The sequence below is a fragment of the Salvia splendens genome, chromosome 11, assembly GCF_004379255.2.
Source record: "Salvia splendens isolate huo1 chromosome 11, SspV2, whole genome shotgun sequence".
Taxonomy (NCBI): Eukaryota; Viridiplantae; Streptophyta; class Magnoliopsida; order Lamiales; family Lamiaceae; genus Salvia; species Salvia splendens.
In genome coordinates this window covers 14,172,233-14,244,321 of record NC_056042.1, presented here as the reverse complement: position 1 = coordinate 14,244,321, position 72,089 = coordinate 14,172,233, and the positions used below count along the sequence as shown (strand labels likewise).

Genomic DNA, 72,089 nt, shown 5'->3' with positions numbered 1-72,089 from the left:
CTAGCTCCCACTGACTGACATAGCCTGTAGGTAGTATTGCAAGTCTTGTAAAACATGTTGTCTATCTAAGATTGTAGTTTGGAATCTATCACCTTTCCAAGGATGAATATCCAAATGAACCAATTATACATTTTAGTTAGGGATTATGTTCAAGTTAATCTAAGACCGAGTCTTTCGACACTCTTAGACCCATGAACTTGTCATGTTCCTGGGAACGCTCCCACTACGACATGGTTCTAACAATCTTAGGTGTTGAAGTTGATTTTATAAGTGCAAAAGTTTCTAATGGTATGACTCTTTGGTAATATGGAAAATCCGATATCTCTCTATGTCCTGAGAGTTATCACGCTGTTAGGCTTTTAGTTCTATTATTGATCTTCATACAAGAATTATATCTTTGAAGATTACAGAACTTATAATCTTACATCATTTGGGACAACCTTAAAACATACCTCAGTACTCAACTCCAATTACTTGGATACCTTTCCAACATGCGTTGGAACAACATTACACCTTGAGATGTGCTAGACTAGAGTCGCTCTAGTCCACAACTCGTGTTTTGTAGAAGGTACTGATGATGGTAGTTTCTTTAAGGTGTATCTAACGCTTATCCCATCAATGATAAGATTTTCATGAGTACAACTCATCACTTGATCAAACTTGTCTTAGAAAGACTTCGATTCCTTCTTACATAACTATCCCATTCTTTGAAAGAATGCTTGGATTCATTAATGGAGATTAGACTCCCACTACTGATCATAAAGCTTTGCATGTCTTCTTATTGGTGTAAACCATTGAGACTTGCTAGTCTTTCTACGTTGCACTTCTATAATTATTCTGAATCAAATGATTCTAACTCATAGTGCATCGAATAGACATTCTCGACTTTCAAGCTATTTAACAAACAAATTGTTAAAATCTTGATAGTCTAGATCAATTTGAACAATAGCTAAGTATTTTCTTGGCCTTAAGACTAAGAGCCATAAATACTTTATCATTCATTGTTTAAGAAGTTGATGTGTTGTTTAATACTCAATCTTGTTGCATCTATATTGTTTCAATACTATGATGCGTTAAACATCAACCATAAAACAATAATTGAGCATTAACAGCTCCCACTGCAACAAAGAGCCTAACTGGATCAAGATCTCTTACTTAGAAGTGCATTTTCAAGTAAGTCATTGTCCTTCTTGTAAAGAGGTCAATCTAACTTACAAAGCATCTTCACTCGCTTTAAACAAACTTTGATGACAATTCAGGCTCTCTCATTTCCATATCTAGTCTTTTGTTCAAATGAACTAGGACATAGGAAAAATATAGCCTATACGAATTCGTCATCTATCATGTTACTTTCCTCCAACAGTAATATAATGACTAATATTCTGAAGGTTTTCTACTTTTCGGTTAAACCTTCTTTTAGTCATTTCTTATTACTCAAGGCGATGACTTGAGTCAGAAACTATTTGAGTGATCAAAAGATTCCTCAAAATATTCTGTCCATCTAGGATATTCCAATCGAATCATCTTGACAGATTCTATTGATATCCATCTTTCATCGTCACTAACCAAGACTTGTCATGCTACTTAAAAGAAAATAGCTTGACCTTAATCCTTAAAGAACTCGTCAAGTACATGCAAAAATGCATTCTCGAAGAATCTTCGTGGAATTACGTCGAGGAAATAGAGGACATGAATCATTGAGTATAAACTCCAAGTTTTAGCGATGAGAATCTTATCCATTTACATTTCCAGTGTACATAATTTTGGCATTCGAGTTTATTTCTTTAAAGATCGCAGACAAAATATGAATGACATAATGAAGATTTGTCAAATAAACTTATTATCACATACTTATGCTCAATACATAATCGCAAATAACCACAAAACAATTATGTATCTTGCAACTGTAAAATTAAAATTTTGTACCCTCCAGAGGAAGTCAATACGCATTAAAATTTTACAATTTTACTGGTCACAACACCGACGAATAGTCCAGAGACCGCAGCACGGCATGGCCGCCAAATGTTGCCTAAGCACGACCATCGAATTTAGCATTACAGAGTCTCATTTCTACAACACACTCACATAACAATGCCCATGTGTTGCTAACAAGATCAAGCTATCTCATAAATTCTGTGTGAACTTCTGAATCTCGCAGTTTCTTAGGATTATTGTCCCCACAGAGCAGGCGGCGATAATATTGGAAACCACATTCTAGTTCATACTATTTATCTTCGAGAAATCCGCCCTCATGAACTCGCTATTTCTTAGGATTATTGTCCCCACAGAGCAGGTGGCGATAATATTAGAAAAAGCTTCATAAGTTGCAGACCAATTGATGGAGACCATATACAACGCACTTGTTGTCATTATCGCTTAGATATTTTATATGGTTTTTGCATAATTATCACATAAGCAGATAAGACAGATAATCCACTTAAAATGATAAACACCAAATAAACAGATAAATCCATTTAATGCATGGCATTTAAACACACTGGATAATTAACGACATTATTTAATCTATTCAAGGGAGATTCAATTAGGATTTATCAACATAGTGTTGACTACCTAAATCCACTTAGGATTATTCTAGATTTTATTTCGATAAAATCTAATCCTTCAACTCAAGATAATGTTGATCTAGGATTATCTTTATTTAAATCGTTCTAGGATATTACTAGATAGAAACGATTCCATCATAATCCATACGATGAATAAAATCCAATCAACCTAGATTTATACAAATCTTTAATTCTATTTAGAAAAGATGTCTAGAATATATCAAACATTACTTAGGATTTCTTAGATAAATAAGTTTATCTAAATCCAATTAAATAAGGATTTTCTCATATATTATGTTTATCCCAATCTATCTAGGATATAATCCATAAGATAAGGATATCTTGAATTAATGTTTATTTTAATCCATCTAAGATTTGTCTTAATAGAATTAAATCTATTCAAATCTATAGGATAAAATAAATTAATATAAATATTAATCCTAATCCATCTCGGATTTATTCTTGGAATTAATCCATATAAATCCAAAGAATTAGATAATATTATATTATAATTATTCATATCTATCTTAGATTTATCTAGGAACAAATCCATACAAATCTATAAGATAAGAATAAAATATTATATTATCACTATCCAAATCCAACTAGAATTTATCTATGAGTAACTTCATATAAATTCAGAGGATAAGAATAAAATAATATTATCATTATCTAAATCCATCTAGGAAATATCTAGGAATAAATCCATATTAATCCATAGGATATAGATAAATGATTAGATTATTATTTTCCAAATATAACTAGGATTTTATCCAGGAATAAAATCCATATAAATCCAATAAATAAGGAAAGAATCTAATTAATCCATGATTTGATATTAAATCAAATCTCATATAATATATATAATTCACAAAAGATATATTCAAATCTTATCACCATATTTATCTTGAATCTAGATGAATATTAGGAAACTATTAAATTATTCTCATCCATATCATCTAGGAATAAAATATTATTATTTATTTCCATAGATATAGATAATAATATAAATATTCCTAAAATCTAGGCAAATCTTCCAAAAAGATTTTATTTCCCTTAAATAATAATATTTTAATGATATCTTTTAATAAAATAATTAAATAATCATTAAAATAATCCTCCATCGTTATCTCATCGTACGAGGTTCGCACGAACGATAAACGACGAAAGTCCGACGAGTTCGTCGTCGGATCACAACGCACCCAACGTCTCGGCACCAACGCGCAGGGGGCGCACCAGCGTCTAGGCCAGGTGACGCGTCGGGTGGCTCGGTTCCTCGGCCAGCCCGTCGCCTCCGTCTGCGGCCAGCGTCGCGCACAAGGCGCAGATGCTCTCGGCCGTCTCGACCATCGGGTGCCGACGTATCTAGCCAGGCATCTCGACGGATGGCGCTGGCTCTCGGCCAGTGCCTCGCTACTCGTCTCGGCCTATCTGGCTCGTCGGGTGACGCGTGCTCTCGGCCAGGAGCTTGCGCGGTGGCGCAGCTCCTATCGGCCATCAGCTTGTCGCCGTCTCGGCTCTCCCGAGCCATGATGCTCCCACTCATGCGGCACACGTCGCGCCAGTCGGCGCGCACGTCTCGACCAGTGGCTTGGAGCTTCGTCTCGGTCCTTCCGCCTAGGGTTTGGGCTCTCGGCGCCTCGGTGTCTCGGCCAGTTCTCGGTCGAAATACCGCACCGTGCCAGCCTCCATGTCGATCTCGACGCGGGTTCGTCTGGGGTGAGCGGTCTCGGCCGGCGGCGCGCACGAGCCCTCACTCGTCTGCGCGTCGTCCCGTGATCGTAGCTCCCCTGCTCCCACTGTCTCGACATCCCTATTTCAATCGCGCGTGGCGCGATCCGCCTCGGCGCGAACGCCGACGAATCGCACGTCTCGTACGATCGAAAAATTCAAGTTCCTTGATTCGATAGTTCTTGAGTTCATCATGCATAAATATTAAACAAAACACCAATAACATGCTTCGCAATCAATTAACGCATGCATACATGAATTTCGCGAAATTTAAATCCAAATAATCAGAGCCAAAGACTGGCTCTGATACCAATTGTAGGGGTTGGTAGCGGAAGCGTGCGTCTAACGGATTGAACTCACAATTTAATACAAGCTTATATTAGAATATTACGAGCAGCCACTACAGACGTAATATTTAATTCCCCATCCAAATCCGAAATTATAAGTATTCCGGGTTTCCATTTTGTTTATTATTTATTTCCCGCGCTTAAGATAGAAATGTCCATTAATTAATTAAAGTCTGCTATGGACTTAATTAATTAACATCTTATTAATTCCAAGAGTGGACTTAGCAAGAAACACTTATTTATTATCCATAGAGTAATAAAACTCCAACTGGCCAGTTTCCGAATAATAAAACCTTGTTCAAGCTCCTCTTGAGGACATTATCAAACGAGACTCACCTCGCGCACGTTTCAACATAATAGCAATCCTAGCACCGCTAGATAATGATCACCACTACCCAATATACCTGGATCGTTGGGTGACGAAAAACCCGCACCTTTGGTAAGTCAAAGTAGTAGATACTCAATATCGTATGCTCAATGCTAACGTATGTAGATTAAGAAATAGATATTTATCAAGACCTAGTCTTTCAGTAGATAGCATAAAGACACGTCTTGCTGTTAGATCCATTCAGTGCTATACCACACCAATGTCATCTTATTTCAATAAGGCTTAGAAATAAACGGACTGACATTGCAACCTTTCACGATGGGTAGCCAAAGCCTATCTAGGTTGTGAAATTCTTCTTTTTCTTTTGCAAAGCATTGCTTAGAACCGACTGTAGTTACCTTAAAGTGGACGACGCCCACAACCAGTCTACTAAGCAAAAGACTTAGGCTTTGTTTACTTCTTATGCATTTAAATGTTTATAAAACATCTCATAAATGCACAAGCAAACACAATGTAATAATATACTGATTTTATTCGTGCGAAATGCTCGAATAATACTGAATCGGGTCAAAAGTGGATTGTAGAGTTTTTACGTATACATGCAACGTTCTATTCGTGCGAACTCTCGCTCGAAACATGCTTTTCAGTATACTAACCCTAACAATAACCTCATGGCTCAGGCAAGCTCCGCCCTCACTACACCCGAGCTATACTTTTCCTGGTGTATGCTGAAGGGAGTGAAGGTCCATCTAGGATACTGGTTAGCCCAGGCTTGCCTCTTGATGACTTCCCATACTTCCCGCCACCTTTACACCTGTCACGACCGCCCATACTAGAGTTACTACAAACGCGGCGATCGTGACCAACATGCATGGACAGCGGTTTTAAAAGAAAACTTAATTAACTTAAAGGCAGAAAAAAAACATTTTTGTTTTAAAAAAAAAAGTTTAAGGTTAAAATTGTACTATTAATTAGAAATGACTCATGATAAAAACTTTTAAAAGAAACAGCGGAGAAAATAAACTTTAAGAAACCCAATTAACTTCTAAAGTAAAACATTTAATTTAATTCATGGAAAACACCATTTTCAAATACAACGTAATTACTTGGTTAAAACCTAACACAACCATACATGTTCAAACACAATACAGAAACGATTTAAAGTCTTGAGACATAGTTAATAATATAGCAGCGGAAAAAGGTTTAAAGAGAGAGTCAAGGATCACGCCTATGTATGAAGACACAACGCATCCTAAGGCTAGCTCAACATCCTCCGCAACATCCTACTCAACCTGCACATAAGAAAAATAATATGCAGGGCTGAGTACTTGTTGTCCTCAATGGTCTCATGTCGAAAACATTTTTAATATAATTATGTCATCCATACCAGTGATCTCGAGTTTTAGATAGCAAGAAAATATCACGAGAACACAAAACATTTCAAGTCAGGCCAGACAATTTATCTCTCCACTTTTCACATCATTCCATCAATCACAATCATCATATCACAGTGCGACGAAAGTGTGGCCACACTATTCACCCACGAGACCGGCCGACTAGCAAGGACGGCTCACGATCCCACCAGTGTACACAGCCTGATAGGGTTTACGGCCGTACTCAGACCCGAATTCGTTTCACAACACAGCCCTATAGCCTAACGGAGCAAGCTCAGATGAACTAGGCATCAGGCAACAATCTCACAAACAAAAACATGGCATGACATAATAGTTAAACCACCCTTATATCGCCACATAATATTTTCGGAAAATAAAGAGGTTTGAAAAGAAAGCCCACCTCGTTCGCTTAACAATTCACAACCCAACTTATGGCAACTCTCATTCCTCGAGTTCACGAAAACACAATCACCCTTGCCAACGACAACACAAGTTAACCTTCCACAAAATCATATTACTATGCATGTCCTATCGTTTCTCTCTCATCGTTATTCTTAATTTACCCAACCCAACATTCGTCCAAGGGTGGAAAAATACACCATAATATAATTCAACGTATCACACGTGATCACACCGTTAAACACGTTCCTTGGACTTACATGCATCATATAATACTTTTAAACTTGGAAATAAGTGTCATTTTATCAAGGCAGAAAACTGGCAGAACTGCGCGACAGTGTTGTAAAAATCACTAAACATTCACCCGACCTCATATGAAGCTAAATTTTGGTCACAACACGGAAGACACATTCAAGTTCATCCAGACAAATTTTCACACTGAAATCACGTCGTTTAGTCAGTTAAATCAATAATCAAACTCTCTGGTCGGGATATAAAAATTCTGGCAGTATTGCGCAGTTCATTTGAAAAATTCACCATACAACAAATGTTCATTTAGTTCAAGAATCCCATCAAACGGAGGTCAGTTGGTCGGTCAAACAGAATACGAAACTTTCTGGGCGAGAACACAAGTTTGAATTGCGCAGTCAACTTCAAACATTTATTAAAAATCCATTTTTCGACAAAAAGGGCTGAAATTCATACGAGACACAGAAAATACCTTGACATTTACTCAGTAACATTTTCACATCAAAATAAGGTCGTTTGGTCATTCAAACACACGTTGGAAATCACTGTCCGAACACCACAGATTTCAGGTTTCAAGATTTCGAGTTTAGGGTTTCTTCTTCAATCATCCAAACACATTTTTCATGCTTCTCACACACAATCATGCTTTAAAAGGTTCTCATAAACATGTTCTCATAATTTCACACATCATTCACCAACCAATCATTCAACTTTACACATATTCATTCACAAACGCATATTCATAACTCATCTCATACAAAACACAAATTCCCACCGATTAAATTCGCGATCTATAATTCCTACACTCACTATATGCATGAATGGATCAAGAATAAGGTTTCAATGAAGGAGATGAGGAGAAAATCTTAGTTATACCTTCTTGAATCAAGAAAAACGAATGGTAGAAACAAGCGTTGGCACGATTCGTTGGGAACTCTTGAAAATCCACTCCAATTGATGCAAGAAACAATGGCGGGAGATGTTTTTGGAGAGGATGGAGAGTGAGGGAGAGGGAGAGGCGTGAGGTTGAGGGAGGAGAGGAGGGGGCCAATTTTTTTTGAGGGAGAATGGGGCTAGGGTTTAGTTTAGGTGTTTAAATAAGGTTAGGGTTAGTTTTAGAAATTAATTAATTAATTAATTAATTAATTGTGGGGAAAAAATAAAATTGAATAAATCCCACAATTAAAAGAATAAAATAGGGGAGGAAATAATTTTCGAAAATTCCATGTAGGATTAACAAGGAATTTATTTGGTATCTACTTGGAGAGAATATATTCATAACTTAGGAAACAAAACAATGAATATTCCATGAACAAGGGAACAAATAGACTAAATCTCCAAGTAGGAAAATAAGAGAGAGGGCCGAAAATTTCCATAGGAAATGCACAAGGAGATTATTTAAATCCTCAATTAAATAGAATAGGATTTAAGTTTGGTAATTTATTTATAGGAAAAGACTCCCATAAAATAGGCAATAATTAAATAAATCTCCACAAGGAAATTAACCAAAAAGGGGCGTGCAACACAAGGAAATATTCACATCCCCAATTAATTTAACTTAGGTATTAATTTGGTATAGAACAAAATGAATTCCACAAAATAAGAAACAATATATTCTCCTCTACAATTAGGGAGGGGGCCGAAAATTGGCTTAATTAGCCACAAGGAAAATAATTCAACTCTCCATTTATTTAGGATGAGAAATAAAAAGTGGAAAGATTTAATTAGACTTAAAATAGCTCAAGGGAACCAACAAGGTGCCAATTAAATCAAAGAACTAATTCATCCTCCTAATTAACATAGGAGATATCCAAAACTCTTAAAAATTTATAGGCAAGAGTTCGAATTTTCATGAAGCACAATTTTGGAATAGTCCGTTTTGGACTTAATTTGGATAAATATCCCAAAACAAAGTTATCAACTCCAAGAAAAGAATATAATTTCCAATAATTGGAGGGGCCGAAAGTAGCCACTTTATTTGGCTAGAACAAGATGCATGATTTTATTTAAATTGATTCCCCACAATAAATAAAATTAGCACTTCATTCCAATTCATCCATGACAATTTATTCCACATAATCAAACTCAAACCCATAGCAACAATTTAATTCCATAAATAAAATTTCCAATCGACATATTAAAATAAAAGTCGCAAAAATTTGGGATGTTACAACACATGTCACCTCCTCCGTGCATACCTTCAGAGAAATGTGATCATGAAGATAGTGAAATCGGTGCCCAACCTTCCAATGTGTGATCCTCCAGAGCTGTTCAACCTAGATTACTTCTTCAACAAGGGCTTCTGACTATGAAGGACAGAGATGTCGTATTTTCTGAAGTAGGGAAGACTAAGGCGACTGTGAAGGTGGATGATGGCGAAGTGTCGAATGTTGAGCGCGAGGGATGGCGAAAGGAGATGGGGAAAGTCAGAAGTGAGATAGGAGAGATCCGGGGTGGGATGAGCATGATAGGCTCGGTTGTACTGGGACTGAAGGAATTGTTGGAGGCGCACACAGAGAAGATGACTGAGGCCCTTACCTTGATGATGTGGATGGTGACCTCGGTCGAGTAGAGGAGTTCCCACGCCCAACAAATTATTCCTCCTGCACCCAGTGGAGAGATCAGACTTCCAGCCCCAGGAGCCTCCGCCATTCAGCAAGCGCCCGTTAAGCTTGCCGGTACCCCAAGTAAGAAGAGTAAGAAAGTGTCAACAACAACAACAACCACCAAGCCTACAACAACTGTGTCAGTGAAGAAAACCATACCAAGACCAGCAGTGAAGAAAGCAGAGGAACCCGCACTATCGGTTCCTAAGAAAGTGGAGACCGACGGCCCAAAACAAGTGCCCCAGAAACCTGGCTCCCAAGGGAACCAGAAGCAAAATTGATACCCCCACCCAAGTGACCAAGTAAATTTTACATTCCAGTTTTATTTTTCTTTTCTTTTAATGAGTATCTGTGACGCATGTTTTTATCTGTTTTGAGCATGCTTCGTTGTGTCGGTGTGTTTTGTGTGCTCTCTCTCACTTAGCCCAATTCTTGGTCTAAGTGTGAGAAATTTCGTAAATATTGCGTATGTTGGTAACTACTGTTTCCTGGGTTTTCTGTGTTTATCTTCTCCCACTTAGCTCATTGCTTGGCCTAAGTGTGATAACACTTTTATGTATACTATTTGTGCGAAACTGCTCGAATAATACTGAATTGGGTTAAGAGTGGATTGTAGAGATTTCCGTATACAAGTGAAATTCGGTCGGAAACTGTGTGTGCTTTAGTGCTAGGTCAAGCTTCGCAAACACAGAGAATCCACTAGATCACAAGGTCTAGGAACTCAGAGGATCCTGGAAGTCTCGGTCGTCGGACACACAAATTCCGCGTTCAAAACCCTCAACCCGCTATACTATGAATTAGTACAGGGAAGTAGGGACCGATCCCACGAAGATGGATGCGTAAGAAGGCATTTAAAAGACTCTGAAAAAAGAGGTTGGCTGCTGCCACGCAATTTTAGGTTGAGAAAAGCTATCACTACAGTTGGGAATAAAATCAAACACTAGACCTAGGAAACAGAAAACAGCATGTAAACATAGAACATCATCTTAACTTCAATATCTCAAACAAACTTCTTCGACCTAGTAAACGACTACCTAAATTAGCTAGACATAAAGTAAACATGCAGTGGGGACCATTTTCCAGAAACGGTAAAGTACGAACGAAAAGCTGCAACTAACTAAATCTGTATCTCGTTACCTGATTCAAACACGAACATGGAGAAAACAGAGTAATAATCCAGATTCAAACAAAACATATAAATTCGGGCGTCGAAAACTGACGATTAATCGGAAACCAACAAATCTACTTCTACTAGACGAAGTAAACAGAACACATAAATGAAACATCAAATTCTATCTGATCAACCAACTCAGCTTCAGATCTACACGACGAACGCTTAATCCACTCCGGATCCAAGCAATCCAAACCCAACTACGACCAAAAACAACTCCATAAACTCCGATTCAACAAATCCACTCCGAACAATCGACAATCCAACCACGATTCAACGTCGATTCAACAGATCAAGTGCGAAAAGCATCCATTCAAGTAAATAACTATAAACTCAGAAACAAACATCATCCATACTTCAAAATCAACATCATCATAACGGAAAATAGAAATTGCATAGAAAGATTCAATAATATTTCAACAACCAACAAAAGCCGAGCTTCGAACAGCGAAGACTCGGTGAAATTCACATCAGCCAACAAAATGAAAGCAGTAAATTGTTTCTTCGTCCTACGTGAGGATGGTGGTACGCAACATCAAACTGAAAATGAAACCCAAACCCCTATCAATTTCCGAAAACCAAGTGTGTAGAAGTGTGTGTGAGTGAGCTAAGAGCCCAAAACAAATCCTCCCCTGTAACTTGCATGCTCTCCCTTATATAGATGCGGAGGTGATCTTCTAGAAGCCTTCACTTGAATTCTCTGTTCTTCCCTTCAGCTTAGCGATCTCCTCCGTCTGGCTATTTTTCCTTCATAATGCTCACTTTATTGCCAAATTTCCTTCGCCGGGCAATTGTCTTCCTTTCTTCCTCGGCCTGGCGATATCTTCCACACACCTGACTTAAAAAATGCGTTAGACTCCGTAAATGCATGAGTTTAACCTCCTAACCAATGTATGAAATTAGCCTTATCAAACTGCTCACACTTAAACCATACTTGTCCTCAAGTATAAAGACAAGAAATAGAAATAAGGCGAATTTCAATGCATGGTTATCCTATGACCGACCCTACAGACACAAACTCCTAGACCTAGATACACTAACAGACTCACAAAGAGAAAATAAACACATTAAGAAAAACACAAAGGCATGAACTAGTTTCAACTTTTAAGCAGCCGTCCCCACAAGCTTAAGGTCTATCCGATCATCTATAGTCTCCAAATCCTCCCCTTTCCTTCTTCTACCTAATCGGTCTGTCAGTTCGTCAAGATAGCCTATTGACTTCCCAATTGTTGGATTCACTCGATCCCTCATTCCTCACCAGGGATGTTAGGATCGATTCACTCTTAAGTTGCTGCTACACCACTGATGCTTCGGGTTATGAGAGTTCCTCCTACCTAGAGTCCCTTTTTTTTATTCCTGGGTCAAGTTACTATTGCTTCCCGCCCTTGGATTTCTTTTCCTTCTCTTCCCCTTTATATATATATATTTTTTCATATCCCCTGGACTTCGTCCAGCTTATACCTCCGAATATTTATTTTATTTCTCCCCTGGACTTCGTCCAGCTTATACCTCCTTTTCCTGGACTTCGTCCAACTTATACCTCCAGAACCATTTTCCCAATTTTTTCTCCTTCAGACTCTTCTCCCTAAACTTCCAGTGGCGGCCCCCTTTTTATTATACATGTTAGCTCAAAGTGTATAGGCTTATAACCCACTTTTATAGTGGGGCTTCACAACTAGGTTATCTAAGAAATCATCTATCGTTCTTACTTCATTCAAACCGATGTCAGTTTATTAAGGAAAAAGGCCTCAAAGTTGACATGCATCCTATCTTCAATTGCTCTTACTAAGGGAATCTTGCCTAATTGTATTCACTAGCCCATGCGACACACAAAAACCTAGATCTAAATACTCCTATTCACATTAAACACAGACTGCACTAACTCCCTCCCCCTCCCACTTCACTCAAGCTTGTCCCCAAGCTATCCCAGTGAAGGGGGGAAACAGGGAAGTATTAACAGACCGAAACAAACACAAAAGCACAACACACAAAACAACAAACATGCACAAGCAAAACAAACTTCTCACACTTAGACCGAGCAACATTGGGCTGCTGGGACACGCTGCTGGGTCCAGAGGGCAGCTTCTTCTGGGGCTGGGGAAACTTCTTCTCCAGCCAATCGGTCATCATCATCATTAGCTTAACAGCTTCCGCCATGCGATCGCACTGCACGGTCGACCTCCCCACCCAGTCGGTGATACTACCCCTGAGGGCCATCATCTCCTCTCGGACTCCACCGAGCTCCTTCCGCATCTCAGCCATTTCCTTTTTCATCACTTCATAATCCACGCTGGTTACTGCTTCAACACCATCCTGCTCCGTTTTCACCTGGGGTTCCATCCTTCCCACCTCATAGAAACACACATCCTTCCCGTGCATGTAAAGTAGCCCCTTGTTGAAAAAATAATCTACGCTGAATAACTCTGAGGGCTCGCACATGACTACCTTGGGCGTGGACTTGGCTATCTTCATGATTGTGTTGCGCTGGAGGTAAGCACCGAGAAGATGACAAGTGTGCATGTGACGAGAAGGGTTGGCGGCCATCTGATGACAAGCCTGAGCCAGCCAATAGCCCAGGTGCACCTTCACATCTTTCGTCATGCACCATGTAAAGTAGAGGTCAGCAGTGGTCAAGGCAGAGTTGGATGTCCCCATCAGGTTGTAGCTTATAAACTTCTGGGAAAATCGTAGGATGCGGTTCTCAATATAGAAACCCTTTGAATAGCTGGTCTTGAATTGCCCCACCTTAGGATGGGTGACAAACTCTCATGCAGACTGTGGCTTAAACCCGGGGGTGTACTTCGGAGCTCCTACCATACGCTCGTTCCAAATGCCCCCATCATCCTCGGCGCGAGTGAACAACCATATCCATAGGGACCACTCCCTGATACTCATCTCGTGCTCCTCAGTAAACAGCCGGAAGGTGATCGAGTCTGCGTCAAGGTCGGTGGTGGGTTTCAGCCTGAATATCGAGAAAAACTCTCGTGCTAACGCCGTTAGCACCTCCGCAGTGCTATGTTTCAAGAGCCGATCAAACCCAATAGCACCAATATATTGACGGAACTCCTCGTCTGAGTCAATCTCCCGTAACTCTTCCGGATCGTACTATTTCCCAGATTTTGCCAGCTTACCAATACCGCTTCGCTCCTTGTAGATTGATGCCCTCTTTGAATCATCAAACTTCCCCATTGCTTCAAGCAACCCTTTTGTCAACCAGACCTCCGCTGGCTCAAAATTTAGCTCTTCCTCTTGCTCATCCATCGCTTCATCCTCGGACTCACTAGCCGGGTTAGGGCCGACATGTTCCTTAGCGAAAGGAACTTTTGTTGGGGCAGAAAGTGGAGCTTCACCAGATTTGTCCGTTGCGGTCTTCCTGGACTTCTTGGTCTGGGAGGGAGCCGCATGCTTTCCTTTCCTTTTGCGTTCCGCAGCTAGGCGGCGTTCTTCTACCTCATCCTCCTCCCTGCTAGACCCAGGGGCCTCCTCCTCTTGTCCGCTCCCTATCTCTGGGGCAAGGGATTCCTCTGCTGTAGGTTAGGCGAGATCATCAATCGCATCCCTCAAACTCCTTCTGGCCCTACGCCTGGCCTCCCTTTGATCCACCGACGAGTCTTTATCCTCCGAATTCTCTACCAAATCCACCACCAACTTCAGCCCACTTTCCTCAGGCACCGAAACTTCCGCAAGAACCAGGGCCTCTCCCCCCTCTTTCAGAATAAGGGTCCCCCCCTCAATATAAACAGGGGTTTCCCCCTCAGCAACCAACTGGTCAAAAACAAGGACTTCTCCGCCACAAACTTCTCCGGGGTTTCCCCCTCAGCAACTGTTCTGTCAACAACAGGGGTTTCCCCCTCAACTACCTGTGTCGTCCTCTCTTCACCAACCATCATTCGCTCAAGTTCTCCGGCCAACTCACCCTCGTCCTCCAGTTCATCGCCCACCGCTGCGTCTCTCTCCGGCACCTTAGGTGTCGGCTCGTCTTCTGTATGCGAAATTGCGGGTTGGGCCGTCGAATCTTCAGGAATCATCGGCGGCGGTGGCGCTGTGATAGGTTTGGCTTGTTCCATCATCGCCTAGAAGAGGGCGAAAGCCTTCATCGCCTTCTCTACACTACCAAACTTCATTGTTAAATCCACCATGAACACCACCGCGTCGGAATCTGCGGAGGTGGTGGGGTTTCCGGCCTTCTCGGTGTGAGCAGGTTCCTTTGACATGTTCTAATTCTACAAAAACATAAGAACTTGGAAGAATTCTGGTGATTAGGGTTTGAAGGATTGTGGGTATTGCGAGAGAAAAGATTTGGGGAAGAATATAGAGTAGAGAGAGATTTCAGTATTTTGGAGATTGGAAAATAAAAAGAATAAGCAACTGTACGCCTTCCCATAAAGTTAAAATTTGAATTTTGAAAATTTTACAACTTCCCTCCCAAATTCTGGTCCGAAAATCTCTCCACCCCCATGTAAATGCTATTCTCCGCAATACCACGCTTAGGAAAAACGAAAATGAAACGCCAGACACCCAGGTCAAGGATTCAACATGTGTCAAAACAATTTCCCTAAGAAGTCTGGTATTTCAAAAATATTTTTGGAAGATTAGATTTTTTTCTTTGTATGGTATTTTTTTACTTTTTGAAAAGCAATTAAACTATTTACACTTTCAATTGAGTACTCTCGAGATCCCATGGTTCAGTGTATAGATTAAAAATGCATTTTCATTTACCTGACCCAGGAATTCGTCGAGAGCACTTACTTCACTAGACCGATTAGACGATAATAGAGAGTGCGCATAGTGGCACTTCCTCCACCACACACAACTCCGAATTATCTCTAAAAACTTTCACTCGATGACCATTAACAAGGAAAGGAGTAGAGTTCGAGGCACTTCCCTGGATTTCCACAGCTCCATTTGCTCGAAGGCCAACAATTGGGTACGGCCCAATCCACTTGGACTTCAGCTTCCCAGGCATCAGCTTGAGCCTGGATTGGAAAATGAGGACCTTCTGACTCACTTGTAGTTCCTTGACCCGGAGATTTTTGTCATGCTTGAGCTTTGTCTTCTCCTTGTACCACATTGCGGATTCATACGACTCCAGCCATAACTCTTCCAGCTCTTGAAGTTGCAGTTTCCTTTCTTCCTCACAAGCCTGGGGCCTCATATTAATCTTGCCAAACACCAGCCGGTAGGGCGACATCCCAATAGGAGTTTTATACGCAGTCCTGTAAGCCCATAATGCATCGCCGAGCCTTCTTGTTCCAATCCTTCCTTGACGGGTTCACCGTCTTCTCCAATATTGCCTTGATCTCCCTATTTGAGATCTCTGTCTGCCCATTAGACTGAGGATGGTACGAAGTAGAAAGCATGTAGTGGACTCCATATTTCCTCATCAGAGCTTCTATGGTTCGGTTACGAAAATGCGTCCCTTGGTCAGATATAATAGCTCGGGGCACACCGTACCTGTTGAAAATGTTAGTTCTAAGAAACTTAGCCACCTCTTTAGATTCACAAGAAGTAGTTGTTTTGGCTTCTATCCACTTTGAAACATAATCTACGGCCACAAGGATGAACGTATTCTCATACGAAGATGGAAATGGACCCATGAAATCCATCCCCCAGACGTCAAAGATTTCGCAGATGATTACTGGGACTTGCGGCATCTCATCTCTCCTTGAAATTCCTCCAGTTTGCTGGCATCTCTCACAGTTTTGACAAAATTCAAAAGAGTCCTTGTGTAATGTAGGCCAATAAAATCCTTTGTCCATGACTTTCCTCGCAGTCTTTCTCGGTCCAAAATGACCTCCACATGCCAACACATGGCAATGATTAAGTACATCCCTCTGCTCCCACTCGGGAATACATCTCCTGATTACCTGGTCAGCTCTCATCCTCCATAAGTAAGGATCGTCCCAGAAATAATACTTAGCCTCGCTTTTAAGCTTTATCTTCTGGGCCTGGGAAATTTCTTGCGAACTGGGCACCTCTCTTGTGACCAAGTATTTTGCCAGGTCTGCGAACCATGGTTCAGCGTTCAGCTTACACTTTGTGACCAAGTATTTTGCCAAGTATTTTGCCAGGTCTGCGAACCAGGTCTGTTATCGCCATTATTTCCTCCCAACTGATAGGTCTAGGAAATTCTCCCATGTAGTATAAATGTTACTCTGGAAATGCGTCTCGTATAGCTTCCTCAGTCTCTCCCTGAAAAATCCGACTTAGATGGTCAACCACTTTGTTCTCCGTTCCCTTTTTGTCTCTCACCTCCCAGTCAAATTCTTGCAAGAGTAACACCCAACGGATTAACCTTGGCTTTGATTCTTTCTTCGCCAGCAAGTACTTGATAGCTGCGTGATCGGTAAAAACTATCACCCTCGACCCCACTAAGTATGGTCAAAATTTCTCGAATGAATACACGACTGCTAACATTTTCTTTTCCGTGGTTTCAGTTTTTCTGGGCCTGGTTGAGTGTCTTCAACACATAGAAGATCACGTAACGGCAGACTCCAGTCGGGTGCCCTGGTGATAGGGGAAGATACTAATTTATCTTTCAATAATTGAAAAGCCTTCTTACACTCTTCGTTAAAGATGAAATCAACATCATTATGCAACAGATGGGTGAGCGGCTGAGCAATCATCGCGAAGTCCTTTATGAATCTTCTATAAAAATCTGCATGTCCTAGGAATCCCCCGACTTCTTTCTGATTCGTAGGGTAAGGCAATTTCGAAATCACATCGACTTTTGCTTGGTCCACCTGTATGCCCTTCTCCGAGACTACATGCCCCAAGACGATTCCCTCGGGTACCATGAAGTGGCACTTTTCGAAGTTAAGGACCAAATTCTTTTCTTGCCATCTCCTCAATACTAAGTCCAGGCTAGCTAAACAGGAATCAAAAGAGTTCCCATATACGGTGAAATCATCCATGAAAATCTCGATACAATCCTCCAGCAGATCCGAGAAGATACTCATCATGCAGCATTGAAAAGTGCCTGACGCATTGCACAGCCCAAACGGCATCCTTCTATAAGCATACGTGCCAAAGGGGCACGTAAACGTAGTCTTCTCTTGGTCTTCGGGATCTACATAGATCTGGAAGTATCCACTGTATCCGTCAAGGAAGCAAAAATATTTCTTTCCAGCCAGCCTCTCTAGCATCTGATCAATGAAGGGTAGGGGGAAATGATCCTTCCTGGTTGCTTCATTCAACTTCCTGTGCTTCATTCAACTTCCTGTAATCGATGCACATCCTCCACCCAGTAACAAGTCGAGTGGGCACTAATTCATTCTTATCATTCTTGACTACCTGAATTATGGACTTTTTAGACACCATGTGAACCGGACTGACCCCCCCCCCCATTCACTGTCTGGTATGGAGTAAATGATACCTAGGGAAAGCTGCTTCAAAACTTCCTTTAGAACTTCCTCCCTCATGTTTGGATTTAGCTTGCGTTGTGGGTCCCTGTAAGCCTTCGCACCTTCTTCCAACCTGATGTGGTGCATGCAAAGATCCGGACTGATTCCTACTAGGTCTGAGAGAGTCCATCCTATTGCCTTCTTGTTCCTTCTGATTACCTCCAGTAGATCTCTTTCCTGTTTCCTCGGTCAAGTTGCTATTGACGATGACAGGGAAAATCTCATTTTCTTCCAGATAGGCATACTTGAGGCCCCGGGGAGCGTTTTCAGTTCCTTCTTGGGGGTTGAAGAGGTTTACGAGGTGCGTAGGTGTCGTTCAAGTGAGGATATATCCTACTGGCAGGATAAAGATCCTAACTAAGCCTAGACCTCGTCTTCAAAGATTCCTCAACCCACTTCTACTGATCAGTATAGTGGAGGTAAGGGTCGAATCCCACAGAGATGGTGCGTTTAAACTACTGCGGTGATGTTTTGGAGGGTTGGTTAGCTACCACGCTCGGGTTGAGTTTCTACCTAGGCGAGTAATTAAAGGGTGGCGTCCTACTGACTAGGATGGGGGAGCAGATCATGGAATGCAACTGTGTACGTGGAAATGAGGGGACATGGTGTAACAGAAATTGTTTGGAAAGGACGGTATTTCTATTTTTGGCTAAACAGAATATTCAGAGTGTAGTGGAGGTAGTGGTGACTAGGCTGACAGATCTGCAGGTACAACCAGAGGTGAAGGACAAAAGAAAGCAAAAGTAAATAAAAGTAAGGTGGTCCCCAATCTGGATGTAGACATCGTCTTCTCCAACAACACAACTTAAACTCAGATAACAATTCCAGATCCAACCCGGCAAACGCAGATTAACAACTCGCGAACACAGATCTAAAACTAAGAAATCAAATCTGAAATCAAACACTGAAACTGGACTTCTGCATGCTGGTCAACATGAAAGATCGATTCAGAAAATAAAACGAAGCCTTGCATGCAACGATCTACTTCCAGATCAAATAGTACATGTTTGCCTATCCTAAAGAAATTTGTTACGTAACAGAATTTAGAGATTTAGCACTTAAAACACCGAGAAATCTTAGATCTAAGCTAACTAGACAAGGAAAGAAAAGAACACTACAATGAACGAAACGGAAATCAACTTCATAGCATTAACACGTTCGGATATCCAAGCAAGCATTTCAAAACAACAAAATCCCAAAATGTAACAGAAATCCAACGTAAAGACGGAGAACTAATTAAACTACGAAAGCAATTTAAAGATTGTTTGCCACTCCGGGCGATGAAATCTCTGACTGGAACTACGATCTAGCTAACTGGAATGGACGATGACTGGAACTCGGGAACATTCTGAACGTCAGGTGATCATGGCTCGGCGAGGCAAGAAGTGGACACGGCTGAAAGACTGAAATTACCGAGAGAACTCTCTACCTAAAGATGACGGTCCATCCTTTTCTCTCTCCAACTTGGCTACCTTTTATAGGGAGGCTACCCTTGATTTTAGGGTAAATCCTCGCTGCAATTTGACTTCTTTGCCCTTAATTGTGGGTAATCCGTCCCAGCTATCCGTCTTCTTCATCTCAAGCCGTTTTAGCACGTATACGGATCAGTATGAGACCATGCTGGTGCTTTTTCTACCCGAACACTCCGGAACTTCCCTACTGGCCAGAACACTTATCCTGCACACTTTGAGCAACTGCTTTGCAAATATAATCATTTAAACCTGTCATACTGACCAGTAACCGAGGCCTAGAATACGACTTATCAAACTGCTCACACTTACCACATGCTTGCCCTCAAGCGTGAAGAACAAACAAAAAGCAATAAGTCGCATTCTAGCCTGGTTACTTCCCTGCCCGACTTTACCTAAAACTGGACTCTAGACTACAACGACGAAGAAGAAAGAAAACACAAACACAAACACAGAAATACATAAAACACTAACAGATTGGGCTACATTTTCAACCATCCCTCCCCTCGGGATCAGGTGCAATCCGGCCTTAGACAGCCTTGAACTTCTGCCGCCCCCCTCTTTCTCTCCCAGTCAGTACATCTGCTTGTCAAGATCGTCCACACTCTCGGTCAACCACTAGGTTCACTCAGTCACTCGCACCTCACCAGGAACGTTAGGACTGAATTCTCTCATCATGCTCAACCACAATTGCTTTGGACTTAGATCTCACGTGCAGCTACTGAAGGACTTTAAGGCTTGTAACGGGGCTGTTGGGTTGTAGTGTTTTGGGTAGATGTTCCTAAGGCTCTAAGGTTCAAAAACTTCTATTTAATTTATGAAGGGGGATTGTGTGCATCAGGCTTCTGATCAGTTGCTTTTCTTAGCTGGTGCTTCTGGCTTGAGTTTCCAACTGGTTAGTAGGCTTCTTGTGGCTTCGCCACCCTTATTCCTTCATTTTTTTGGACCTGGAATGTCTCCCTGGTCGATTTTCTTCTAACTTTCCTGCCCAGCTGGTTTCTGCTTTTTTCACACTTCTTCCTAGCCAGTAAGCTCCATTTGTTTCATGCCTTACACACAGTCCCAGGGGCTAGGGGTGTTTATCTGGGTATAAAAGGTTAAGAAAAAAGGGTTCTAAAGGTGGTGGTTTTTTTTTTTTTTTTTTTTTTTTTTTTAAGGGGGGGTTCCTACTGCCTTCAGTATTTGCTACCCGTGATCACTTCACCCTAGGCAAATTGTGGCAGCCTCTCTTTTCTTTAAGTGTATGTGGAAAGTGGTTCCACTTTAAGGCTTATAACTCACATTTTAGAGGGCTTTCGTGTTTGGCTCTAAGTGTGGGCTTTTCTCTCATACTCACATCATCCATACTGGTCAGGAGGTACTAAGGAGAGTGGTTTCGGTTTTCCAGCTTGTCTATCTCCCTCAATTCCCCTCACCTCCAGCTCAGGACGGTTGAGTTTTAAGCCCAAATCAGCACACAACATAAAAAAACTAGACCTAAAAAAAAAACACAAAACGAGCACAAACACAGAACACACATATATACATCATACTGGCCATTACGTCCCCCCTCCTACTTCACAAGTGTCTGCCCCAGATAAGGCTGTGAAGTGGAAAAAAAAGTACTGGCCAGTATGGTAGACACACAGACAACAAAATAACAAACAAAAATAACAACTCAAACAGAAACTTCTCACACTTAGGCTATGGAATAGGCTAAGTGGGAGAGGTTTGAACACCGGACAAAATCCACTAAACAAAGAAACACGTATATACAAAAGAAACACAGAAAACATGCTACCAAGAAACAAACCCTAACTTCTCACACTTAGACTATGGAATAGGCTAAGTGTTATGAAGTGGGGTTTGCTCGCAAACACAGATTATACTACCTAACCGAATACCACAATATAACAAAAATACGAAAAGTTAAAAAAGCTTAAAAAAAAAAAAACTAACTTGGTCAGTAGGGGGTCTATCGAAGTCGCCTGCTCCTTCGTGGGGCAGGTGGTGCAGGTTGTTCCTTCGGGTTGTCCTCTTCCGTTCCAGTTTCATTTTCCTTCGCCGGCTCCTCGGCTCTTGCCGGCACCTCGGCGTCCGCTGTCTCTTGCTCATCTTCTACTCCGGTCTCTTGGATATGTGGTTCATCAGTCCGGCCACTATGGCCACTCGGTCCTGCAGCTTGCTCCTTCCTCAGGGAGGTCATTTCTTCTAAGATGTTATCCATATTGGCTAACATTCTGTTCATTGCGTTTTGCATCTTGGAGTTTTCCTCCCCGAGATCTGATACGATAGCTTCCATGGCCGTCTGCCTCTGATGCATCATATCCTGCTCTGCAGAGCCCTTCAACATCCTTTCCACAACTCCTGCCAGCTTGATCACCTCTGCCTTCAATTGCTGATTCTCCTCTGCCATTTCAGTGACTGTCCTTTCTAGAGCGGCTTGCTTCTGAGTCAGTATTCTCTGCTCCGCAGACTCCTTCAATACCTGTTCCATTTCTGACGCTAAACGAATCATTTCTTCCCTCATCTGTCTATTCTCCTCAGCCATCTTTTCCACAGATTGTTCAATTCTGTCTCGCCTCTGGTCATGTCCTGGTGCATCCTGAGCTGTTGTTATCCGAGCAGTGGGTATTGCCTCTTCTCCCATCGCATAAAAGTAGGGCACGCCCTGCCTCATGTACACCGTGTTCGTTCGGACGAACAGAGGGATGTCGAACAATCCTGGGGCGCTCACCATCGTTAGTGGGGTTAGGTCTTCGTCCTCCGAAACGGTGATGTTGTTCCTCATGAAGATTCCCAATATATGGCAGAGGGAAATATTCCGTGCTGGGTGAGTTGCGACGAGGTGACATGTGTATGCAGTCCAGAACCCTAAGTGCAGCTTCTTGCCCTTTTTTGCACACCATATAAGGTACAACTCCGTCATTGATGTCCGGACTGCCGAATTAGACTGCCCCAAAAGATTGTAGTCTAAAAAAAGTTGAACCAGGCGTAAAACGGGGTCGCTAAGGTGGATCGATCGGGAGATCGTGGATTGGAACTGCCCTGCTCCGGGGTGAGTAAGTTCCTCCCAAGCCGACTGGGGCTCAAATTCCACATGCCGGCGGGGAATCCCCCGCTCCCTGTTTCTCCATTCAAGTCCTATTGCCTCCTCCAAACTGCACATACCCAACCTCACAGTCCACTCAATCAGATTCATCCTAATTTCTCCTCCAAATACCCTGAAGCTAACACACTCTATATCCAAATCAGTTGTGACTTCGAATCGAAAAGTTGCGAAAAACTCCTTGGCCAAATCGACCGGGACACTTAACTTCTCATTCCTCATCAACCATTCAAAACCCAACTCATGCAAAAGGGCTAGAAACGATTCCCTAATTTGCATCTCATCTAAGGATGGGAGATGAATTACCTTTCCACACTTAACCTTCTTGCCTTTTGCGTTCTTTGTGCGGTAAACTGACTGGAGCTTCTTGTCGTCAAACAACTTCATCTCTTCCACAACGTCATCCGTGAGTTCCACCGTCCAACGCTTATACCGGAGTGGTTCGGCAGGTGGATGCAACAGTTCTCGATGATCGTTGGGGAGTTCCCGCTCCTTGTATTCCTCCTCTTCCATGGTTGTGTCGCTATCTGATTCAGATTCTTCACTGGCCTCGTACTCACTATCGCTCTGTGTCTGCCGGTTTGATGGGGTCCTCCGGGCAGTCTCAGTGATCACTATGCCTGTGTTCGGGGTACGCATTCTTTTGGTTTTTGATTTTTTCTCCACAACGGTCTTGCCCTTTCTTTTCCTTTCTACTTGGTATCTAGCTTCCTCTTCCGCCTCGGTTGGTGGCGTCTCCTGGGTAGCGGAGCTACACTCTTACTTGGCATCTTCCTTCTCCAATTGTTCGGGGCTCACTGACTCGGGTGCGAGGTCCAGTCCCTCAGCCATCTGCTCGGCTTCCACACCCTGATCCTCTTGCGCCGGACAGGGTTCGTCATCACTCCCGATCTCTAGGGGATCCTCCGCCGTGTTCGGTTCTGCCCTGTTGGGTGCCCACTTCCCCAAACAACGTTGCGATTTCCTCTGCGGTTTGGGTGGCTCTGCCTTGGAGCCTGTCTTCACTACCAGTTTCCTTCTGACGGGGATCGGTTTAACTACCGGAGGTTCCCCTAGGGTGGATGCCTCTACCTCTGGTTCTGTTGTCTCTGTTCCTGCTTCCTTGGCTTCACTCTGCTTTTCCCTCTCCTCTTCTCCTTCTGACTGGGATGCCTTATCCTTCGGTATGGGTTCTCTAAGAGCTTGTTCATTCTCTCCTACTGATCTTGGTGCGAGGTCCAGACCCTCAGCCACCAAGTCAGTTGTCTCCTCTCTTCGGTTTACCCTGTTCATTATCGAGTCAAACTCCTCGTCCGTCATGAGGCCCTGTTTCCTGGCTGATTCGTTCAGATCTATCTCTGGCCGTCTTACTTCTTGAAATACTGGGTCCTTCTCAGGCGTCATTTTTGCTCCGCCACTCTCTCCCTGGGTTTCCCTTACTTGGCTGGACCTTTTCTTTCGCTCCTCAGAGTCGGAGCTGTAAAACGCGGCGATAGCTTCCAGGTCTGCCGAATCTGGTTCCGAGGGTTCCGATGCCGCGGTGGCTGAGGGAGATCCTTCCTCCGACTGTAGTTCTGCGTGTTTGACCTGTGCATGAGGAATTTCACTGGGTGCGGTTCCTATGCCCCCCGTGTGGCCGAAATTGGTCAATGCCGCCGTCCAGTCCCTAGTCGGGTCTTGTTGGCGAAGGAATACCATTACGGCATCCAAAGAAATAGTGGCCGGCGGTTGAGCAGTCGGTGCGGGTGGTTGGTTCGACTGTGGTTGAGCCTCCGGGGTATCTTCTCGCGGCGGCTGCGTATCTTGGGTGTTCGCACGACGGGGCTTGATTTTCCTCGCGATAGCTTTCTTACCCATGACTGTAATTTGTGATTTGACGGTAGAAATTAGGGTTTGGTTTGAGAACGATGGTTCTGTGAGAGGGATAGAGGAGAATTTCTTGAAAGGTATTTGGGAAATGAGGGTTTTTGAGGGAAAAAGGGAGGGTCGGTTGGTTTAGTTCGGATTAGAAATGGCAGTTGCAGGTGGTTTCCACCGGCTATCACTGGTTACCGGTCATGCCGCTTCATCTGAAAAGTGGTTGGGCGACAGGTGTTGGTTCCTGATTGGCTAGCGTGTGTACTCTCACTGCTCCACACCATTCCAGCACTGCCACCCTGCAAAAGCTGCACACGCTTAATTCAAATTTACGTCCTATCCACAATTTCCCTCTATACTTACCTATTACGGAAAATAATTCAAAATGGCACTTAAATACAAATTGGAGTGACACTAAATAGGTAATCTCTTGGTCAAAGTGTACCCCAACCTAAATTTAAGGCCCGAAAATATATTTTTGGATTTTTAGAAAATTTTCAAGCATGCAAAAATTAATTACGTATATACAGTATTTACATTCTCCTTAGGTAATTTGGAATCCTACCTGGCCAGTATATGCAGAATATTATCAAAATGAAACTAGCCACGTGGAATTCCAAATTCCTATCTTACTAATCAGTATGTGACCTTAGTATGTGGTAGTAGTGGAATTTCATCCACTACCCCTACCTCACTATTATCCCTAAAGATTTTCAACCTATGTCCATTCACAACAAAAGGCTCAGAGTTAGAAAGACTCCCTGAAATCTCCACCGCTCCATTAGCTCGGAGGGCTGTTACGATGTACGGTCCTGTCCACTTAGATTTGAGTTTCCCGGGCATTAACTTCAATCTCGACTGGAAGAGTAGTACTTTCTGGCCAACATGGAGCTCCTTGGTTCTCAGATTTCTATCATGCCATAATTTCGTTCGCTCCTTGTACCACATGGCCGAGTCGAAAGATTCCAATCTAAGTTCTTCAAGCTCCTGTAATTGCAGCTTCCTTTCCTCCTCACAGGCTGTAGCATCCATATTCACTTTCTGTACTGCCCAGTATGCTCGGTGCTCGATCCCTACAGGTAAGTGGCACATTTTTCCAAAAACTATTCGGTAAGGGGACATACCAATGGGGGTCTTGTAGGCTGTTCGATATGCCCAGAGAGCATCCTCTAATCTCACGCTCCAATCCTTCCGAGAAGGATTGACAGTTTTCTCCAAAATCTTCTTTATCTCTCGATTAGAGATCTCGGCTTGGCCGTTAGCTTGCGGGTGGTAGGGGCTTGAAAGTCTATGGTGCACACCGTACTTTTTCATTAAAGCTTCTATTGTACGATTACAAAAGTGTGTACCTTGATCAGAGATGATCGCCCTTGGGACTCCGAAACGGCTGAAAATGTGACTCTTTAAGAATTTGGCCACCTCCCTTGCTTCACACGTACTTGTGGCCGTCGCTTCTACCCATTTGGAGACGTAATCCACCGCGACTAGGATATACAGATTGCCATAGGACGAGGGAAAAGGCCCCATGAAATCCATTCCCCATATGTCGAATAATTCACAAACAATAATCGGTACTTGCGGCATCTCATCTTGGGCAGATATTCCACCGGTCAGTTGGCAACGCTCACAGCTCCGGCAGAACTCGTATGCATCTTTGTTGAGAGTTGGCCAGTAAAAGCCGCTATCCAGAATCTTCCTTGCCGTCTTCTTGGATCCGAAGTGCCCTCCACATGCTAACGAATGGCAGTGGGTCAACACATCCCGCTGTTCCCAGTCAGGAATGCACCTTCTTATCACTTGATCGGATCCTACCCTCCATAGGTAAGGGTCGTCCCAAAAATAATATTTTGCCTCACTCTTGATCTTCATTCGTTGGGCTTTGGTAACACTTGGTACCTCTGGAAGTTCTCCAGTTACTAGGTAGTTGGCCAGGTCCGCATACCATGGCTCCTGCCCTACCTTCTCTTTTCCTTTTGCTGCATCATTCTGACCAGTAAGTTTGTACACTTCTTCCCAATCAATTTTTCTGGGTGCAAAAATCACCTCACATAAGTGTTCCTCTGGAAACTGGTCGTGCACCTCCTCGCTGTTTCCTTCTTGCACTATTCTGCTCAAATGGTCTGCCACCTTGTTTTCGACTCCTCTCTTATCTTCCACCTCCCAATCAAATTCTTGCAACAAGAGTACCCATCGGATCAAGCGTGGTTTTGATTCTCTCTTGGTAACTAGATACTTAAGGGCTGCATGGTCAGTGTATACTACGACCTTAGATCCCAGCAAATATGGCCGGAACTTCTCGAAAGAAAACACCACTGCCAGCATCTCCTTTTCGGTGGTATCGTAATTCCGCTGGGCTTGATTTAGAGTCTTGGACGCATAAAAAATTACGTGCCTCCTCCCATCGATCTTCTGACCCAGCACGGCCCCTACCGCAAAGTCGCTGGCGTCGCACATTACTTCGAAAGGATGGTTCCAATCAGGAGCTCGTATGATAGGTGCGGATACTAATTTTTCTTTGAGAAGATCGAAAGCCGCCTTGCATTGCTCATCAAAAACGAACTCCACATCATTTTGAAGCAGTCTGGTAAGGGGTTGGGCGATTTTGGAGAAATCCTTTATAAATCTTCGATAAAATCCAGCATGTCCCAGGAAACCCCTTATTCCCTTCTGATCAGTAGGGAATGGTAATTTGGATATGACATCCACCTTGGCTCGATCCACCTGGATACCTCTTTCTGAGACTACGTGTCCTAGGACTATCCCTTCGGTGACCATAAAATGGCACTTCTCGAAGTTCAAAACCAGACTCTTTGCTTGACACCTTTCCAAAACTATGTCCAAATGATGAAGGCAAGAGTCGAACGAGTCTCCGTAAACCGTGAAGTCATCCATAAATATTTCTATGCACTCCTCAATCAAATCGGAAAATATGCTCATCATGCATCGTTGAAACGTACCTGGAGCGTTGCATAAACCGAAAGGCATGCGACGGTATGCATAGGTTCCAAACGGGCAAGTAAAAGTGGTTTTGTCCTGGTCCTCAGGATCCACGTGAATTTGGAAGTACCCGCTGTACCCATCTAGGAAGCAGAAAAAATTTTTTCCAGCTAATCTCTCTAATATCTGGTCGATGAAAGGCAAAGGAAAATGGTCCTTCCTTGTTGCGTTGTTCAGCTTCCGGTAGTCGATGCACATTCGCCAACCCGTGACCAGCCTTGTTGGAATCAGCTCGTTCCTCTCATTCTTGACAACTTGGATCCCGGATTTCTTTGGAACCATGTGGATCGGGCTGACCCACTCACTGTCCGGCACTGAATAGATAATCCCTAGCGACAACAACTTCAAGATTTCCTTTAAAATTTCCTCTCGCATGTTAGGGTTTACCTTCCTTTGAGCATCTCGATGAGCCTTCGCTCCCTCTTCTAGCCTGATGTGGTGCATGCAAACGTCGGGGCTTATCCCTACTAGATCTGTAAGGCTCCATCCGATTGCCTTCTTATTCCTATTCAACACAGTCAGTAGCCGCGCTTCTTGTTCTTTTGTGAGACTGCTGTTGATGATTACGGGATATGAGTTCTCCTCCCCGAGGTAGGCATACTTCAAGTTCGATGGTAACTCTTTTAGCTCGACTTGGGGTGGAAGTGTGTCTTCGGGTAGAGGGTTTTTCTGGGCCTCCCCGTCTTTCTTTAAGTCTTCCCCTGAAGGTTCTTCCGTACTGACTGGAAGCTTGGCCCCTGCGGCTCCAATGAACGCCGACTTTTGACAGAATTCCTTGATCGCTCCTTCTATTTCTTCGTCGGTCAACCCCTGGCTACTGATCAACTCACACCACGCAGCAGCTTCTTCGTCGGCCTGATCACAAGCATCTAAAGCCTGGAGTTTTTCCTGTAATAGTTCGGTCTCAAGAAAATCTTGGACTAGAGGGTCAATCACATCAACAAAGCATAGATTTTCAGAATCAATGGGTTTCTTCATGGCATCATTTATATCAAAAGTAAACTTCTCACCATTAAAATCAATGCAAATAGTCCCCTCGGCCATATCCACTATTGTCTTAGCCGTTCTCAAAAAAGGTCTCCCTAACAAGACTCCACTAGACTCTCTCGCTTCATGCTCACTCATTTTGATCACATAAAAATCAGCAGGGTATGTGAACTCCTGTACTCTAACCAACACGTTCTCTAAAACTCCCTCAGGGCTTATGCACGACCTATCAGCCAGCTGGATCAACACCCTAGTGTTTGACAGCCTCACTCCTTTCAGTCGGTTATAGATTGATAATGGCATGACATTAATGGAAGCTCCAAGATCACACATCGCATGTTCAACCTTCACATCCCCTATAGTTATGGGTAAAGTGAACATACCTGGATCGGCCCTTTTGGGCGGCAGTTTCTCTTGCACAATTGCGGATGCGATCCCTTCCACCATGATTTGTCCATCTTTTTGAGCTTTCCCGGCTATGAAATCCTTAATGAATTTTCCGAGCGGGGGTAGTTTCATGGCTTGGAGGAATGGTATGGTGACGTCCAACCTTCCAAAAATCGACAAGTAGTCGACCGGGTTCTCTTTCTTCCTCTTTGTAACAAATCGGAATGGGAATGGTTTCTCCCCTTTTTTCTCTTCTACGGGTTCCTCAGCAACTTTCTTTGGTAGCTCTTGGGTCCGAGCCTCCATTCTGGGATTTTTCTCTTGAGGAGGTTCCTTCCTGGTCAGTAAGGCATCGGGTTCACCTCTTATACTTGGTGTATCATCCAGGAAGAATGGATCCTGTATTCGAGGCATGAAATTCCCTATTTCCTCAGCTGAAATTGTCTCGCCTCCTATCTTCGTTCCATTGGATCCTTCACTCGGCTGTTTCGGTTGAGGTGCATCATAAGTAGTTCCTGACCTCAACGTGACCTTACTCACATTTGCCTTCTCGGGCATTTGGACTGTAGATGGGAGTTTTCCTGCATATCCCTTCAAATCACCCATCGAACTGGCCAGTTGAGCTAACTGCCTATTCATCATATCCATGTTCGCCTTATGTTCTTTCTGGGCATTTTGCATCCCCTGCACGACCTCATTATGGGCTTGCAATTCTCCTTTGATGTTCTGTTGTGATGCTAGCATTTCACTCATCATGTCCTCAACGGATCTCCTCGGCCTGTTCGAGTTTTGGAAATGACCCGGCCCTTGGTGTTGATAGTTCTGGAAGGTTTGCTGTCCTTGATTAGGCGGGTATTGGTTATATTGGGCAGGAGGAGTGTACTGATCTTGAGGATATTGATTCTGGTGCTGGGCTTGGAATTGATTCTGGTTCTGATGGTGTTGGGATGCTTGGTTTGGTTGATTTTGGTAGTTTTGGAAATTTCTCTGATGGGGTGGCACGTAAACAGGGTTCGAGTTTGAGCTTTGTGGGTTATAGTTTTGGGCTTGTTGGTTTCTTCCTGACCAGTTGGGCTGGAAGTCTGGGGTTGCTGGTCCACGGTTAGGGTTTTGGTTCGGGTGAGGGTTATATTGGTTCTGGCCTTGACCTTGATTCTGGTTTTGGTTCCCTTCTCCCCATCGAAAATTCGGGTGGTCCCTCCATGGTGCGTCCCGTTGTCTCCCCTGGATCCAATTCCCATTCTGGTTAAAATACCCAGCAGCATTAGCTTGCTCCGTACTGATCAAGTCATTCGGATGCTCGTATTGGGCCCCTTGATTCCCCTGCTCTGCACCCTTGTAGTTCCCAGTTGGGAGAGGTGGTGGAGTGCTTTTCTCGATGGCACTCAAAAGTGACTTCTTCAGTTCATCCATTTTCAAGTCCATTTTCTGCTCCAGCTTGTTCTCCTGATCAGTAGTCGATGCAACCGCAGCCCGCTCTCGGTTGTATCCTTCCCTTGAATGGTCATACTCTTTCTTTGCATTCAGTAGCTTCCTTAGGACTCTCTTTGCTTCGCTGACCCGTAATTGCGTGAAGCTTCCTCCCGAAGATGAATTGGCCAGGTCTTTGGTTACCGCGTTCATGCCCTCGTAGAAAGTATGATGTACTTCAATGTCCGCCATGCGATGGTTGGGACACGATTCCAAAAGACCCATGTATCTTGCCCAATAGTCGCTCAAGGGCTCGTCGTATCCTTGCTTCACATTCGTTATTTCTCTCTTCAGTGCGCTTGTCTTAGATGACGGAAAAAACTCGCCCAGGAATGCTGACTTGAAGTCGGCCCAAGTCTCAATAGAGTCAGGGGGCAAGCGCATGAACCAGGTGTTCGCTTCCCCCTTGAGCACAAATGGCAGAGCTTTCAGCCTATAATCATCTTCAGTCGCTCCTGCTGGTCTTCTCTGCGCTCTACAAATCTTACAAAATTCGTGAAGGAACTCATACGGCCCTTCATAGCTTTTCCCGCAGTATGTAGGTAGAATCGCTATGACATGAGGCTTCACGTCACAAGCAGTCTGTCCCGGGGTGACCACGATAGCTTGCGGTGGTTCTCCTTCGGTATGCGCATTCAGCGTACCGATCTCTGGATCTTCGTCCATGTTGGCAGCCATTCCTGGATTGCCTTCCAACAGTGGTAACTCCACGGGAATTGGTCCTTCTATGGTGTCCTGTTCTTCGTCGCTACTCGTGTCTAGGTCAGACAGAGTTGTTGACAGGCCAGAACGAGTGGTCACAAGTATGGATCCTCGCTGAAGTATCTTCGGTTTCCACGGATTAGGATCCGAACTGCTTCTCATAAACTGAAACAAAAGAAAAAGAGAAAAAAATTATACACAATATTTACGCCAAAGTATCACACACAATAGTATATAAAACGCCATCCATCCCCGGCAACGGCGCCATTTGAAGAGGTTTACGAGGTGCGTAGGTGTCGTTCAAGTGAGGATATATCCTACTGGCAGGATAAAGATCCTAACTAAGCCTAGACCTCGTCTTCAAAGATTCCTCAACCCACTTCTACTGATCAGTATAGTGGAGGTAAGGGTCGAATCCCACAGAGATGGTGCGTTTAAACTACTGCGGTGATGTTTTGGAGGGTTGGTTAGCTACCACGCTCGGGTTGAGTTTCTACCTAGGCGAGTAATTAAAGGGTGGCGTCCTACTGACTAGGATGGGGGAGCAGATCATGGAATGCAACTGTGTACGTGGAAATGAGGGGACATGGTGTAACAGAAATTGTTTGGAAAGGACGGTATTTCTATTTTTGGCTAAACAGAATATTCAGAGTGTAGTGGAGGTAGTGGTGACTAGGCTGACAGATCTGCAGGTACAACCAGAGGTGAAGGACAAAAGAAAGCAAAAGTAAATAAAAGTAAGGTGGTCCCCAATCTGGATGTAGACATCGTCTTCTCCAACAACACAACTTAAACTCAGATAACAATTCCAGATCCAACCCGGCAAACGCAGATTAACAACTCGCGAACACAGATCTAAAACTAAGAAATCAAATCTGAAATCAAACACTGAAACTGGACTTCTGCATGCTGGTCAACATGAAAGATCGATTCAGAAAATAAAACGAAGCCTTGCATGCAACGATCTACTTCCAGATCAAATAGTACATGTTTGCCTATCCTAAAGAAATTTGTTACGTAACAGAATTTAGAGATTTAGCACTTAAAACACCGAGAAACCTTAGATCTAAGCTAACTAGACAAGGAAAGAAAAGAACACTACAATGAACGAAACGGAAATCAACTTCATAGCATTAACACGTTCGGATATCCAAGCAAGCATTTCAAAACAACAAAATCCCAAAATGTAACAGAAATCCAACGTAAAGACGGAGAACTAATTAAACTACGAAAGCAATTTAAAGATTGTTTGCCACTCCGGGCGATGAAATCTCTGACTGGAACTACGATCTAGCTAACTGGAATGGACGATGACTGGAACTCGGGAACATTCTGAACGTCAGGTGATCATGGCTCGGCGAGGCAAGAAGTGGACACGGCTGAAAGACTGAAATTACCGAGAGAACTCTCTACCTAAAGATGACGGTCCATCCTTTTCTCTCTCCAACTTGGCTACCTTTTATAGGGAGGCTACCCTTGATTTTAGGGTAAATCCTCGCTGCAATTTGACTTCTTTGCCCTTAATTGTGGGTAATCCGTCCCAGCTATCCGTCTTCTTCATCTCAAGCCGTTTTAGCACGTATACGGATCAGTATGAGACCATGCTGGCGCTTTTTCTACCCGAACACTCCGGAACTTCCCTACTGGCCAGAACACTTATCCTGCACACTTTGAGCAACTGCTTTGCAAATATAATCATTTAAACCTGTCATACTGACCAGTAACCGAGGCCTAGAATACGACTTATCAGGGGTACTTGTTTCCTGGGGCAAGGGAATTTTTCTGTCTCATCTGTTATCATTCCCTTAGCAGACCCAGAAGAATTTTCCACGCTAGCCACATAGGCTGATCCCCTTGACCTAGCTGACTCTGGATTTTTACAAAACTCCAAAATAGCTTCGGCTAACTCCTCATCCGTTAATTCCCTTGTGTACATTGCCTCACACCAGTCAGCTACCTCTCTGTCAATAGAGTGACTTAACTCCTCATTCGGTCGGAAACTGTGTGTGCTTTAGTGCTAGGTCAAGCTTCGCAAACCCAGAGAATCCACTAGATCACAAGGTCTAGGAACTCAGAGGATCCTGGAAGTCTCGGTCGTCGGAAACCAGCAGATCTTCTTCTACTAGACGAAGTAAACAGAACACATAAATGAAACATCAAATTCTATCTGATCAACCAACTCAGCTTCAGATCTACACGTCGAACGCTTAATCCACTCCGGATCTAAGCAATCCAAACCCAACTACTACCAAAAACAACTCCATAAACTCCGATTCAACAAATCCAGTCCGATCAATCGACAATCCAACCACGATTTAATGCTGATTCAACAGATCAAGTGCGAAAAGCATCCATTCAAGTAAATAACTATAAACTCAGAAACAAACATCATCCACACTTCGAAATCAACATCATCATAACGGAAAATAGAAATTGCATAGAAAGATTCAATAATATTTCAACAGCCAACAAAAGCCGAGCTTCGAACAGCGAAGACTCGGTGAAATTCACAGCAGCAAACGAAATGAAAGCAGTAAATTGTTTCTTCATCCTACGTGAGGACGGTGGTACGCAACATCAAACTGAAAATGAAACTCGAACCCCTCTTAATTTCTGAAAACCAAGTGTGTAGAAGTGTGTGTGAGTGAGCTCAAAGCCCAAAAAAATCTTCCCCTGTAACTTGCATGCTCTCCCTTATATAGATGTGGAGGTGATCTTCTAGAAGCCTTCACTTGAATTCTCTGTTCTGCGCTTCAGCTTAGCGATCTCCTCCATCTGGCTATTTTTACTTCATAATGCTCACTTTATTGCCAAATTTCCTTCGCCAGGCAATTGTCTTCCTTTCTTCCTCGGCCTGGCGATATCTTCCACACACCTGGCGATATCTCCCATAAATGCATGAGTTTAACCTCCTAACCAATGCATGAAATTAGCCTTATCAATAAGCAAGATTCTATTCGTGCTCGAAACATGCTTGTCTATATACCAAACCCAACAGAGATTAAACTAAGGAAAGTAGTAAAGATACCTTGAAATTTTTCGCGTAGAGGTTGGACAGGCAAAAATTCAAAAAATTCAAAAATTTGCCGCTGGAGTGCGGTGAATGGCCAGCGGGCCGCTAGACGTCTTCAGTGGTCGCTGGGCAGAGTCTAGAGACTTTCTGTGCATTCCCAGCGGTCGTTGGGAAGAGTCCAGTACCTGCGAAAAAATTTCAATACTAAAACTAAACTAAAAACTTATTCATAAAGGTGTTCAAAAAGCATAAATAAAAATTGTCTCAATCCAAAACAAAACAAATACAGATACAAGTGCTCATTTAAAGTCATGAGCTTGACTTCTTCATTCTTGAGGAGGCGGGAAGCAAGCATTGAGGTCGTCGAAAGCGCCAATGAGATAAGTGATGTCACTCCTCATGGTCTGGCGCTCGTCGTGAGCCTCGGCGGCCATCCTTTGGAGCTCGGTGATTTGTTAACGTTGATGAACATCCTCTAGCCTTTGTTGCTCCCAAAAGTCTTGTTCTGCCATCCGCCAATCACCTTGTGCCGTCCATCCTTGGCGGTTGAAGGCGTTTCCTTGTTGTTGCTCCGCCCATCTATTGTCCCAAGTGTTTGACATGTTTTTCATATAGGAGAACATATCTCCTAATTGGGCGGAGGTGTTGGCTTGAAACTCCTCATTGACATTAGGCCTTCCTCGACAGCGGTTGGCTCTAGTGCGGCGGCGGTGGTCTTCTTCTTCCTCTTCTTCTTCTTCTTCTTCTTCTTCTTATTCTTCTTCATGTTGTGGCGGTGGCGGCGCCCCACTCCCTTGATCTTGAGAATTCTCCGCCTCCTTTTGATAGTTTTCGATGGCGTCAAAGGAGGAGTCATATTCAGGGTCGAAGGCGGGGATGCGTAGGGCTGGCAATTTTTGACACGACACGATAACACGACACGAACCGGCACGAAATTAATGGGTTTGGGTAGGAGCTTATTGGGTTCGTGTCCTTATCGGGTTGACCCGTTAAGAACACAAAATCTTTGTATCGTGTTCATGTCGTGTTCGTGTCGGATTCGTGTTATCCGTTAACAATACGTGTTCGTGTCGTGTTCGTGTCGGGTTCGTGTTATCCGTTAACAAATAATATTTTAATATTAATAATTCTTATTATTTTCATTTTTCAATATTTATTAAATTGACTCTCATAGTCTCATATGGTCATATCTCATTTAAATCATTTAAATATTTAATTACTTTCCAATACGTGTTGTTGTCGTGTCGTGTTGACCCGAAGTGGTTCATGTCGTTAATGGGTTCGTGTCGTGTTCGTGTCGTGTTTGTGTCTGAGGGTAGCGGGTCGTGTTCGTGTTCGTGTTTGGGGTTTTCTTAACAGGTTGTGTTCGTGTTTGTTGTTATCGTGTTCGTGTCGTTATCGTGTCGACACGATAACGACCCAACACGCACGATTTGCCACCCCTAGGGATGCGAGAAGGAATGTTCCTCCTCCTAAACTCCCCATTGATGGGGTTGGCTTCGATGGCTCGTTGGTGGGCGGGTGTGTCAAGCTTCCACATGGCTTGGTTGTCCCACGTGTTACCTTGGTCAAATAAGGAATGGGAATGAAAATTGATCCCGGTCCACTTGCATGAAAAATGCTTGACCGCTGGAATTGGTCTTCAGTACTCCAACCGAGAAGAGCACCTCATAAGTGATAAAACGCTCCCCCATATCCTCCGCGAACCCCGCGGTCAAGATACCAATGTGTTCGGTAAGCGTCGTGATCAATCCCCCACAACAAATATCACTCTCGTCCTTCTTGGAAATCCGGTCAACATAAAGAGTAAAGAGGATCCCATAATTGAACCCCCTTTTGGTGAAAAGGCACCGCAAGACATGGAGCTCCGTTTGGGAGACACTTCCACCATCGACTCTAGCGAACATCAATTGCGTCATGGCTCGGTGGAGGTACCTCAAGAAGGGTTGCGGATAGATGAGGACTTGGTGTAGCCCAGCTCATGATCGTCACCTTCGGTCGTCATCGCACCCCAAACATCGGAATATTCATACTCTACTTCTTCATCGGGGTTGAGGTCATAGCAATGGAACACCTCGCAAAGATCCTCCATGGAGAAAGTGTGGTTGCGGTAAGGGGCGGACCCATGTAGAAGCATGGGGGTTCCATGGGACCCCCAGCCATTTGGATTTTGACCATATATAACATATTCCTATAGGTTAGCAAATGTGTTATATAGTTTAACTGGTTTCAGTATACGTTTGCTAACCTAGAGATTGGAGGTTCGAGTCCTATTGCATGCATTATCTTCCATTTTCGCATGTCTACAAGACAAGCTTTCTTCACTTCATTATCGCATGGAGCCATTGATCTTGCAATTAATTCATTTATATTAGTAACTTTTTGCTATTTTTATTTATCTCATTTGTATAAATCTTGTTACATAAGATCATGAGTTATGCCCAATAAATATGATCTTTTTCTTAATGACTGATTCTCTTAGTATATTTTTTACATTATAAATGATCTTTATAATTTAATATTAAATAATAATTTATTGGCCCAATAAAATATGCATGTATAGCATAAAAATATTAATTAATTAATTATATAATTATACTTTTTATTAAAAAATCTTCAATTATTGTTGGCATCGATATTATCGTTGTATGTATCTTTAATTTATATTGTTCATTCTCAAATTATGTATCTCTCGTTAATTCGTTATTTATGTATTGTTCATGTCATGGTTGTTTCTAGTATCATTGACTCTAAAAATATGCAATAATTTTTAATAGCATTTTGGACCCCCCCCCCCCCCGTTAAATTCTTGTGTCTGCCACTGGTTGCAGTTACTGAGGCGGAAGTCGATCCTCTCGGGGCTGCGGGAACGGCGGTTCTTGTGCACCTTGAGTGTGCTTAGGAACTCGAGAGTGAGTCCCCTATAAGAGGGCCATCTCCCTTGGAACATGTGAATCATGCCGTTACCCTCCATGACGTTTCATAACGCCCAAAAGTCCTCTAAAATCCCCAAAGTACCGAGGGGAAGCTCGTGGGGGTACCCTGAGGGCATCGTGTCTCTTGCCGAGACTCTCTTCCACATCGCCTTGTGGTCATCCGTAAGAAGACTAACTTCGTAGCTCTTCGCATTCTCGGGCTTTCCTCTTGTTGTCATTGTCCTACAAAAGAAAGCTTAAACTCTAAAAGAGCAACACATAATAGACAAGCAAACAAGGATTCCCCCAAACCTGCACTCAACTAAGCATACATCACAAATCAGTAAATTTGTGCACGTTTGTATCATATAAGCATCATAAATTTTAGCATGTGATCATGTAAAACAAAACCAACAATTTAGAACACTAAAAATCTATCCCCCAATGTGAATTCATCCCCCATGCAGAGACTTATCAACATTATCAATACAAAACAACAATCTCTATGACTACACATGTATTGCAATTCATGGAAGTAATAATAGCCTCAGAATGCTATGAACATGATTGCAACATATAAACATTTAATAACAAGAGGTAAATCACCAACAACGACCAACAAATCACCACCATATGCAAAATATTACCATGAAAAACAATTAAAAGCATTATCACACTCATCCCCCAAATTAAAGCATGCTATTAAACCGAACAATTCATCAAGAATGAACAAAATCCATGGAAGAATTCAAACAAAATTTAGAAATTAAGTGTAGGATTCATACCTTGAGTTTGAGAGAATTGGACGATGAAAGCTTGAAACTTGGAATGGAATGAGAAAGGAGAGTGTGGGTGTGTGAATTTGGTGATATTGTATAGTTGGGGTCGTGTGCTAGGGAGAATTGGAGAAGATGGTGGAAAGAATGAGAGAAAACTCACCTTATATAGGTGAAATCGCGTCTCTGACCTCTCCGTGGTGACCGCTACGCAACGTGCAGCGACCGCTGCGCGTGTTGTGAAAATAGCGCCTCTCCAACGGGCCGCAGCGGCCCGCACAGCGACCGCTACAGCCCGCCCTACGCCCGAACTGCTTCTGCACACTGAACACTTTGTGGCGACCGCTGTGGATTATGTAGTGGTCGCTAAGATTAATTTTTTTATAATTTTAAATTTTATTTATATGTGCACAGAAAATGCCCGAAAATTAAAAGAAAATCAGAAAACGAAAAATAAAGAAATAAAGGGAAAAACTAATTGGGTTGCCTCCCAACAAGCGCCTTTGTTTTGAATCGTTGGCTCGACTTGAAGTGGCCCAACTAAGTGGGCGGATCAACGACCCTAGTGCTGAAAACTGCGAACTGGATCATTTTGTTGTCAATTTTTCTCCACCACTAGTATTTCCCGTTCGAGGTCTTGGTCACGAAGACTTCGAGGTCGACTGGATTTTGAGGCTTCTTCTTGGCCTTCTCCTGAAAGGGAGGTTTAGCTTGCTTAGGCGTACTCTTTTAAGAGATTGGGGAGGAGTATGAACAATAAAGATAGAAGGGTTAGAAGAATCCTCCCCTTCAAATGGCCTATAAGGTTTAGAAGGGTTAGAAGAATCCTCCCCTGCATTCGCGCTCCATCCTTGCTTGTTGCGCCTCTTCATACTTAAGCATCTCACTCTCAATCTTGTAGGTGGAGCGACTGTAATTGTCACTGATTGTGATCTTCACTCTGCCTACATCAATAAGAGGTTTGCATGTGCCTAGAAAATCGCTGCCTAAGAGTAGAGGTACATTTTTATCTACTTTCATGTCAAGGATAATGAAGTCGTCAGGGAAAATGAAATCGTCCACCTTTACCAACACATCCTCAATCATGCCCACTGTCTTGATTGCCGAGTTGTCGCCAACCTTATGATTACATCCGACGTCTTGAGAGGTCCGATGTTGAGCTTTTCATAGTACTTTAGTAGCATGATGTTGATGTTAGCTCCCAATTCACAAAGAGTCTTGTCAACTTTTCCTTCTCTAATTGAACACCTAATGATGAATTACCCGGGGTCCCTTTGCTTCACGGCCCTCTCCCGTTGAATGACTCGTTGCAATGATGCAGCAACTTAAGGTCGGCTTTGGTGGGTTTCTTCTTTCTCATCACGGGCTCCCTTAGTAGCTTCGCATACCTAGGTATCTCCTGCAACAATTCAACGATAGGGATATTAGTATGGACCTTACAAAACATATTTAAAAAGTGCTTTAACAGCTCCTCAAGCTTGAACTTCTTCTTTGGCTGGAAAGGGAGTACAATCTCGTTGTGCCGCACGAGCTCCTCCTTGGCGGGTGCCTCTGCCTCTTCAGTGGCGGGTCGCTGTGGTGTGTGTAGCGGTCCGCTAGGCGTCGGGCAGATTCCAGACTGTGCCCCAGTAGCGGCCTGCTGCGAAGTGTACGGCGGTCCGCTGGGCGTCGGGCAGTCCCCAGATTTTGTTCCGGAGGTGCTGCTGATACGCTCCGATTTGCACTGTTTTAAGGCCATTATTTGGTCCGTTTTTAATGTCAAAATCATATTTCATGTCCATATTTTGTATATTTTATCCAATTTGGTATTTTGATGTGTTTTGTGAGAAATGTGCAAAATAGAGCTTAAAAGGGCATAAAAACGTCAAATTCTGGAAGCTAGAACTGAAGCGCAACCCAGCGGCCCGCTGGACCCAATACAATGGTCGCCTCAACCATTCCAGAGAGTTCAGGAGCTGTCCAGCGGCCCGCCGAGCACGGTCATGCAATACATCCTGTGTTCAAACTTATTTTGCCGGAGATTCTGAAGTCCGATTAGGGCGTGCTACATACCATTCTCCTCGTCTTTGAAAGAGCTTCGCGTTAGTACTAAGATCATCTCAATCGGAGTTCTATGAAGAAGGTTATAGCCATCCTACGAAGACTGTACAATGTTGTGAAGTGCTGGCGGGAATTTAAGGAAGGAAAGAAACTATTACCTTATTAAGCCAAATCTTTTCCTTAACCCATGAAGCACGAAAAATCCATCTTTCCTATTACTTGGACGACAGCTTTTACCATGTTTAAACCTCTTTCAAGCCTATATATACCCCATAACCTTATTCATAAAATTACCCCATCCATAGCCCCCAAAAGGGGAGCCTCCAAGGCTCCTCCCTCTCTAATATTTTAATTCTTCCATCATTCTTGGAGATTGAAGCAAGGCAAGAGGTGCATGAAGACTTCAAGATTCATCCTTGGGTTTTGTTTGTTTATTTCATGTCTCGTACATTAATTATTGTTTTAGTTCATATGTCTATGGATTGATAAACAATAGAATTTTGATATTTGATAGTAATTGATTTTTATGTAGTTCTTTTTATGTTTAATGTTCAGAACTCGTTCCACTTGATTTTTCTTGAGCTATTGCTCGACTAATTGGCCGTTACATTGATTATTGTCAATCTTTGATCGATGATAGCTTTGATTGGTTTATCTTATGTGTTCATATAATAATTGAGACATGAGTATTGATGCATGATAGGGAGAAATCGTTGTAAAACTTAAGTCGGTGATAGCTTTGATTGGTTTATCTTATATGTTCATACAATAATTGTGACATGAGTATTGATGCATGATAGGGAGAAATCATGATAAAACTTAAGTCGGATGAACGTAGAACTAATTAGAATAACTAAAGAGTTAGTGAAATCATTATCCTTGAAATTCCTCTAATTGTCTGTGTCTATCTTCTTTATACTTTATTTTTGTTTAATTTCATAGTTTCAAACCCAAAACTGTGTTTCTCTAGATAGGATATGACGCTTAATATATGATAGCCAGTTGCAATTATATTCCATGTGTTCGATATCCCGGTACTGACCTTTAGCTAAAATATTTCTGCCTTGTATACTTGCAAGTAGTTGTAGTGCTAAAAAATAGTGCGTCAGCTGCCTTCGTCCTTCTTTTGCTTGGCGACCCACTTTTTTGTTTATGTCCGCCACTCGTGCTGCTGCTTTTGCCTTGTCTTCCTCAATCTTCTTGTGGACATGGTCCATTTGAGTTTTGATGTTCGAGACGGCAGTGGCATTTGTGTTTATTCCCTGCTCGAGATTGTTCAAGCTTGCTTCAACGACCCCAATCTTGGTGTCAGTGGTCTTTCTATCTTGCACTAGCACTTCCAAAATCTTCATGATTCCTTGGTCATACTTCTCCTCCTTCTTGATAGGCTCAACTACTCCACCTTTGCTAACATTAAATCCTGCGGGGGGTTGCAAGAAATTATTGTTAGAATAAGAAAGTTTAGGATGAGGACGGTTCCCATTATAATTATTGAAATTACCGCCCCCTCGTTTGGGCGATAATTGTTGTTGTAACCCCTATTGGGACCGCCTCCTTGTTGCACATAGTTGATGTCTTCCATGGGAGTGGGAGGAGCATCGGGTTTGGTGACCGCAATGACGGAGGTCGGTGGAACCGGGTCCTCTCTTCTAGATGTGTCCATTTGGTCAACACGAACTCTAAGCTCAGCCAATTCTTTAGCAAAAGAACTCTATTTGGCCTCCTCTATGGCCACTACTATCCTTGAGTTGGGCCTCTCTTTCGACCACCCTCTGCTGTTGGTGGCGAACTCCTCTATTACTGTCATGGCATCCAGTCCACTCTTCCTTAAGAATCCCCCATTAGCCCTTGAATGCAACATAACACAAAGTTCATCATTGAAACCATTATATAGGATTCCTACCTAATGGTCCACGGCAAAACCGTGGTTGGGACACTTGCGGAGTAGGCCTTTGAAATGTGAAACCGCCTCGTAGATGTGCTTGTCGTGGCCTTGCATGAACTGGAAGATCTCACTCTTTAGCAGAATCATTATCGTGTCTGGCGGGTATTACTTGTCGAGGAAGGAAGCCACTATATCCTTCCACGTGGAAACTTGCTTTGTGGGCAGACACTCAAACCACTCCTTATTATAATCAATTAAAGAAAAGGGAAGGAGTCTTACCCTAATGGCGTTGTCGTCGACACCATTCAATTTGAGCGTGTTGGCAATCTCCACGAACTTCGAGAGGTGGCGATTGGCATCTTCTGTGGCCCTACCTGCAAAAGGAAACTGCTCAACTCTTTGAATAAGGGGCATTCGCAGCTCAAAATTGTTAGCATCAATACGAGGGCCTTCAGAAAAAGTAATCATATTCCCGTGATTGAACATGTGCATCACGGGCACTATCTCCTTATCCTTCTTTTCTTGCGCCTCGCAGGCAGCCCTTTCTGCCTCTCTCTCATCCATCAACAACTTGTCTGTGGCTTGAAGCTTCTCTAACTCTGTTCTGTCTCCCATTGATCCTTGCTCACTTCTTATTTTCCTACGGGTTCTTTTAAGTTCGGGATCTAGCGGCTCTAAGATGTTATTCCCAGAACGCGTTCGCATACACAACCTCAAAGAAACAAAACTACAAACAAATTAAATGAAAATTAAAAACAGAAAGCAAATAAAATCCAAAGTAGTAAAATTGGCAGTTTGAAGATATCAATCCCAAAGTGACCCCGGCAACGGTGCCAAAAACTTGATGCACTTTTTATTAGCACTATAAATACATGTATGTATACAGAGTAGGAATAGTATAGCTAAAGGTTAGTACCGGATATCGATCACGGGAAAAAAACACAAATTGTCTATCCAATACTAAAACTCAATTAGTATTTGGAAAAACCAAAAGTTTTGAGAATTTTTTAAAATAAAGAACTATAAAGAGCAAAGAAACAACTAATTGCAAATAAACACGGAGATAAAAGTATAGAGATAAGGGAATTCTAGGGATGTGCTTTCACAATTATGGTTATACAAATTCCAACTATAACACCCTAGCACAGTTCTTACTTTGATAGAACGAGTCACCTAGTTTATGCTCATGCGATGCAACGTTGATTACAAACATCACTCGATCAACCCGATCCAAACTAGACTACATCCAGATACACATCTATCAACTCCGATTCAACCGATTCAACAACAAAACAACTCCAATTCAACCGATCTCAACTCCGATTCAATAACCAATTGCAAAAAGCATCTAAATCAGTAAAAACAGATAATAAACATCAACACCAGGTAAAACAGAAAACATAAACTTCCATAGCCACTGGAATAAGGTTCAAACGGAAATATCAATCGTCGAGCTTCTAGTAAAGAAGTTCACGGCGAAGCAAAAACTGCAGAAATGTAAAAACAATTGTATCTTCGCCCCCGTGGGGACGGTGTTACACCACAAACTAAGCTAAACCGCCACATAATACCCAGAATTTCCCCATCGATGCCAAGTGCATGTGTGAAGTGAGCTAAAAATGAAACTAAGGAGTTTGTTGCAACTGGTGTAGAATGATGCCTCTCTTCAAGATAGTTGTCCCTTTTATAGTTAAGGCTCAGATCCCTAGGGCACTCCTTATTCATGATTTGTCATTTTTGTCCTCCGAAAAAGGATCCTTTAGAATTTGCTCCTTGTTTACTTTTGCTTTCTGCCATCGTTTTCATCATTTCCTTGGTCGTGTAAATTGATAGCGCTTTTTCACTTCACTTTCCTCATTTTCGTATGCCCGGTTGATTTGCATGCAATTCCTGGATCCGGCAGATTTTTCACTCACCTGAACTTACAAACACTTATTAGTTCACTGAAATCACAGAATTTAACCCCATAACCGATGCATGAAATGAGCCTTATCAAGAACCGATAATTTAACTTGCCACGGCCTACAAAAGAAATTTAGAATTTGAATTAGTGTATATTACTCCATATATTTGCTAGATATATATTTTGGGTTATCCCAAGCAACTTGCTCCACTTTCTTTTAGGCATAAAAATTCTATCATCTATCTCCTTTATTCTCTCTCTAGATCCCCTACTTTATTCTCTTTCCTACTTTATTCTCTATTAATTTAACATTTAAACATCAATTTCTTAAATTTTGTATCAAAAAGAAATACTCCCTTCGTCCACGAAAAATAGGACACGTTATGAATGACACGGGTTTTAATGTGAAATTGGTAAAATAAGAAAGAAGGGAAAAAAGTAAAACAGAAGTAGTGTTAGTGAATGTGAAGTCCATATTATTAGTAAAAGAGAAGGGGAAAAAGTAAGAGAGAAGTTGTTGAAAACTTTCCTTTTTTAAATGTGCTCTATTTTTCGTGGACGGATGAAGTATATCAACTAGGTTGAGACGGTGCAAGTATTAATTTATTATATTTACATTATTAATAAATAATAAAATGTAAAAATATAATATAAATTGACATTTTAATATGGTTATCGGGTAAGAAACGAAAACTTATTAAAACAAAATCTAGCTAGTAACCGTTATAGGACCAAAATTTGGTTCTTTAGTTCTCGATTCTTCATAGAATTGGTTAAACCGGTCCGGTTTCCGGTTAATCGAGAAAGTAGCCCTATTAATGGTATGACATTTTTTTATAACGAGATAAATTTTTATAATGTTATTTTTTCTACGGTATAAGGTATGACACTTTCGATACAGTATACAGTATTAGAATATTTCGTACTAAAACTTCAGTAGTTCGGTACGGTAATGGTGTGAAATACTCTTATATCGATATTATTGATACAATATACATTAAGATACTTTCGGTATAGTAGATTGTACAGTTCCACCCCTAAAAATTGATTTTATTTTGATACGTACCCTATATAAATATTCAGACATGAAAGATTGATAGTTTTGGTATGGATTTACAATGAAAGATGGATGCCTTTGGTATCGATATAAAATGAATTAAATGCTTCAAAGTTGCATGCAAATTGTATCACCGTAAGTTCCAAAAACGTTTGACTCTCCTTTATTTTCTTACTTATTTTCGCAATGGAAGATCACCAACTCATAAATTAAGACTCAGTAATTAATAATACACCTAACAAAAATGTTTAATAATTGATGATATTAAAAAAAGTAAGTGTGGATCTTAATTATGTTAGCTACTATATTCAATGTTCACTCTAGTCAAAGTTTTGCTTCTTATGAATCTTGGTTGAATATTAAGTAATATCAGGTTTGCTTCTTATGAATCTTGGTTGAATATTAAGTAATATCAGGTTTGCTTCTTATGAATCTTGGTTGAATATTAAGTAATATCAGGTTTGCTTCTTATGAATCTTGGTTGTATATTAATATCTTATTATGTCAAATTTATAGGGTAGATTTTATAGGTATCGAGGCACATTGAAATTTTCAGAAGCAATTATTATGTCATATGGAGGACTTTTATAGAATAAATAGCTAGCTAGTGACTGAATTTAACTATAATGGTGTTAGATTTTCAAGATAAAATAATTAAGATATAATTTAGGATTGAGTTATGAAATTATTTTAGTCATAGGGAGTTGGTTATAATTAATTATCGATAATTATGCATCTAGGATTCAGTTGTAGGATTGAATCTCATGAACCAAACACATTATAAATTTTATCTCGGGATACAATCTTGCAAACCGAACATCCCCGTAATGAAACGAACTAATAAGGCAATCATTATTATTCACCGTCATATGTGAGATAATTTTTTTGAATAAAAATGGTATTTCACTCTATTTTTATTTTGTTGCTCAACTTTTCACGGAGGGAGTATATTGTATTTTCATCGGTCTCACTAGTTACTATTAGTGTCTTAGACACGCAAATTAAGAAAGTTTTGTTTTTTATACAAAGGATAAGGTCTAGTAAATTTTATTTTCTTACACACTATTACTATAAATTAAGGGTTTAATTATCCTATTATATGTATGTAGCTAACAAATTAGGGTAGTTAAAATTCTAATTATTTTTAAACTAATTCTACATAATTTTATGCGAGCTTCCATTGAAGTGAATTACATATCTTCTTGCGCAGAGAAAAAAGAATTATCTGCTCGTTCTTTCGGAAAAAACTGAGGAATAGAGAAACTATATTGATGGTAATTTTATTTATCACTACTTCCGTCTGCCATTAGGAGTCTCATTTCTTGGCAACACGGATTTTAGGAAATATTAAGAAAAATATATGAGAAAAAGTGAGTGGAATTTGAGTCTCACTTGTATATATTAGTTTTAAATGAAATGTGAGTAAAATCAGTTAGTGAAATGTAAGACCCTAATACTATTTATAGTAAAATTAAACTGAGATTCCTATTCCTGAATGGATTAAGATGGAAAAACGATATTCCTATTCAGGCGGAGGGAGTATTTCAGAAAATTAGTACGAAAATTATAATCATTTTTATTACTCCGCCATATTGTACTTTGCGAATACCTACTACATATTATTTATATTAGTATAACCTAGAAAAAGCCACGGACTGCTAAACAAAAAATAATGTTGGTTGAATACTTAAATGGTACAATTTGATATGCCCATTAATTGCATTCCTACCTAGAGCCATTAATTCAGGCCACAACTTGACCTAGTGTATTTAGTGTTAGACCCCTCAATTACTACTTCACAACCCCAATTGCTTAAATACTTTTACACTTTTAATGTGTATCTTCCTCATGTATTATACTAACTTTATTTATAGAAATAAGTCATTTTTTTCGGTCCATCACATAGAAATAATCTATATTTTATTTGTGGTAACTTTATTCTTCTTCTCTTTTACTTTATCATTTATGGACTTCACCATCCATTACACAATTTCAACTACTTTTTTTCTTCTTACTTACTTTACCAACTACACATCAAAACTCGTGTCAATTCTAATTAGCATATTTCTATAGGACGGATGGACTATTCATATTGTACTCACTTGGTATATGCATAATGTAATGTTGTGTCTTAACTTAGTGGTAGAATGGTTAATGCTTTAGGCCAAAGGTCTCGTATCCTAATCCACTATAACGCGACCTTTAAATTCCGATTCATATATCAATTGAAAAAAGATAATAGTCGGTTGTGTTAGATTTTGCTTCATCTAAACATGATAGTTATGTTTTCACATTATCAGAAACGCATGAACCGTCAACCACATAAATTTTACCATGGTTAGAATATATAGTGATTGATAGTTGGAGTTGAATGTGACACCAGACATAGCCACATCACATATGGTAAGAAATCCTATGTCAATATAGTCACAAGTGTCTTGTCCTCTAAATAAAATGTGAAGGGAGACAAAAAAGTAAGACAACAACAACTACCTTATATTTTTTAAAGATTTAAAAAAAAAACATAACGAAAAACTTTGTTTGGTGATGGTGGCCATACTCACAAATGTCACAACCTTCACAATTAAATGCTCCTTCTAGTAATAACAAATCTCTGCATACAAACAAATTATATTCTTTTCCTCTTCTTCGTTCCTAATCTCACATCTCCAACTCATAGAAACCACCCCCCAAAAAGCAATATATTTTTCTTCAAACTTACTTGCAAGAATGCATATATAGTTTCTTGGGATTTTCTTGAGAGCTTGTGTTTTACTTATTGTTGTGTTTGCAGTTATTTAGGTTGATGCACAAGTTGATAGTGATGGCAACAACAACTAGTGAAGAAGAAGGTGTGAAAAGCAGATGTGAATTCAAGTGTATGCATTCACTCTATTATGTTCTTGACTCCCAAAATGGCTTCTCTTCTGAGATGATAGGTAAGAATCCTAAATTTATTTGTTGCTCGATTTTCAGCTCATATTGATCATTTCCCTTACATGTATATGAAGCAGTTCATCGAACGAGCTTTGATGAAGAATGTCGAAAAATTCAAGTAAGCATATGTAGTTTCCTACTGAGAAAAACAGTTGATTGACCGATGTTTTCTAACCTTCATTGCTGCTTGTAGCGATGTTTCGGATGCCTGTTGAGATCTTTCTACCAAAACCTTATGTTGCATTGTGTGTTTTTGTATCAGTATGGAGCAGAATTCGCAACGAGTAGTAGAGGTCGAACACCAGAAGAAGATGCACAAATTGATCATCTAATGGAGAGTAGTCACAAGTTAGCAACCGAGACTAGCCTGAGATTTTATGAGTCGTGCTTGTGTCAGTCGGATGATCCAACGAGCTCTAACCACAAACGCCCTGCTGCACAACTTGGGGCAAAATTCGGGTCCAAGCCATTCTCTAGTGCATTGGAAGTTCTGAGCTCGGACAAGGACTTGCTCGTCATGGAATTGTTGTCCGAGTCATACTGCCTGCCTCAGAATTGCATCAACAGTCTTCAAACTGAGAAACAAGCAGTAACTCTCAAGCCTGGGCTTCAAAAGAGACAGCATTCGGGAAGATTCGCTTGTCATTGCTCATCAGGGGAGGCTGGTGATGGATCGAGAGTAACGTCTCTCTCTGTCAGAGAGATCAAGAGGAAGCTGAAGCACACCTTTGGAAGCAACAGAAGAATAGATTCAGACCATTTGCCTACGTTTAGACTTCCCCACGGCAGATCCATTTTCGGATATGACTGCATTTATAATGGAGTTGAAACTAATAGTCCTTTGAATACTAACACTAATGCAAAGGCAAGGGAAAAGGTGGCCAAGAAAGAAGCCTTCATGAAGGTGGGAAGGGAGCCTGCTGTGGCCGGAGAGGCTGAAATTGCGCGCAAGAAAATAGACGTCTCAAGAGATGTATTGTCTGAGAAACATGGAGTGGATGTTGCTGCAACAAGTAGGCTGCAAAATCCATGGAGGGTTATGTCTTCACTAGAAATGGAGTCTTGCTTTATCCCAAGAAGGGAAAGCCTATACTTTTCTGGCTCTGCTGAAATGAATTTGATCAGTCCTTCGAGGGAGAGCATTTATCTGAGTCCATGTGGTGACACGACGGGTAGTACAAGCTCCTTTCTCGTCGAAGAAGAAAGGATCACTCAATCTCCATACATCAAGTTCAATGGTAGGTGATATCCTGTTCTAGCATGTTTTTGTATGCTTCAATCAAACACGCGTTTCTTGAATCAGTTGCGTTTCTGCAGATATGCCTAACGTTGCAGGAATGGATGACGTTCATCAAACAGAAGCAGCAGTGATCAGCAATACAGAAAGACCTTCCAAGATCAAGTTAATGCATTCCTTGATGGTAAGTGTAGCTTCATCTCCTTCTAGTCTAGACATATGCCATCAATTTGCATCATTATTCTTGATATTTCTTTACTATGCAGGATTCAATTTTAGAGAACGAGACATTCTCAGATGTAGCAGATGATTTTCCATCTAGTCCCACATTAGAAATGAGTGACAACAACAAAAATCAAGAAGAATATCAAAGCCCGGTTTCGGTCCTCGACCAGTTCTTCGCAGAAGACCCCAGCAGTCCATCGAACATGACGTTTCAATCAGGTATGAAACAAGATCCACACACACACTGAGCAAATTTTGCTTGATTCATATCCATTAGATTACTGTTGAAGTAAACATTGTAATATGGATACAAATACTCAATCATGTTGTAACTTATCAATCATGAATAGTAAACGTCCCGTAATAGAATCCACAAACTAATGCTCTGTCAAACCATCTTGCAGCTCGTGGAACCCTAAAACCGAAGCGCCTTCACTTTGAGGAGCACAAATTAGCATTTCCCTCACAAGTTATACAAACGGAATACGATCCATGCAAACACGAACAAGACTACACGGTCTCCAACTACGTTCGTTTGATACTTGAAGCTTCGTCTCTAAACTGGGATCAGCTCTCAGCAATGAGGCTACTTTCCCAACATCTGCTTCATCCATCCTTGTTGGATCAAGCCCAGTTTCTGCAGTTTGACCCTCACTTCGACACTAAGCTTCTATTTAATCACATCAATGAAGTCCTGCTCGAAACGCAAGCGATCCCACTTTTTATCTCCATATTGGCCAGCATTTGCAAAGCCAAGAATCTGTTATTTTCCACTGGAAGAAGCTGTAGTTGATGAGATCAAGAGAGATGCTCAGTTCTATCTGCTTCCTCAAACACAGGCAAGGACCTTAAACCAGGTTGTGGCCCAAGATTTATCGGGCCATCAATCGTGGCCCGATGTTCGTCCCGAAACAGACCAGATCATCCTTCACATATCAGAATATATTCTGGAGGAATCAGTTCTTGATGTAATACTAGTGAGCTTAGCTCTTGATTTAGAAGTATATTTGTAGTGCTTTATTTCAATATGACCTTTATATCACATGTATATTGCAAGTAATTTACCTAAGTAGAAAGGAAATAAAATGAAAATTAACAGATTCACTAACATCATTTGTTGAGAAGAACACTACACAACTATCTGCAAAAATTAAATATTTTAGTAATTTATACAACCCTGTACAACAAATAAATGAACCACATCAAAATCAGAGCATGATCTTCAATTTTTCTGATAATTTTTTGAAGAGCTTGTTTTATTGCACCAGCTGATGCCCCTTTCACTCCCTTGCTCTGCACATCATATAACCAAAATCAACATTTTCTTCACTAGCTCCAACAAAATTAAATAATGCTAAAATTCAACAAACCTTGGCATTGATAGAGAGGGAGAGAATCCCATCAGTGTTGGAAGACTGAACAGATTGTGATTCAAGATTCAGTTGAGTCAAAGCTTCCATAACTTGAATCAATACACACTGTCTCCAAGAACATCTCATCTCAATCAGCACATCCTTGTCTGTGATGCTTATGGTTATGCTGTCTGTCGATGAGCTCGACCGAGCCCTTTTATTCTCAGGTGCAGTTTTCTCCACATCACTAGCTCTCTTCTTGTTCCCGAGTAGCTTTGTGATGCTTCCAAGCTTGCTGTGTCCGTAGTTGTCCGAAGTCCTCTCCATGGCATCGTGAGCCCTGCTCTGTGTGGTAGATTCTCGTTCCGTTGCTTCCTTGTACGCTTCCAGATCCTGCACCTTCCTCTCCAGTTCTCTCAGATACTCTATTGTGTGATCAAGTAATGATACTTTATCAACCTGCAATACCAAAGTTGAAGAAATAAAAAATCTTGTTACAACAACGTGTTTTTTTTCTCGAGAGGGACTAATCTGAAGACCAAAGATTTAACTACCTTGCCACCAGATGGAACCAATGATCCAAGAATGGCGAATCTCTCGCTTATCTTCTCTCTCCGTTTCCTTTCGGACAGGACATGGTTTTGTCGACTTCCTCGCCTTCTTGCTGTACAGAGCGGTCATCACATCTGTCCTTGCTTTTGGCAGATTCATTTTCATGCAATCTAGCTACTTCGAAGAGCACTTTCTTTAGTAGCCTCTGTGGCGATGCACTCTGGAGCAATCGAGGGCTCGATTTTCTGTTGTTCCAGCTGATGAAGCTCGTCCTCTTTTACCATTTCTGTAAGGCCCCAGAATCAGCTGGTGGGAGCTCTTCAAAAGGCTTGAAAGCACACTGTGGTAATGGACATCACCACCACCATTGAAGCTAGGCAATGTCTGCTGGTTGCATTCTTGACTAACGGCACACAATTAGCAGCACTCGACTTCTTCCCATCAAATTCTTGGGCTTTCAACTCCGGTTTCCCATGAGTCTGAGACACGCAGTCACTGGAGCTCGTGGCATTGTTTGTGCCATTGCTGACAGCGTCGTCCTTGCACTGCCAGCTCTGCAACTGGGATGCCTCTCCATCAGCGCCGTCTGCTACACATGATCCCTCTATTAGCACATTGTCTGCAAATTCATCCGAGCTGGTGTCAGGAGAATACACTTTCCACTTCATCAAGATTGTTTTCGGGGATATTAGAGTGATCGGGCACTTGATAGACAAGGTCGTGGCTCAGATTGATGACAGTATCGGAAGAACTCTCCAAGAATGAACTTTTTATGTGCTGAATCAGACCCCGATCCTCCGGAACCTTCAAGAAAAGCATATTCATAAGACATACACAACCAACAATATTAATATGCATATGAAGTTCATAAATAGAAAGAGCTAATTTCACAGTGCATACTAGTTCGGTTGTTCCGAGCTCAACCACGCCTCCCAAATGCGGAAAGCACACTACTGTCTGCAAAGAACATGGAATTGTATAAACACAAACATTGTTCATATCATAGTTCGGTATTAAGGTTTGGAGTTCGGCCTTAGTACCTGCAAAGATGCACTCTGGTAACAGCAACGCGGATCAAGCAGCCGCCATAACGACAAGCACATAGAAAGAGAAGCAATGAATAGTCAGAAAACATTCCCACTAACCTACCAAATGGCATATCCAGATACCTAAAGCCGCCTTTATAACAAATTAATAAACATTAACACTTGCCTTCGCAAGCAAAGAACGAGCAAAGAGTTTCGTGTCTGCAAGATGAGCATTCCGCAGCCAGATCATCTCATTCTCTGCATACGATCTTCCAGGCAACCTTCCAATCCCAATCAATCAACATGGTAAATGCTCTATACTCAATTGAAAGGTCTATGAACCATCATATGAAGTCAACACTCGAAATTTTTATTTCTTGAAATCAAAAACTCAAACCCCTTGTTACAAACCAAATAGAAGAACTCATCTCAAAATCCTAACCTAACCTATCAGGGGAGAGATCCCATTTTGTGTATAAGTTGTCGTGTTACACAACCATTGTGGGACAAGTTTCTTGTACCGGAGTCTGTAACAAATCAAAGTTCCAACATAATATTGTGTCCAAACTCAAGAACAACAAAATCACATAGCAACAAAGTATTCATAAAATTCCTAATCCATCAAAGTTTAACACCAAATCAAGTCCAAAACTCAAACAACAAAATCACATAGCAACAAAGTACTCATACAACCCTTACTCCATTCTACTACTTCACACAGAATTCCAGTTCAATCAATTGATCACACCGAATATAGTGAAGCAGAGAGAATTACCCTTGGCCGACATTGAAGACGAACGACATACACACCAGAAAATACCACTCAGTGTCAGTGAGATCTTCTGGGATAATGCAGCTGTAGGCCTCTTAGGCTGTGGGGTGCTTTCACCTAATGAAAGAGACTCAAACAATTCCCTCAGCTGATCACTCCTCTGCAATCCCAGTGGATCCGAGTTCAACTCTACAGCTTGAACTGTTTTCCTAGTCTTGATATCTCCATTGTAGTACCCCTCACTCCACCCCAACGCCCTAAAATCCCACCAAAAATAACTATCTTTAGGTACAAATTTCTCAAGTCAACGCCTCAAACAAGAATGTTTAAATGCAATCATGTAAACACTTCATTCCATGAAATTGGATAAAATGGGAAAAAAAAAAGTAGAAAAAGCTGAATTTCAAGAATATCCATATTCTGCACTTTTAGAAAGTAAAGATCAAAACTTTACCCAGATTGTTTAGCAGAAAAAGACCAAAAAATTGCATAGCTCCATTGGATGCTTCTAACTGCAAGAGCAAGCTGCTCTCTGAGATCATCTGGAACACCATTTTGATTTGCAGTAGCCATTGTTGAGCTCCGACCCTTTTCTCTGCCTGGATTATATGGTGGATAACCAAATTTCCAAATCTAGTAATGATGGGAAGAAAGATTCAAACTTGAAAGGCTGACCATCTTTAATTGAGAATAAGATATACAAAATCATCAAAAGGCTGCAAAGACTTATCAAATTTTGGCAGAAAAGGAGGTGGTTTAGGGACCACAGTGCTCTGAAATTTACATAGATTGATGAGTGTTCAATTCAACTTGTACAATCCCAAGGATAATTTGGTGAAATCATAACGGCACCCGCAACGCGATACGCGGGTGTCCCGCGTTCCGTCACAGGGGGACGGGACGGCGGCGCGACGCTACTTGGTGAAATCATAAGGGCACCCAACGCGTTACGCGGGTGTCCCGCGTTCCGTCACGGGGTGACGGGACGGCGGCGATACGCGTTGCGGCGCCCCGTCTCGTCCCCAGCCCGTCCCGATCCCGTCCCGCGTCTCGTCACGGCGTGACGAGTGACGAGCCATCTCGCCACGCGCCGAGGCGACCTGGCGCGCCCAGGCGCCATGCGTGACGCCCACTCGCTGGCCCGCGAGTGGGCATCGTCACGCTGATGCAATAAATCATTTTTTTTTAAAAAAATCGAATTTTAAAAAAAATGTAAACGGTAATATTACCGTTTAATTAGCCGTTTTTTTATTTTTTTTATTATTTTTTATTTTTTTACTCTATAATACTCATAATTTATCCTCATTTCACATAAAACTACACATCTTCTCTCACCAAATCATCTTCATTTCCTCTCCAATTTTCATCTAACATCTCATCACAAAATGTCCGGCGACGGAAACTCCGGCAATGGCGGCTCCGGCGCGTGGGATCTCAACGTGTTTGGCGACTGGGGGAGCATGTACAACACATTGGGTGGTTCTGATCGTCGACGCCGGGCACCCAGGGTTCGTCGACGCCGGGGGTACCAACCACCCAATTTTGACGTGGATGCATACACCCGTCCCTCTGCCCCGCGGTATTCGCAGGGATTATCCTAGACTCGAGAGGATTATTCCGTTGAACCCACTCCGGGAGGAGGCCGAGGCAGGGAGGAGGCCGAGGGGGTGGAAGCTCCAGGGCAGAGGCGGAGGAGGGCGAGGAGGAGGAAGAGGAGGAGGATCTAGGCCGGCATCCGTACAGCAGCAAAGAAACGATGGCGGTGTACAACGCCTGGATCCGTGTTTCATACGATCCCATCGTCGGGAATCAACAAAGCCGGAAGTGTTTCTGGGAAAAGGTCTCTGAGGCCTACCACCAGGTTAAGCCGAAGGGGTCCCGCCGCCACACATATAAGATGCTTCGCGCTCACTTTGACCGAGTCGACAGAGAGGTCAAAAGATTCTGTGGCATCTACACGAACGAAACGGCTCAGTACCAAAGCGGATCCACGGGCGCCGACATTCTGAGGTCGGCTTTGCGCGTCTACCACGACGACACCGGCAAACAATTCAAATTTGTTGATGTTTGGCAGGTCGTCAAGGACGAGGAAAGGTGGGCCGGCGGTGTCTGCTCCAGCTCGTGCTCAACCTCCAAGCGTATGAAGCACACGGCGAGTGGCCAATACTCGTCTGGTGACGCCGGTGAGGGCAGCAGCGCACAAGAGGGTGCCTCGCAGGAGGTTGAGGGCACGGCCGGCGATACTGGGGGATCCTCCCATGGGCGTCGTCAGCCGCAAGGGACAAAGGCGGCTAGAGCGAGGAAAGGCCGAGGCGAATCAAGCCAGGCTGGCTCGAGCTCGGCTCGGGGGAGGCTCGAACTCCCTTATGGCCATGTACATGACCGCCACAATGGCGGACACTTCGGGCTTTACGCCCGCCCAGTACCAAGCCAGCCTGGTGGAACGGAATTGTCTTTATGGCAACCCAACTTAGCCTTCCGCCTCCTACCGGCTTTAGTGCACCTCCACCGCCTTCGAGGGATGATTTCGCGGGAGTAGTTTTTTTATTTCTCTAAAAATTGTATTTTAAATTATGCCACGTTTATTTTTTAGGATTTAATTGTGTGTTTTTTTTTTAATTTTTTAAACTTTAAGTTGTATTTGATTTTTATGTTGTAATTTGTTTATTGGTAACTGCACCCGGTGTTTACTTTACTGTACCCACGGACTTTGCCGTGCGAAAACAAATAAAATTGAATACAGACATGGCTAGGAACTCAGCCTCTAGTTATAATTCGAAACTAGCCTCAACTGTCTATGATTTGTGACGTATTCGATTCGACCTAGGGATGCACGTGCATGTTGATATACGTAGTAGAGGTGTGACTATATCTGTTCCGTCCATTAGGTAAGGGTTTTGGCAGTTAAAAAATATAGTGGCATCGCCTTTTTTTTTAGATATAGGGCATGACATACACGATCTTAAGGCGGACGAGACGTGCAGAAACGACAACTCCTTGACCATGCTGCGAAGCCGTGTTAGCGTCATTGCTGATATCGCGGCTGGTTGTACTGTCGATTTCCCGGGTGTTGATTTCCCCGTAGGTGTGGTGGGATGTACATGACCATCTGGTTGTTCGGCTGCCTTCCCTGGTTGATAAACTGAGTGGCTTGGTGTTGGTACCCCCATTCTTCTTCCTGTTGTTGGCTAGACCAGTTAGTTTGTCCTCTACTTGATCGGTTCCCTTGAGGTCCACTTGACCAACCTGCCTGACCTCCTTGCATTCTATTCCCTCCAGTGTTTGGTCTATCCAAGATTCAAGCTGGCCAGTTGGACTGCCCGTCAGAGGGCTGTACCTGTTGTGGTTGGCTTTGATTCTGATCAATCCATCTGAAGTTGGGGTGGTCCCTCCATGGAGCGTCTCTCTGCTTCCCCTGGATCAAGTTGCCATTTGTGTTCCAGTGGCCTACGGCGTTTACTTGCTCTACCTCAGGGGGAAACTCGCAGTAATAGTAATGATGCTCTTCTGGCGGTGGCGGCTGCGGCACATACTGTGTCTCCTTCGGTGCAGGAGGTGGCGGCGGTCTCATTTTTTCTACTGCTTCCAGCAGTTTCTTCTCCATCTGCTCAAATTGAGCCTCCAGCTTTTCATCGTTGCATGCCTCAGCTGCGTACACTGCTCCTCTTCTGTACTGCCCTCGAGATGTTTCGTACGACCGCTTAGCCTCGATTAATCTTTCCAGTATATTCTTGGCTTGGCTAAATGCGGTTTTCGAGAAGTCCCCTTGAGCAGCGAGGTTGAGATCGTTCTTGCTGTCCACAGTGAGTCCATCGTAGAAATCAGAGTATATTTCCTTCTCCTCCATTTTGTGATTTGGGCATGCTTGAAGCAAACTTTGGAATATGTCCCAATACTGGCCAAGGGTTTCATCGTACTCTTGCCTCGCCTCCGTAATTTCCCTTTTCAGGGCACTTGTTTTAGACGCTGGAAAGAAGCGATCCAGGAATCTCATGCGGAATTCAGCCCACGTCCTGATGGATCCTTCCGGCAGCCTTGATAGCCAGGCACCCGTATCGCCCTTGAAAACGAAGGGAATAGCCTTAAGCCTGTAATCTTCGGACGTGGATCCAGCTGGCATGGGCTGAATATCACAGTATCTGCAGAATTCTTCCAGGAAAGCATACGGACATTCCTTCGAAAAGCCATAGAAATGGGACAAAACGACCAGTACTCCTGATTCGATTGCGATGGTCCGCATTCCAGGAGTAGCGGCGATGGCATGTGTGGGCTCTCTCTCATCATGAGCGTGTAGAGAGCGATTCCTGAGTCGTCAGCGACAACGGCCAATTTTGCTCCCTTTCCGCCTTGCCAAAGTAATTTATAACTCTCAATTTTGTACAACTTTAACAGTAAAGCGGCAAGTTCGGGGTCGATCCCACATAGAAGTTGGTGTGTCGAGTGTGTGAGTAGTGAACAGGGGGGTTGGCTGCTGCCACACTTTAACTTTGGAGTTTTTAGCTACTGGTTTTAATCTAGACAAAATTAAACTAGCTAGCTTGATCAATGAAAATTTAACTACTGGATCAAGTGAATTGCAAGTAATAACAGAAAAGTAAATGCGCGGATTAAAAGCGAAAATAACTTTGATTAAACTAAAAGCTAAGTACAACGTGAAATTTAAACTAAGCTAACACTTTGGAATCTAAGAAAGCGATAAAAACTGAGAAAAATCTCAGCGGGAAACTTAAGATAACGCTAACAGAAATGAGTATTCTGCAGCGCTCCCTTTCGGTCGCCCTTTAAACTAAGCTATCTAACTAAGCTAGAGAACTGAACTAAACTAAGCTAGAGAGCTGAACTAAACTAAGCTAGAGAGCTGAACTACGCTAAATAACTAAGCTAAGCTAAACTAGACGGAAAGTAAAGTCTCGGATGCCTTCTTGTGGTGGCACACCCTCTATTTATAAGCTCGATTCGACCGCCAGCTGGATAACGATCTTGACAGGGAATATTCGCTCATTCTGAGAGTGAGCGACTCATTGATTGCTACGTGCTGTTCTTCTAGAATGACGACACTTTTTGGTTACAGATTCGTGACTCAGCTCCGTCCTTGCGTCTCATATTCCAGCACGTGTCCCCTTCTAGAACGTCGTCCTTGATAACAGAATGGTGCGCTGTATCCAACTCATTTCCTCACGTGTTCTTCTTCTAGAAGCCAACGGTCCCCACCTAACTGCTTGATCGCTCCCCCTTGATCAACTCCCCCGATTCTTGGCCTTTTATCGCCTTTTGTACTTGCTTGATCAGTTCGGCCTTGCTGCCTTGGTTAAGTGGTATTTCTGCACAACACTTGTTTTGCGCGATAAACCGATCAAGTAGCATGTATTTCACCCTTAAACCGATGCATGAAATGAGCCTTATCACCATGCCTTGCGAGATATGTGAATGCTGATAATGCAATACAGAATGATCTTTTGGTCCATAACGCGACATCCTAATAAAATCAACAATTAACTAACATATTTAATTATAAAGCAAAATTTTGATACAAATGGCACCAGCAGTAAAAGCAAATGGTCTATACAAATACAAATCAAATTTAGATATTCTAACCATAAATCAAAAGCAATAAAAACTCTAAACAAATGGCACCAGCATAAACTCTATACAATTTTCTCATTTGTATTTTCATATCACACACGTTACGAAATGCCATAAATAAAAATGATTGCCTCCCAAATTCTAGTACGTACTACTTGCATATCTTTTTTTTAAAGTAAGTCTATATTTTTAAAATAAACTAATTATACTTGTAAAAATTATTCACTAATTGGAACCAATTCCAAAATCAAATTAGGAAAAATATAACAAACTCATCAATTTAGAAAAAAGGTATGCTCGGCCCTTCTCGTTCTCCAACCTATGGTGAAATACCCCAAATTTAGCCCTTCATTTTAGGTATAGGGAATGAAATAGTGATTGGAATGGGAAGTTATTACCTTGATTTACAACGAAAATTGAAGCTTGGGAAAGAGACTGTAGGGAAGTTATTACTTTTGAAATGGTGAAGTCAAGTCAGGGAAAATCTCCAAATTCAATAATTTCACACAAAATTCAACAAAATTTCACTACCAAATTCAATAATTTAACATAAATTGAATACATATTGAACCAAATTCTAAAAAAATTCAACAACAAATTCAATAATTCAACACCAAATTCAACCAAATTCAATAATTCAACCCCAAATTTCAAACCATGAACCCTAAATATATACCCAACTAACATATACTCCATCCGTCCCTCTGTAGTAGAGGTGCTTCATTTCAGCACCTGTTTTGGAAAAACGATAATAAATAATTAAAATAGAGAAAATGTAAAATAAGAGAAAGATTAATATAAAAAAGACTTTTAACTATGTTATTCTTTTTTTACTTTACTTTCTCTTTACTTTAACTATTTATTATAATTTTTTCAAAATGAGTGATCAAAATGAAACTCATCTACTACAAATGGACGGAGGGAATACCAATAATAATCGAAATTAATGGTCAAAAATTACATAACACCACTTAAATAGGAATGAGAGCAGCAAAATGTTGGATCCACTTCTATTTTTCGCCGGCTGGAGATGTTGGGAGCAAGGTCTCGTGCTGAGTGTGAGTTGTGGTCGCTGTGTGAATGAAGGCCGAAGCATTAGCGCGATGCGTGTATAAGTCAGACACGCATGAGCCTGCTGCGTGTATAAGGCAGACACGCATTAGCGCGATGCGTGTTTTAAGAAAACACGCGAATTGCTCTCGCATCTTTCCCCTCCCTGGAATTGTTTTTCTTGCGTACAAACGGCGGATACAAGCTCCCAGGAGATAGTTTTGTGGAAAAAAGCCCATAATTTTTGCATATGTTTGATTGTGGATTTCGGTTTCCGTTTTTGGTTTAGGATGATGACTGACTATAAGGTGGATATGATCAATGATGGCATGCAGGAGTTTCATGTGCAATTTAATGGACCCAAAGAAAGTAATTATTTTCTAATTGTGAATTTATTTTTTGATGATCCATCTGCTTATTTGAGCTGATTTTGGGCTGCCTTTTCTGTTCTTATAATTTTATATTGTTATTTGGATTTGTGATTAGGCGTTGTTTTGATTTGATTTGAGGTTCTGTGTGTTTAGACGTAATCAATCAGACATGGAGTCCCATGTTTGGTAAGTCGAACAGGTCTTCTCTCTCTCTCTCTGTTGATTGTGGACTGCTTTATTGCTGCATCTTTAAGGGTCTATTGGTGTCTGACAGTTGTTTGTATCTTTTGCTTGATCAATTTATTTGTGTTTTCAGACCTAGTGAATGTGTTTGAAGTGTTTCTTCCACAACTTCTTTTATACCCGAATCCATCAGATCCTTTAAATGGAGAGGCAGCAGCTTTGATGATGCGTGACCGCGATGTATAATTTTGGCACAAATTTGTAAGCATAATTTTGACTAGAAGATGCCTCACCTGATGATGCTACCTATACAGACGAGTGAATATATATAGATTAAAAGAGAACTGAGTGGATGGTTGGGTGCATGAGAACTAGGACCGAAATACAGCGTAAACATGTGCTTCGTATGTGGGTCTGGAATAGCTGTATGTTGCTCCAGTTTCTTTATCTACTCTCTTAGCTAACTTGATTCCGATTTCCATTGCCGTTCATGTATCTGAATCAAGTATCTGTGCATCATGCATCTGATTATTGTTGTTAAAAAATGGTTCTTTTGACGTGAGTGGTTACCATGTTTAAGAATCACATGATAGTTGGGGTCTGAAGCATTCTAGTTCAGATGATCCCCGTCGGCGATTCTCATATTGGATAATCGGTTATTATTATCTTTATACGATGAAGCCATATATGCTAAAATCACAATTAATTATCACTCATCAATCATGGACTTCACCACGGTTGCTGCACAAAATTTTTGATATAAAAGTTTATTGGGGCATTGGTTATGGTTAATCTATTATTTCTCACATGCTCTATGAACCACTCCATCGTCCAAATAAACCAGTTTTATGTTTTACGTGGGATAATTACTCTATGCTAGAGTTTATCTGAAATCTATAAAATGAATTATTAAAACCATGATTGCACCACCAAAAAACCAAAGTATAACCAGTAAGGACATGGTGCATGAAAGTGAGTCATTAAGAGGTGCTGACGTGAGTGTTATGATGGAAGTGAAAAGAAAGAATTAGAACGGTTAAAGAGTTAGTTAGAAAGTTAGTTACGGTTGTTAAAGCTGATAGTTAGGAATTCAGCTATATAAGCTGAATTCTACTTCATTTGTAATTCATTCATGACATATTAATGCAAATTTCTTCTTCTATTCAATCCCCTCTTCGTTCACCGAGCTCTATCTGCATCGGTGCAATTCCGGTGGCCGTCACTAGCTCCGGCAACCCCAATTCCGCACCAAGTGGTATCAGTCGTAACGATCCTTCGCCTGTCATGGTGGAAACGCGCTCCGGCGACATGCGTCGCGTGGAGGAGATTATCGCAGCCGCTCTAGCCGACTTCTCTGCAACAGTCGCTGAATCTGATCGCCGCCGCGAGGAGAAAGATTCAATCCGCGACAATGCTGATAAAGCTCGAGATACAGATGTGAGGGAATTACGTGAAGCTATCCTCGCTCTGCAACTTCAACACACTGAGATTCTCAATCGATTCATACCGAATCCTCATGGAAATCACCCTGCTGGAGGTATTCATCACAATCAATTTGGAGGAAACGCACCTCAACGTCAACCTTACTTCGCTACTCGCCAATCGAAGGTCGGTTTCCCTATTTTCTCGGGTGAGGATCTGGCCGGATGGATCATGAGGTGCGATCACTTCTTCACAGTTGATCTGACTCCGGAGGAGGCGAAAGTTCGCCTAGCCGTGATCAACTTTGAAGGCAGAGCACTGCAATGGTTTCAAAATTGGTCGAGGTACCAGGATCAGGCGATGGCCACGCCTTGGCCTCTATTTCTGCAAGCAATGGAAGGTCGATTTGGCGATCGACTACTCGGCGATCCGATGACAGAGCTGCTCGCTTTAAAACAAACAGGTTCATTCTCTGATTATCATGACCGCTTTGAATTACTCTTGGGACGTGTCTCCATATCTGAATCTTATGCTGTGAGCCACTTCATTAATGGCTTAAAATCCTATGTACAAAAAGCGGTTCGAATGTTCATGCCTCAAACACTTGTGCATGCTTATGCTTTAGCTCGTTTGCAAGACATGTCTTCACCGATTAAGGAAGGATCTAATCAGCCTAGTAAAAGATTTAACACTTATGATGCTCGACCTTCACAAACACACAACTCTACCCCTTTACTACCTACTCCTACACCTCCTGCCTATAAATCTAAGAGACTTCTTACTGAGGAAGAAATGGCAGATAAGAGAGCTAAAGGGCTATGTTATGGTTGTGATGAGAAATTTGAGAGAGGTCACAAATGTGCTAGAAAACAGCTTTATTTGCTAGAGATTGATGATGGTATGCATGCTGTTGATAGTGACTATGATCAGTTCATTGAGGAACTAGGTGAAGATGAAAATCCTTTAATCTCTATCCATGCTATCAATGGTTCATCTGCCCGAGGTTTTAGAACCATGCGAGTTACAGGCAGAATTGGCAGAAAAGCTCTTCATATTCTTATTGATTCGGGGAGTACTCATAATTTTTTGGACTTGCAAACGGCTAAGAAGTTGGGATTATCACTAGTTGGGGTGAATCCTGTGTTTGTTGATGTTGCTGATGGCAATCGCCTCGAATGTAAGTCTATGTGTAAGGGTTTGAGATGGTCCTTGAGAGGTACTATGTTCTCCACTGATGTGCTACTTCTACCTCTTGGAAGTTGTGATATGGTTCTTGGTATTCAATGGCTGGAAACATTGGGTGATATATGCTGGAATTTTAAGAAACTAACCATGGATTTTACTCTGAATGGGAAGAAACATTCTTTGAGAGGAGGCTCCTCTGATCAGGTAATTCACACTGTATCAGAGAATGAAATGCATAAACTTCTGACTCAGCAGGATGGCATTCAACTTTGCTGCATCCAGATGCATGAAGGTCATTCTGAACTACTCACTATGGGACAGGAGCACACTGAAAAGGATTCCCCTATCCCTCATCATATTCAGTCATTTCTGGAAGAACAGAGTTCTATATTTACTGAGCCAACTACTTTACCACCAATGCGTTCCCATAATCATAGAATTCCTCTCCTACCTGATGCTACTCCTGTCAATTCCAGACCATATAGACACTCGGCTTTACAGAAATCCATCATTGAGAAGCAAGTGACTGAGCTTCTGAAACAGGGCTTTATTCAGCCCAGCTCGAGTCCTTTTTCTTCTCCAGTGGTTTTAGTCAAGAAAAAAGATGGAACGTGGCGGATGTGTGTGGACTACAGAAGGCTAAACAAGACCACTATTAAAGATAAATACCCAATTCCCCTCATTGATGAATTATTGGAGGAGCTCAAGGGAGCCACTGTTTTTTCAAAAATCGACTTTCGAGCTGGCTACCATCAAATCCGTATGGAGCCCCAAGACATTCCTAAAACGGCCTTTAGAACACATGATGGCCACTATGAGTATGCTGTGATGCCCTTTGGTCTCACCAACGCACCAGCTACATTCCAAGGATTGATGAATGACATATTTCGACCTTACTTGAGAAAATTTGTGTTGGTTTTCTTTGATGACATCTTGGTGTATAGCAACAATCTGGATGCTCACCTTGATCATCTTAAAGTGGTTTTCCAACAACTCCAACAACATTCTTTATTTGCTAAGGCTAGCAAGTGCGAATTTGCTAGACCCCAAATTGAGTATCTTGGTCATATTATCTCGGAGAAGGGAGTAGCTACTGATCCAAAGAAGATTTCAGCTATGCAAACATGGCCTACTCCAACTGATGTCTCCAAATTGAGAGGATTCCTTGGTCTTACAGGGTATTACAGAAAATTCATCCGAAACTTTGGCATTATCTGTAAACCACTCACTGATCTTCTCAGAAAAGATGCTTTCCATTGGGATGATGAGGCTGATAGAGCTTTCTTGGAGCTTAAACAAGCTATGATCTCACCTCCTGTCCTAGCTTTACCAGACTTTTCCTTACCATTTGTTATTGAAACAGATGCATCAAGCTATGGAATTGGTGCGGTTTTGATGCAAGAGGGACATCCTATTGCCTTCATCAGCAAGGCCTTATCACCAAGGAATAAGAACCTCTCTGTCTATGATAAGGAATTATTGGCTATAGTCTTCGCAGTTACATATTGGAGTCACTACTTGAGCTGCAAAACTTTTGAGGTGAGAACGGATCACAAGACATTGAGCTATTTGATGAAGCAAAAGCTCACAACACCTGGTCAGCTCAATTGGTTATCCAAACTGATGGCCTTCGACTTTGAAATTACATATAGGAAAGGTGTGGAAAATGTGGTGGCTGATGCACTTTCTAGGGTGCACTCATCAGAAATTTTTTGTATGGCCATAACCACTGTCTCGGATGATCTTTATCCCTTAATTCAAGCTACTTGGGAATCAGATTCTTCTCTGAAGCAAGTAATACAGGAACTTCAACACAATCCTGCTGCTGCTACTAAATTCTCTTGGCTGGGGGGTCAGCTGCGAAGAAAAGGCAGACTTGTAGTAGGAAATGATGTGGACCTACGCTCCAAAATTATCCACTTATTCCATAACTCGAGCTCGGGAGGTCATTCTGGTGTATTAGCTACTTACAAGAGACTCTCCTCCCTCTTTTACTGGCCAAACATGGAGAAGAATATCAGAAATTTTATTAGAGAATGCGATACTTGCCAGCGGTTTAAGTATGATAATAGTGCTTCTCCGGGATTACTCCAACCATTACCTATTCCTGAGGCTGCATGGTCCCAAGTCAGTTTAGACTTCATTGAAGGCCTCCCTCTATCCCATGGTAAATCGGCTATTCTTGTGGTGGTTGATCGATTAACTAAATATGCTCATTTCATGCCACTTACACATCCTTATTCAGCCTTATCTGTGGCTCAAGTCTTTCTTGACAATGTTTTTAAGCTCCACGGCCTTCCTACTATACTCATTAGTGATAGAGACAAGGTCTTTCTGAGCCAATTTTGGTCAGATTTCTTCAAATTGCAGGGGGTGGAACTACATTTATCTACGGCATATCATCCTCAATCCGATGGCCAAACCGAAGTTGTAAACCGTTGCTTGGAAACCTACCTCAGATGCATGTGTGGGGATCAACCTACTGCCTGGAGTAAATGGCTCAGCTTAGCCGAATTCTGGTACAACACATCCTTTCATTCGGCAATAGAGACCACCCCATTTGAGGCTCTATATGGCTATCCACCACCACTACACATTCCCTATTTTCATGGAGATTCAACCGTTCATGATGTCAATGAGAGTTTGTTAGCTCGAGAAGCCATGCTCGATGTGCTTAAATTTCATTTGGGACGCGCTCAACGCCGCATGAAACAGCAACATGATCGGCATAGATCGGACCGCCGCTTTGCTATAGGAGATTGGGTCTACCTAAAACTACAACCGTATCGTCAGAATACTCTACGCGACAGGCAATTCCACAAACTTAGCCCTCGTTTCTTTGGTCCATTCAAAGTCATTGATAAATTTGGAGAGGTTGCCTACAAACTAGCTCTTCCACCAGAGGCTAAAATTCACCCGGTTTTTCACGTTTCACAACTGAAGAAGAAGGCTGGTCCAATTTCTCAACTTCACGGCACTCTTCCTACCATCGGTAACTCCACATTTATGGAACCGGTTCAAATTTTAGATCGTCGTTTAGTGAAGAGAGGCAACCAACCTGCCACACAAGTCTTGATTCATTGGTCCAATTCCTTTCCAGAGGACGCTACATGGGAGTTTTTACACGACATCAACGAGAGATTTCCTCATTTTCAACCTTGAGGGCAAGGTTACTTGAGGGGGGGACGTTTGGTGCATGAAAGTGAGTCATTAAGAGGTGCTGACGTGAGTGTTATGATGGAAGTGAAAAGAAAGAATTAGAACGGTTAAAGAGTTAGTTAGAAAGTTAGTTACGGTTGTTAAAGCTGATAGTTAGGAATTCAGCTATATAAGCTGAATTCTACTTCATTTGTAATTCATTCATGACATATTAATGCAAATTTCTTCTTCTATTCAATCCCCTCTTCGTTCACCGAGCTCTATCTGCATCGGTGCAATTCCGGTGGCCGTCACTAGCTCCGGCAACCCCAATTCCGCACCAGGACATTATTCAAAACTGAGCACAAAACTGCTTCAAATTAGCGAGAGAGAGGGTGGGCCCGCACGCACACACACATGATGAGGTATAAACTATGAAACTGTAGTCGGAAGATTGTTGGTGATAATGAAAACTATGGGAATGTTGATGCTGGACTAAGAAAAGGGGGAGATGCAAATCAACATAAGAGATTTTCGGGGACAATAGCCTGTGTTTGTGGTTGTCGAACTAGCGAAATACATGATACCGAAATATGTATTACCTAGCCTAGGTGAATATTGCTTGCATCTACATCTTAACTCCCAGGTCATGTTTATTTTTCTCTATCTATCAACCGTAGGTAAATACAAAATATTGAAGTTGCTGCTTCTTTTCACATTAAATGCTCTCTTGTTTTTCTGTAGTTGCTATCTCGCTAAGTTAGGTGTTATAGTTTTCTCATGGACAACCACAATCTTTCATTTATGGTGGTTGTCTACTTGTTGGAGTGCTATGTTATGTTACACAGTTTTCTCGCCTTGATGAATGAAACTTGTGTAGTTTAGTATCTTGCTGTCATTCCTTCCTTTTTCTTCGATAATAACTTCATACAAGACTCATCACACATCAATTTTTGTCAGAGTACTGTGAAAAATATGCGAAGCCCACCGATGCAGCAGGGGTCGCCCCTGATGAAAAATCTAGTGACGAAGAACTGACGGAAGATGAATATGCGTCCAGAGATGAGGAAATTGCTGGAAAAGCAGATCCTTGAGAGGAAATCAGACAAGGTTATAACTGTTTGTCTGTCTGTACATTATATGCTGTTGTGTGATGATAATGTTTGAAACCTGTCAGTGCTTATATGCTTATGAAGAAAGTTTCATTTGCAGTTTCTCTTTTACATCGGTGTTCTCGTTTGTCCAAGTATTTCTAGGGACTATGACCGGAACCGACGTTCCCTATTCGCCCCTCGATATGCACAATCTCAGAATGAATCCATGAAAAAAACATTAACAAAAACATCGGAACTAATTGCTTGATGACCAATTTCTTGTTCTTCTTCTCTCCACTTTGACAACATTTGATTTGTCTCCAGGTTTGATCGTATCAAATATACGAACATACCAAACTTTGATGATTGATGAAGTTATTTTAGGCTCTAGATTATTGAGAAATGTGATTCCTATGATAAGATCACATAATTAGTAACATAATAATCACACAAAAAGAGTATAAAATAAATGAATATATATGTACTACTATTGGTAAAGAGTAGGAATCCTTCATAACATAATTTTTCGTTTTGCAAAAAATTCAATAATGCTACAGGAGATGGCAATGAGAAAGTAAGTTAACACATTAAAACTGGTGGTTGTATTAATAGGTGGATTTATCTTAACACGCTATAGGCTATACCTTCTTTATATAATGGAAAAAAAAATATAAAGAAGGTATAGCCTATAGCGTGTTAAGATAAATCCACCTATTAATTATGTAATTTTTAATTTTTAGGAGTTTAATTATGTAATATTTAATTTTTAGTATTTTAATTATGCAATTTATACTCACTCCGTCTCGGACTACTTGCACTTATTTCCTTTCTGGGCGTCCCAAGTTATTTGCACTCTTTCCAATTTTAGTAAAAATTATCACCTACAGCCGCAATTGTTGACTTTGCTATACACTCATTCCTTAATCTCCGTGCCGAAAAGGAAATGTGCGAGTAGTCCGAGACGGAAGGAGTATTTTTTAGGATTTTAATTATGTCTTTTTTATTTTATTTGTAATTTGTAATATTTATTGTGGTTTTTTAATGAATTTTAATATTATGGAAATGTTTTTGTTTAATTGAATTTTAAATTGAATTGTGCTCGTCCTTGCGAAAGAGCACAGCTGTGGGTGTCGTGCTCTTGACAGAGAGCAGACAGAATAGTGGTGTCGGGCCCACAACCGTGCTCGCTGGCAAGAGCACGGTTGTGGATGCTCTAAAGCCCCATTCTACTTCCGATGTCCATTTAAAGGCTTTGTATTAAATTATCAATTTGGAAACATGTTTTTTTTTCAGAACCACCATTACTTTTATTTAGATAATAATTTAGCCACGAAGATTTTTAAATTCCAAAGCAGAATAAGCAACTCCAGATTTATATGAATCTGTCACTATTTTGTAATCAAGGTTAGTCCTTTGTTTTGTTGTGGAAGATTCTACTTTTTTTATATGATTATTGGGGAAATTTAATCAAGGTTAGTCCTTTCTTGTTTTGGTATAAGTTAATTTACTTGATTCATTGATATGGAGAAATTTTTTAGATGTGATCTGTTTTAGAGAATTTGTTGTTTGAGGCTTTATATTTATAATCTTCTTATTGTATTTTGTATTTAGATGATGTTAGAGCATCTCCAATGGTAATAGGCCAGCCATAGGCTAGCCACAAGCTCCTCCTGCCACATCATCAGCACAAAAAACTCCTCCTGCCACATCATCAGGACAAGCAACTGGACAAGCAATAGGCTAGCCACAATAAACAAAATTATAAAAAATAAATAATTAACAATCACACAAAATACGGAATTAAATTTACGACATGGGAAAATTCAATAATAATATTTAAATTAAAAAAATACATTAATTAATAAAATTACATTAATTAAAAAAAATCTAACGACGTGCAGTCCTCCGCGCCCACAACTCTTCAATTAAATCCTTTTGAAGTCGAATATGAGCATCCACTTGGCGCATGTCGGCATGTGCCTTGAGGCGGCCGACTTCATAGTGAGATACCCCCCTTCGTACGTTGGGGGCGGCCACGCCGTGGCTTGGGCCGGCTTCATTAGCATCGTCATTGGCCCAACTAGTCAGTTGTACACCTTCATCTTCGACAATTATCACTACTAGAAAAATTGCTTCTCACTACACTTTTTTTTATCACACTTTATAAAAAGTGCCAGCATAGATGTACTATCTACACACTAGCTTTTCACTGTACTTTATAATATATTGTTACTGCACTTCAACATAAAAAGTGTCATCATAGATGTACTATCTACACACTACCTCTTACTACAGGTACCCGGTGCTACACTTCATCAAGTGCCATTATAGATGAAGTGTCAGCACAGTAATTTTCTAGTGACAATTTTAAGTGCCATTACGAGCCAATTTTCTAGTAGTGTATGTTGTACAGGATAATACAAGCGTACATTATATCAACAATGCAGTCGACATGCCACAAACGTGTTGGAGCCCTAATTGCCGCCCATCGAGACTGGAGCACACCAAATGCGCGCTCCACGTCCTTGCGCGCCGACTCCTTCCGTTCTGCAAAGTAGGATTTCCTCTCATCTGATGCGCATCTGATTATCTTCACAAAGACGGGCCACCTAGGGTATATCCCATCCGCCAAGTAGTAGCCCATATCATGCTGGTTCCCGTTGGCGATAAAACTGATGGCCGGACCGACGCCTTGACACTGCTCGTTGAAAAGGGGCGACGAGTTGAGGACGTTGAGGTCGTTGTTAGACCCGGCTACCCCAAAATATGCATGCCAAATCCACAGCTGGTAATCAGCTACGACCTCGAGGATCATCGTGAGATTCTTTCCCTTGTAGCCGGTCGTGTAGAACCCTTTCCAGGCAGCGGGGCAGTTCTTCCACTCCCAATGCATACAATCTATGCTGCCCAACATCCCGGGGAACCCATGCTTCTCCCCATGAATCAACATCAGATCCTGGCACTCTTCAGGGGTAGGGCTTCGAAGATACTGATCACGGAATATTTCAATGACGTCCTGACATAAATACTTCAGACAATCCAGGGCAGTCGTCTCGGCGATGTGGAGGTACTCGTCCCACATGTTTGCCGCGCCTCCGTAGGCCAACTGCCTGATTGCCATAGTGCACTTTTGTATAAGTGTGTGGCCGGGTCTGCCAGCCGCATCGTACCTGAACCAACGATACGCATAAATACAAATATAAGAAACATCTAATTTATCATGTATAGAAGACAAATATTAAGATCTTCTAATTTATCATGTATAGAAGCCAAATATTAAGATCTGTGGGTGGATTTGAAGGAGTTGGCAGCGGAAGCGTGCATGAATTTACCGATCACATAAATTTGATCTATTTAGCAGATTATTTAGACAAATTCAATTCGCATAATTATCATGATCATAACTTGAATTAAAACATGCTTTAGCATATAAAATCCCTAAAACATGCTTACTACGGAATTAACCAATTTACCTTGTTGATTCAATCAAGAATCGATGATGGCTTGCGTCTTCTCCACGTGAAGATCTTCAGTACTCGACCTCGGACCTTCTGACTGGTGTCCCGGACTATACGCTGATATTCGTGTGGGCAAATCTCACCAACGTACTAGGACTTGAATAACGAAGTCAGAACTCAGCTAACGGAGGAGGCAAAATTTCGAACTCTCTCTTTCTTTGAGGGGGACGAAAATTCTCAACCATAATAATTGTATTTTTTGTCTCCTTTATTCTCCTATTTATATTAAGTCGCATATTGGGCCCAGTCAAGGATCTAAGGAAGAATTTGGAACAGGCCTCACCCAATTAGCTTTTTACTAATTAAATTGAACCCACAATTTAATATAAGCTTATATTGGAATATTACAAGCAGTCACTACAAAAGTAATATTGCATTGCCTTCCAAATCCGAAATTACAAGTATTCCGGGTTTCCTTTAATTGCATTTAATTTATTTCCCGCGCTTAAGATATAAACATCCATTAATTAATTATTTTCTTCTATGGACATAATTAATTAATATATTTTAATCTCCAAGAGTGGACTTAGCAACAAACTCTTATTTATTATTCACAGAGTAATTAAATTCCAACTAGCTAGGTTCCAAATAATAAAACCTTGTTTCGAGCTCCTCTTGTGGATGTTATCAAAACGAGACTCTCCTCGCGCACGATTCAACGCTATAGCAATCCTAGCACCGCTAGATAATGATCGCCACTATCCAATATACCTGGATCGTTGGGTTACGAAAAACCCGCACCTTTGGTAAGTTAAAGTATTAGATACTCAATATCGTATGCTCAATGCTAACGTACATTGATTAAGAAATTAATTATCAAGACATCGTCTTTCAGTAGATAGCATAAAGACTCGTCTTGCTGTTAGATTCATTCAGTGCTATACCACACCAACGTCATAAGGCTTAGAAATAATCGGACTGGCATTGCAACCTTTCGCGATAGGTAGTCTAGGCCTATCTAGGTTGTGAAATTCTTATTTTTCTTTGTTTAGAACTGACCTTGTTACCTTAAATTGGACGATGCCCACAACCGGTCTACTAAAACAAAGACTTAGACTTTGTTACGTTTGCTTATACATTTAAATATGCAATAAACAACCATTAAATGTAAAACATAAGAACATTATGACAAAAAATAATCTGTTGCATTTATTGGAAAATAACAATTAGAGTTTTACAGTATCCAATCACTCGAAAGGTGATTTGTAGTATACAAAACTCTAACAATCTCCCACTTATACTCAAAACAGCTTTCGAGTATACAAAGTGGTAGTGCACACGTCTAAAATTTCTCCCACTTATACTGAAAGCGAGTTGAGGTCTTGAATGAGTCGAACTCTCATCCCTTCAACGTGGCACTCGAACGGTTTCACCGCCAAAGCCTTTGTAAAAGGATCTGCCAGGTTGTTCTCTGATGCAATCTCGACCACTTGTATGTCTCCTCTCTGCACTATATCCCTGATGATATGATACTTCCGCTCAATGTGTTTGCTCGCTTTGTGAGCTCTTGGTTCTTTCGAGTTTGCCACAGCACCAGAATTTCTACAATAAATGGTGATGCTCTTGGGCAGATTCGAAACCACACCTAAATCCATAAGGAAGTTCTTGAACTATACAACCTCTTTTGCAGCCTCCGAAGCGGCCACATACTCGGCTTCCATGGTAGAGTCCGCGATGCATTTCTGCTTCATACTCTTCCAAATTACGACTCCACCTCCTAAGGTG

The 72,089-nt window shown here is 41.8% G+C and overlaps 1 protein-coding gene and 2 pseudogenes across 1 annotated transcript; 2 read left to right on the top strand and 1 right to left on the bottom strand.

Annotated features, from left to right (window-relative positions):
* Positions 1 to 47,537: 47,537 nt before the first annotated feature.
* On the top strand, positions 47,538 to 49,909 carry LOC121754473. The gene is made up of 6 exons (XM_042149823.1): positions 47,538 to 47,656; positions 47,732 to 47,772; positions 47,917 to 48,892; positions 48,972 to 49,075; positions 49,158 to 49,335; positions 49,521 to 49,909. The coding sequence occupies exons 1-6, from the start codon at positions 47,542 to 47,544 to the stop codon at positions 49,907 to 49,909; spliced, it is 1,803 nt and encodes a 600-aa protein (XP_042005757.1). The 5' UTR covers positions 47,538 to 47,541.
* Positions 49,910 to 50,197: 288 nt separating this feature from the next.
* On the bottom strand, positions 50,198 to 53,409 carry LOC121756510 (annotated as a pseudogene).
* A 6,334-nt stretch (positions 53,410 to 59,743) lies between these two features.
* On the top strand, positions 59,744 to 67,020 carry LOC121755052 (annotated as a pseudogene).
* Positions 67,021 to 72,089: the final 5,069 nt, after the last annotated feature.

Coding starts and splice junctions, on each gene's coding strand:
- LOC121754473 (XM_042149823.1), top strand. CDS start 47,542: ATGGCAACAACAACTAGTGAAGAAGAAGGTGTGAAAAGCAGATGTGAA. Junction 47,657..47,731: donor CTTCTCTTCTGAGATGATAG/GTAAGAATCCTA, acceptor TATATGAAGCAG/TTCATCGAACGAGCTTTGAT. Junction 49,076..49,157: donor AGTTAATGCATTCCTTGATG/GTAAGTGTAGCT, acceptor TTTACTATGCAG/GATTCAATTTTAGAGAACGA.